Source organism: Lolium rigidum, unplaced genomic scaffold (genome assembly GCF_022539505.1).
Source record: "Lolium rigidum isolate FL_2022 unplaced genomic scaffold, APGP_CSIRO_Lrig_0.1 contig_10568_1, whole genome shotgun sequence".
Classification (NCBI taxonomy): domain Eukaryota; kingdom Viridiplantae; phylum Streptophyta; class Magnoliopsida; order Poales; family Poaceae; genus Lolium; species Lolium rigidum.
The window spans coordinates 76,055-147,474 of NW_025899795.1; the positions used below are offsets into that span (position 1 = coordinate 76,055).

A 71,420-nucleotide genomic window follows, 5' to 3' on the forward strand; every position below is an offset into this window, starting at 1 on the left:
ACAAATCCCAATGTGGTATGCAACATTGACAGAAAAAATCCAAAATTTTGACCTTTCCAACGACCATGGACACGCTGCCATGGCCCGATTCAAGCTTTCCAGCGGCAAATCGAATGCACGAGGTTTGTTTGAGCTAAATTGGTGAATTACCGGCTCGTCCACTCGTAAGTCTGGAGAAGATTGGGCAGCTCACCCTCCATGACCTCCTTTGTGAGCTCTGCCATGGAGAGAGAGAGAGAGTGATGTGGGCATTACCCTTCGGATACCCGACATTAGTCTATCTCCTCTAGTCCAACTAGGGGCCCATGAAGATTGCCCAATAGCCAAGGTGGGCCATACATCGGTTCCAGCAAAGAAGACTTACCAGAAGATGGTAAGAAGACATCGTTAAAGGAAAGACTAGAATAGATCTCGTTGTAACCTAGTTGAGTTCGGACATGACTCTCGGGACCTGGCCTGCTATATAAAGGCCAGGAGGGGGCCTGCCGAGACACAACATCAATACGTAGAACCACCGCAAGTTAGAGCTAGAAACCTAGAATCCTTGCCTCTCAGTGAGTCGGCCATAGCAGCCTATCGGCTATCCCATTGTAACCCGATATACTCGATAATCAAGATCAGACAAGATGAAAGTAAGGGTTTTACCTCATCGAGGGCCCCAAACCTGGGTAAATCTCTCTCCTCGTTTGTTTGATATCCGATGTCTCGTGCTAGCCTGCAGGATTCCGTCAACCCTAATCCCCTCATGGTGGGCATTGCCAAGGAGCACCCTCGTCAATTGACGCTGTCTGTGAGAAATCTGCTGGTACAAGGCACTTCATCGGCAGCTCCAATCATGTCCGCTTCGTTTCCACCGGCATCACCGACACCATCGGCTCCAACATCCTCAAGCTCAAGGAATTTGATTCGTTGCGGATCCTTTGAGTTCACTCCGCTCAACGACGCGCGGTCCCTTCGGGGCTGCGCGGCGGTATGGACACAACGTTCGGCAGCGTCCACTTCATCATCGACTCCAGAGGTTTTCTTCGGCTCCAAGGTTCGGTCGCGCCTGGCATGGAGAGGACTGCGATCCCATCGACGGTCGCCGTTCCACTGCTAACCGCGATAGATCCGCCATATTCGCTCAGCAACAATGACGAAATCAGCCAATGGAATCCGAGTAGCATCGGGAGCAGGCAAGAGCTCCAGAAGAGGAGAAGGGATCTCCACTATGAGGCAATGGACCGTGCTGCCAACCATCCTATCAGTACATCGATCAGGATGAAGGGCACTATGATGAGCAGTCAACTAGAAGCCGCAGCCGACAAATTCGCCTCCCTCGTACACCTCACCTACCAGCCGCAGAACAATTAGTCGTCCCATGTTACTTGCACGTTTATATCAACCCAAAAGACAACACTGAGAAGGCATCGCATTTGCTCAAGGATTGTCGGTAGTTCCTCGATATTCAGAAGTTATGCAAAAAATTGAGATCCAACTCCAAAGCACTGGCGCACCCGATGAAACAGGGTATAGCTGCCTCTGCCCAATCACCCAAACCACGGGAACGCTCATACGGGCCAGCCGAAGTCTTCCCTTATTCACGAGGACATGTGAACATGATCCACAAAGCTATAGTCTCTAAAAGAGAATCCAAGAAGTTTACACGGGAGATAAATTTTTTGGAGGTGGCCATGACAAGTGTACCCGAATATATAGACTAGTCAGATCAAAGCATCCTATTTAGCAGGGCAGATCATCTAGCAGCTGTACCAAGGCCCGGTCATGCCGCCCTAGTACTCGAAGCACACATTGGTGGATTCAACATGAGCTAGGTGTTCATAGATGGAGGAAGTGCCCTTAATTAACGGTGGAAGGCGGGGAGATGTAAAAGCATCTTCAGTCGCGTCCCCCAAAGCATGGTCCAAAGGGATTTGGGGTGTGCCGAACAAAAGATCGTTCCTAGCCACGCGCACCAAAGCCTTGTTCCATCCAAGGCGGCCCGATAAGGTGTCCGACGCCCCGAGCCCATCCCCGCTACACAGGGGACGCTCTGGACCGCCTGACACAATGAAAAGCTAGGCAGAGAGTGGCGGGCCCGACGCGTCAGCGGCACATAAAAAATTTCCCCCTCTCCCGCCAAAACGCACCTCTCCCGCCACATCGCGCCTCTCCCGCCGCGCAATTCTGCCCTCCCAACCGATTTCACTATCTATCCCGCCGATTCATTTCTCCCTCCCGCCGCCGCTACTCTATCCCTCCCGCCGCCGCTACCCTCTCCCCATCCATGGCGCCGCCGACAGGCCCCAAAAAATGGCCAAGAAAGCGGCCACCAAGCCGCCGGGCAATGAGACGAAAGGGGCGAAGGCGCCCTTCACGAAGCCGTGGAAGGCGCTGGCTCCAAAGAAGAAGCCGGGAGGCTGGACCGACGATCAGTGGTATCAAGACTACCTGCGCCGCAAGCTGTCGAGGATGGAGCGGAAGGGACGGAGGGCGGCGCAGCTAGAGAAGAAGGCGGTGGCGGCACGCGCGCACCAGCAGGCGCTGGCCGCGTGTATCGCGGCCAGCAACGCGAGCTCATGGAGTACATCGGGGCCAGCGTACATTCCGGGAGTGTTGTCCTCGTCGACATTTGGCTTCTACAACGAGGGCCCGTACGCCACTCCTGGGTGTGTGACACCGAACTTGTCGTCGCGGTACGAGGATACGCTGTCGCATGGCGGCTTCAACCCCAACGCCGTGTTCTACTCCCGGCATGCGAGCAAGCGCCCCAGCGCGAGTCAGGACCCGGTGGGGACGGCGCCCCGTTCACCGGTCGCACGGGCCCACTCAAATTCGCGAAAGCCGGTGGTGAGGAGGAGTAGGAGGGGAGGGCGAGGAGGGGGTGGAGGACGACGATGACGACGACAACGAAGAGGGCGGCGATGAAGAGGACAACGAGGACGCGGGTGCCGTGGAGAATGCAGTGATCTCGTGGAGGTTGACGCGGCAGGCATATGAGCAAGAAGAGGAGGAAGAAGAAGGCCTCGGGCACACGAGGCCCCAAGTGTACGGTTTTGGAGGATCAATGTCTGCGAGTCGTGGTCGACGGTGAGCCATGACTCCGTCATCGGCGCCAACCAAAAGTACAAGAAGTATTGGGCGAGGATCAATGCGGAGTTCAATGGGCGGAAGCTAGTCAACAATGATTACTGCGTAGTGACAATGAAGAGGAGCCAAAAGGCAATGTCGACGCAATGGGCTCACACGTGTACAGCACGCGACCGTTGGGAACCCCAAGTGGAAGGTGTGATGCGTACAACAGTAAGTTTCCCTCAGTAAGAAACCAAGGTTTATCGAACCAGTAGGAGTCAAGAAGCACGTTGAAGGTTGATGGTGGCGGAGTGTAGTGCGGCGCAACACTAGGGATTCCGGCGCCAACGTGGAACCTGCACAACACAACCAAAATACTTTGCCCCAACGTGACAGTGAGGTTGTCAATCTCACCGGCTTGCTGTAACAAAGGATTAGATGTATAGTGTGGATGATGATGTTTGCAGAGAACAGTAGAACAAGTATTGCAGTAGATTGTATTCGATGTAAAAGAATTGTCCGGGGTCCACAGTTCACTAGTGGTGTCTCTCCAATAAGAAATAGCATGTTGGGTGAACAAATTACAGTTGGGCAATTGACAAATAAAGATGGAATGACAATGCACATACATATTATGATGAGTAGTGTGAGATTTAATTGGGCATTACGACAAAGTACATAGACTGCTATCCAGCATGCATCTATGCCTAAAAAGTCCACCTTCGGGTTAGCATCCGCACCCCTTCCAGTATTAAGTTGCAAACAACAGACAATTGTATTAAGTATGGTGCGTAATGTAATCAACACAAATATCCTTAGACAAAGCATTGATGTTTTATCCCTAGTGGCAACAGCACATCCACAACCTTAGAACTTTCTGTCACTGTCCCAGATTTAATGGAGGCATGAACCCACTATCGAGCATAAATACTCCCTCTTGGAGTTACAAGCAACGACTTGGCCAGAGCCTCTACTAGCAACGAAGAGCATGCAAGATCATAAACAACACATAGATGATAGATTGATAATCAACATAACATAATATTCCATATTCATCAGATCCCAACAAACGCAACATGTAGCATTACAAATAGATGATATTGATCATGTTAGGCAGCTCACAAGATCCGACAATGATAGCACAATGAGGAGAAGACAACCATCTAGCTACTGCTATGGACCCATAGTCCAGGGGTGAACTACTCACACATCACTCCGGAGGCGATCATGGCGATGAAGAGTCCTCCGGGAGATGATTCCCCTCTCCGGCAGGGTGCCGGAGGCGATCTCCTGAATCCCCCGGATGGGATTGGCGGCGGCGGCGTCTCTGGAAGGTTTTCCGTATCGTGGCTCTCGGTACTGGGGTTTTCTCGACGAAGGCTATATGTAGGCGGAAGGGTAGGTCAGGGGGCGACGCGAGGGCCCCACACGCTAGGGCCGCGCGGCCCAAGCCTTGGCCGCGCCGCCCTGTTGTGTCGGTGCCTCGTCGCCCCACTTCGTTTCCCTTTCGGTCTTCTGGAAGCTTCGTGGAAAAATAAGACCCTGGGCGTTGATTTCGTCCAATTCCGAGAATATTTCCTTTGTAGGATTTCTGAAACCAAAAACAGCAAAAAACAGCAACTGGCTCTTCGGCATCTTGTCAATAGGTTAGTGCCGAAAAATACATAAATATGACATAAAGTGTGTATAAAACATGTGAGTATCATCAATAAAATAGCATGGAACATAAGAAATTATAGATACGTTTGAGACGTATTATGGGCCATCATCCATGCGTCGGTGAACTTGTTCCATGTGTACCATAACAAGGCCGAGACTAGAGGCGAAAGCGGCAGCGACATCAGCGGCGTGGTACGCCTCTTTCTACGATAATTTTTAGCGCCTAGTTTTTGTTCGATGATCTGATTTCGCTTCCTTTGGTTAGTTCGACAAGGCTATGGAGATGTACCGGAAGCACTCAGAAGGGCATAAGTCTTTCGCGCTGATGCATGGCTATAGCAATTGATCTGGATGTGCCGCTCGCAACATCGGTAGGGCGCCCTATCTGCAACAAGGCTGCCAAGGCCGCCTTGGCCGACGCTGCGTCGACCGAGAAGACGTAGGCGTCAATCATGGAGTGCCACACTGAGGTCTCCTTGACCCTGCTCTTCCGCGACAAAAAAACCGACGAAAGGTAGGGGCGCTGCTCAAGAGACAAGAGGAGAAGATGGAGCTCAAGAAACGCAAGGATGACTTGTCCATGCTGACAATATCGATAGCTGGAATGTCTCCCCGGACGCGGGCGACGCACAACTTCTTCAAAGGCCAGATCCTCGACGACATCGAAGCTAAAATAGGGGCGGCCAAGGCAGCACCAGCAACCCCACCCCCGGAGCAAAAGTCGGCACCAGCAGACGCGTCTGCGGCAGCGTCTGCTAGTAGACCTGCATCGGCAACAGAGCAGGCACATCGGGCAGATCACGACGAAGTCATCGTGATCGACGGGCCTACGTCGACTCAGGATGCGCCGTCGACGTTGTCTTCGCCTAACCACTTCTTCTAGTTTACGTCGGTCTGTAATATGATCGCGCGTCCAGTACATTGATCGCGGCTACTCTGATCGTGACGATTTCGACGAGAACAATCTCTTTTGAATGTGAACTATTTAAATTTTTGTTTGGGGACGGTGTTTGGGGGATGCGACCGGGGAGCGACGTCCCCCCAAACGCTCGATCCAGCGTCGTTTGGGGATGCTTTAGGGGACGCGGCTGGAGCTATGGGTTCTAGAGGGCCGATCATCTTCAAAAGAAAAAAACGCCGAGATGGAAACCGAGAAAGGTTGATGCCTGCTACTTGCCGGAGTCGGATCGGGAGAGCCGGATTTGGGGAGTTCTCGATCCGGACCTAACTCATCCTTGCGGCGCGCACAATCTTGAAATAAAGGGCCGGGGCCAGCCGGCCAGATCCGTAAGTCAGCATATCTTAGTCTAGGGTTTGCCTGCCTACAACCGCCGCCGCGGCGACCGCCTGAGTTATGCTGCCCGAGGAGCCAACGCCTCCGGCGGAAAGATCATGTCCGTGGTGCGGTCATCTGCTGGTAAGCAAACACGATAATTGATCCTTATACGCTTTGAATTTGACTTCTTCTTTTTCTCGTGATAACAATTAACACACGCAAGACAAATGATTCTGAAACAGACGTCCGAGCTCGAGGAGAGCACGTTTCAGTCGTCTCCTTCTCCGTCTTGGAAGAAGCTGCTGATCGACTGACTGTGCTCCTTGGGGCTGCCGGCGATGCTTCACTTCATCCTTCCCCGGCGGCCGTCTAACATTGTCCGCACTGAGATTCCTCCCGGCCACTCCATTAATCCACAACTGGGCCTGCTCGATCTCGTCAGTTCCTTCTTGGCGCCGCCGGCCTCGGCACCTCTGCTCCTGTCTCCGTCAGTTGGCCGCCATGAGGACGTCAATGCGAGGCCTTCCACATTTCGGGGCGAAGTCCTCGTGGAGGTATTTGCTGTGCATTCCGACTTCCCCTTCAGTGGCACCATTTCTCTCTTCGACGGACGTGCTGCCAACTATATCTACAGACGTCAGGATTGGGATTCCAAGGCAGATTTCTATTCGCGACAAAATGAATGGTTGACAACACACGCGGACTCCTCCGAATTCAAGGTACTATACATGATTGTTTTCTCGATCTTAACACGCCACCGGCTACTCTATATTGTGAAATTACTTCAGGCGGTAGCGCTCACTCTATCTCACATGTATATATGAATATGCAGCATGAGCTGCCGCTCACCGGACCAGGTCGTGCCATCTCGGCATTTAGCGGCTTCGGCGTCCATGTTGACATCCCTGCGACGGATGAGCATTACGGAGTAGCATGCTATGAATCGCCTGACGATTGGGACGAATTGACCAAGCCCGACCAGCCCAACACCATAACCATCGCGACCAACATGGGTTCTTTATACGTGGAGTGCTCGGTGCTAACGAACGCCGTGCGTGCCGATGTGAAGCTCATGGTGCGCCTGCCTTGGTTGTACGCTTTCGCCTTCGTGAATGGTCGTGTCATGGCGTACATCGACACGTTTGAGGTTGGAACCACGCTCTTCAGCAGAGGCGACGACATCCGTGACGCGGAGGATGTCCCCTTCACAGACTCGGAAGAAGGCACCACTATCGGCACGGAGTTCCGCCTTCCATTGGACCGGTATCCCCTCGTGGTGCCAATTGGATCGTGTCTGCATATAAAGGGGGAGCTCGTGGTGAATGGATCAGAAACAATATCTATCAATCATTCTATCCCAACCGATAGTCCCGACTTCGAGACAGGCTGGGACGAGGACGAGGAGTTAGAAATCCAAACCGCTGTACGGTTAAGTCTTAGGGATGTATGGGCATGAATTTATTGTAATAATATATATTTCCATAATGTTGTATGCTTTCTGTTTGGAGATCAATTTGGTGTAGCGGCTTCGTTGTCTTTAATTACTTTGTTGAAAGTACGTCGGTACCCCTTGCTTATGTTTTTCGCTCCTCGTGAACATATCACATCATCTTTCGTTTTCTATCGGACCTGTTTGTTTGGGTTGCGGTTTACTGACAAGCAGCTACTGCTAGTGGATACTAAAAGGCAGCCTTAGCTGGTAATATAGGCGTGGTTTTCTTTCGGCTAGTGAAGCTTTAGAATGGCCATATATACATTTTTTTAACTTTTACTCCAGACATTTTGTGAAACAAGGAGTATATGGATATATATCAATTTCCCATAGAAATTTAATCCTAAATAATTCAAATGCAAATTCTTTGAATCAAAGAGAGCCTTAAAGGTGCTCCTAGATCAATATGGACTTTCAACTGGGTGAAATCCAACAACTCGGATCTACTACTACCTCCATACCGGTATTTAGGGGTAATTGTGGTTTTGGAGTACTTCGTCCATACCGGTATAAATGGGTAATATTGTTTAGCGCGGGGACCTAGGTGGTTAACCAATGAGCCAGATAGATCGCTGCAAACAATGTTTTGTTCTCGTTCCAAGTGATGGTTAATGTTAGGAATCTGAAAGATCAGACGTCAGGCCCACTTTGCATGCAACCCGATTGGTGTTTTTCCCGGCGTTGGTTCTGCATGCAACCCGATCAGAAAGCAAGAGGATCAATCACCGCTAATTCAGCCCTAAAGCACAATTACCCCTAAAGAATGTAATTTTCGCGAGGTTTCAACAATGTCGAAAGAGGGAGGGAGGGGTGACCCGCGAGACGAGAACTGACCAATGCATGAAGGCTCAATTAGCAGTGATTGATCCTCTTCCATTCTAATTGGATTGCATGCAGAAGCAATACCAAAAAACACCAATAGGGTTGCACGCAAAGAGGGCATGATCCCTGATCTTTCGGATTCCTATCATTAACCCTCGCTTAGAACGAGACCAAAACGATGTTTGCAGCGATCTATCTGGCCCAAAGGATAATGTGGAGGTATTAGGTATTACCTCGTAGCAGGTAACAGACTATTAATCACCACGCATATGGATAATGTGTGTTCGAGGAAATTATAAGGAAAGAAATATAGTAGATATGTAATTCGGTATGTATGAGTTATGTCCCAATTATTAATGGTATGAATTTTGTATGTATTAGATTAACCACAATGATTATCATAGGTAGTATCATGCATGCAAAAAGCTGATGTGTCACTACAATTAATGATAAGAGATATCATATTGGTATCACATGTAGGTACCGTGTTATAGCACATAGAAGTAGAAAAATTAATATGAAATAGATCGTGTACACTATTTTGCATTTAGATTCTACAAATCAAAAGTTTATAAAGAGAATATGATACCCTTCATTATGGAGGTAGTATCATATGCAAGTACTGCTAATTAATGTGTTCTCCTCTCCTATATAAGCGGTGCAACAAACCAAACTTTTCAAGAATAACTCATCTTGTTTTTCATGGCGCTTCCAAGGGGCTCCATAGCTCTTCTCTTTGCAACCATCGTGGTGATTGCAATGGTCACGCCGTCCTGTCATGCAGTTGAAGGTGTGCCTGCCCTAGCTGTACGCTTTCGCCTACATGCATAGCCGTGTTATGGCGTACGTCGGCACGTTTCAGGTTGGAACCACGCTCTTCAACAGAGGAGACGACATCCATGACAGAGAGGACGTCCCCTTCACCAACCTCTCGCAAGAAGGTACCGGTATTGGTACCGAATTTATCCTCGTAGTAGGTAAGACACTATTAATCACCACATATGGATAATGTGCCATTAAGGAAATTATTAGAAAAGAAATATTATATAATTATGTATGTATGATTTATCTCCCAATTATTATTTTATATGAATTATGTATGTATTAGACTAACCACAATGGGTATTATATGTAGTATCATGCATGCAAAAAATTAACTTGTTACTATAACTAATGATGAGAGAGATCTTGTTGGTATCATGGATAGATAGATACCGTATTATAGCACGTAGAACTAGGAAAAAATACGGAGTATCAAATATATCATGTGCACTATTTTGCACTAAGATTCTGCAAATCAAAAAACATAAAAAGAATAACATTCATTATAATAGTATCATATACGAGATACTGCTAATTAATGTGTTTTTCTCTTCTATATAACTGGTGCAGCAAACCAAACTTTTTCAAGGGTAACACATCTCGCCTGTCATGGCACTTCCCAGGGGCTCCATGGCGCTTCTCTTTGCAGCCATCGTGGTGATCGCGATGGTCACACCGTCCTGTCATGCAGTACAAGGTGTATAGTAGTAAAACCTCTGACACACATCATTTTTACATGCATATTTTGAGTTGGTTTAATTAAACATAAGTGTTGCGACATGGAATTGCAGAGGAGTGCAACCCGATCATACCGTGCCTTCCGAAGACGTGCTTCGTCTACTGCAGGCAGCAGGGGTACGCCAACCCACATGGGCGCTGCACGCGGGAGAAGGGTGGCCTATCGGCCGATGTATGCTGCTGCAGTTCATCTGGGAAGAAGATGGACGTGCGCCGGCTGCTGTTGCAGTGATTTTGTGGCCTTTGCTAGCTCTCGATCTCTATGTATGTCCATCGGCTGTGAAATGACAAATAATTTGTACCACATATGTACTCTTCACTCTGGTACTAATAAATATGCCTCAAGGGTAAGTCAGGCAAACTTTTCCAATGAACCATGATAGCTCAATACTAGATCTACCGTTCCCGTATGATCTGAGAGAGGAAGAGATGAAGAGGTGACTCAAATATGGAACTGGTTTTGCCACATATTTTTGATTGCTATGCTACCTTTTATATATAGACTTGGGTGACTACAAAATCAAAAGGTAACAATGTAACATCACATCGGACTCTGATGTGATGGTATGTCATCCCATACCAACCATGTACCTGCCTGGTACAAGTGCTGATGGAGAACCCGGCACTGTCCTGGAAACACAAACATATTCTAACAAACCATCTAACTGTAGTTGGTGATATCCTGATGGTACTACTGCTGCAACTATAGGTTTAACTAAGCAAAACATATTTTGTTTCCAAAAGTTATAACGAATTTTATATAATTTTGTTAGAATATTAAAATGTTGGTGCGTCATAGGCATATAGTTGTGTAATAAAGCGCCCATTGTCGAAAAAGGCATATAGTTGTATGATCTTTTTTATTGGTTTACCATTCAAATAAAGTCATTAATATATTACATTGGCTATAAGTAATCCCTATTACTCTATAACAGAACACCAAAACTAAACTGTAAAGTTACCCAAGAAAATGCTAAATTAGAAGAAGGGTTTAAAATGAGACAATGAAGTTAAGATATGACATGATGCCATAGAGCTTATCAGCTACAGTAGAAACAAACATTGCTGCCTTGACAGTAATTACCTACTCTTTTCTTGTAAGAACTGTCCAACTAAAATAATAAAACATACCAATCTACCAAAGTAACTAAATCCTCGGCCCGAAAACAAAAAAAAAAACACTTGGAAGATTCGGGTTTCATGCATGCTGCCTCCTCATGGCGATGTAAATCTTTCTGCACCACGGCCCGAAAAGGTATAGTTGATAAAACACATGACTATTATAAGCCTCTACCATCGCCGTTTAGTAACCATCTAACTTCTGCTATGTCTATTTCCACTCCGAGGTATGAATCAAAGAACAGTTGAAGCATCAGGTTTCCAAGAAGCGAACACTGACATCAGCAGGTTGATGTTAATGCATGAATCATGCCTCCTCAGGGCAATGGAGAGATCTTCCTTTAGCGCGATCTGAAATAGTCCAGATGATAAAACATAAGACTAAGCAAGTCTCTGATAAAACATAGGTCTACACAAGTCTGTCGAATTGCAGTTTATGAAACATATAACCTATGGTAGGTCTCTCTACAATTGCACTCACACCTATGAGGTAATCAATGGAGTGAGACTAGTACTGACAGCAACTTAGAAATAATTATTTTTCAGCCATCCGATGAACATCTTCCCATCCCTTTTACTTAAATGAATCTGAATCTCATGCCATAATGGGACAGTTCTTAGCAGCAACATGTAAAGAGTTATTTCTCTGTCGCCTCAAAATTAACAGAACCGAAATTTTCAAACACTCATACTGACCAATAAGGATACAACATAACAAGGTATAGGGATCCCACAGAACAATGTGTCAACAACTTCCTCTTAGTCATATCTATTATGTAACTTTCAAAATTACCATTAACCATGATAAGCTCAAACAAAAATAAGTTTTATGTGGTAGTTAAATTATTACTTCCTAGCAGTCAATGTTATACAGAAAACAGATTTAACATGTACCTGGAGTGTAAAAGCTCATGTAAGGTATGATTATTGGTTCTTGACCGGGGTCGCCATTATGGAACCTCGGAAACGATATCTTCTGGTAACGGCCTGACTTGAGCTCAACGGAGAACACTCTTCCAGTCTCTGTCTTCACGAATACTACGCCGGTGCCATCAGCGAAGCCAATCAAAGAAGGTACATGCCACACAGCTTCTGTGCCAAGACGAAAATGCAGGAGCATCTTGTCAAGCTCTATGACTCTGCGTTGTGTCCATGCAACTGCTCCGTCAGGGCCGGCCTCTCGAGACCAGAGGTAGAGACTCAACCTGAGCAGGCCGGCAAACCCCAGCTTGCCGTCCTCCGTCACGGTGAGTACACCACCGGGCTGGCACCGGTGCTTTGACGGCAGGTCGATCACCGACAGTTCACCCCTGCCCATGTCGTACTCCACGATCCGCGGCGTGACCTGATGTATGCAGGTGAAGTAGACTGCATTACCCACAAGAACGCCGGGACTTTTGTGGCTGGTGGCGGCGGCGGCTTCCTCCAACACCGCCGGCTTGCCCCACTCACCGGCCTCCGACGAGTAGAGGCAGGCGAAGGTGGAACGCTCCCGATCGCGCAGGCCCACGTAGGCCACGGCGAAGGGTCCGCCGTGGCAGTCGAGGTGGTCGCAGTCGGCGGCGGTGCAGAGCACCACGGCATTGAACCAAACCGGGGACGGCGCGGTCACTTCCAAGGGCGGCACGGCCCACTGCTCGTCCGTGACGGGGTCCCAGACGACGAGGGCCGGCGGGCCGGCGTACGGGTCGGTGTGGAGGAGGACGCGGCCGTGGCGGGCCGCGATGGCGTACAGGCCGCGGCGGGTGTCGACGGCCGGACGGAAGGAGGAGGTGGGGATGAACCGGGCGATGTGGGTGTAGGAGAATTCGCCGCGGCCGTCGGTGTTGCGGAGGAAGCCCAGCATGGGAGGCGCTCGGTGATATTCGCGGTACCGGCGGAGGAAGCGGGCGTCGGTGAGGATGCAGCGCCAGGCCTTGCAGGCGAGGGAGGCGCGCGGGAGGCACGCCGGGTCGTCGGGCGGGAGGCGGAGGAGGACCTCGCGAATCAGGTCCTCTACCAGCGGCGGCGGCGGCGGCGTACACATCGCGTGGTGCGGCGGCGCGGGCAGAGGGGCGGCGGCAGGACACTAATTTTTTTTAGAGGTAGCGGCAGCCCAGGCTACTTGCTTGCATGGGTTTATTGGGTTGGACAAGTGGGCCGGTGAAGTTGGGCTCAGCGACTTCTCTATCTGCGATTTTCAACTTTTGTTGTCTCTTTCAAGGAAAAAAAAATCTCTTCCTTCATACTCTAGTATTTAGCTGATTTTTCTTCTACAGTACTAGGGCCCTTTTGTTGTGGCTTTTTTTGGCTTTGGCAAAAGCCAAAAAAACATCTAAATAGGTGCTTTTTTAGCTTTTGGATTTTGGAAGCCAAAAGAATAGGATCTTTGTTTTGGCTTCCAAAGGTGCTTTTTTTGGCTTTTGTCAAAGCCAAAAAGGCAAAAAAAGCCACAACAAAAGGGCCCTAACAAACATGCTGGTCTGTTTGCAATGGGAGAGAAAAATATGAGGAGCACAAAATAGTATATTTTTGGAACAATAGTGACGTGTTGTGGAAACCAACCAGCTCCTCGGTTAGGTTCTCCAGCGCTGCCTCCCTGTCACCTCACCAACTTAGGTTGGGAAGAATGTGTTGCTAGCCTGAAAGCCTCTAACCATGACACCTAAGTTCATAAGTGTAGACCAAAAAGTTTATCTAACTTTTGGTTTACCTTTTCCTAACTATGTCTTTTGATTTGAAGGGACGGGTGACATGGCAACAACAGAGATGCATAATGGTGGTTTAGATCAAACTTGCTCCGATAAGGTGAAGCTTGTCACAAAGGATCGTGGGTGGCGCCAAAACACACCAGTAGTTCAAGGAGTATGAACTCATTGGTGCTTGCAAGAACAGATCACATATTAAAGGGGAAGGGAGAGAGAGAAATATATGGTTGAAGGCGAATGCATAGGAAAAAGAACATCCAACATGAAGAGTTTTTTAGGCCAAGGTGGCAGATTTGACAAGACATGCTCAACTAGGATTGGTTAGGGATGCTTATGAGGTGAATATCCTTTTGGTCCACCTTTTCCTTTCATGTTTGTCTTACAACTGCGTGTGCGAGGAGGGGCATGGAATATCACTGCTCTTATCAGGCAATTGGGGTCAATGTGGTGTGCATCGGGTGCGCTTTCATGGTGGAGATTGCCAGGTAGGATCCATGGGTGGCGCTACAACACCTCACAGGTTCAAGGAGTTTGGACCAGTTGGCACTTGTAGGTCGGATTAAAGATCAAGGGGAGGGAGAGATGGAGATATGTGGTAGTGATATTGTTACACTTAAGAGAAAGCATGAACCAAAATAGAAGAGTTTGCCCCATCCATGAGTAAATCTTGATTAATAGTCTAGTTGTTTAAGAATAGATATATCCACTTCTTTTCATCGGTTTTCAGGGAAAGCATGGAGGAATATGGAGGGTTTGATGGAAGGGTAGGGGAGGTGAGAATTAGAGGAAACAATATGCTCAGTCCATAATTAGCATAATTAAGTGTCGATGACCCGACTGAAGTAGAATGGGACGGGAAAGCAATGCATGGCTGCCAATAATTTATTTTTACTAAGGTGACAGATTTTGTGAGAGTTTGCACGTGGATAGAAATAAAGTTACTTGACATGAGCTATTTAGTAATATATAGGATAACAATGACTACTTTGTACGAATAGAAAATAACTACTTTCATACAGACAACAAAGCTTGAGGTACCACCGAGTTGCAAGCACCATACACCTATGAAGATTATTGACACATAAATGCTCTTTTGCTATTTCACCATCTTTTCTCCTACAACAGGTCGATTGCAAGCTACTCACACTGCACCACCCTATATTTTCTACTAAAATCATCGCAAACATTTGTCATGCTCACCCATTGCCCACTCTAAGCCTATGAGTGAAAACAAAACCTACATCTCGTGGCTGCCCTCCCTCTCGTCGAGAAAAAAGGGTTAGTGAGATATATCGCCATCCCCATGCAGGATCAAAAGCAAGAACGCAAAGTCACACCATATAAATATATAGTGATCCCATTTGCTAGGTTATATCTATTCTTCCCCACGATTAAACACCAAATGCAATAGTAAAGTTAAGAAAAGATCAAAGTAAAAAAGGTTAGGGTTTATTTCTGATGATTTTTTTTAAAGTTGTATACATATCTCATTAGATCAAAGTCTTAAGTCGCGAATATTCACGCGAGCGCACGCGCTATATGTACTGCAGCCTTATGTGTGTTTGTAGCATTTTACATGTCTACAAAAGCTGCCCTTATAAAGTGCTATCAACTTTCACCTCTAGGCGATGTGGGACTAAAAGTCCTCCTCAGCTCCTTTCCGACCAACCTTGCAATTTTGTGCTGCGTAGAACAAAGGCCGTGGTCGCTCTTGGCTGTTGTCTGGGCCTTATCTTGGCCTCGCCGTCTCCGGCCGGACGGACTGGTGCACATCTGGTGAATGCAGTCAGCCCACAAAACTGTTTGGAGTTCTCAATTTCGCAACACTGAAAGATGCATGCACACGGCGGGAGGGAAAGTACTAAAACCATGCATGCATTTATTGCATAGGGAGCAGGCATTCCTCGTTCACTCTCTCTCCTCCAGTTGCCGGTTGGCTCAGCCATATGGTCTTGGTGAGATGTTGTCCGCGACATCAATATCCAGCGGAGGCAACCAATCTAAAAATAATCATACTCCGTATGTCATTGGTGGATGCAACCAGGCAACCAGCGGTTGGTTGTTGCTCAAACGTACGGTAGTGTCCTTCTACATTGTCACATGTACAGATCCATGAATTATCTTTTAATGCTATGAATTTGAAGCTAAATTTGGACACAGTTCGGTCTCAAACTGGTCAAATCGCCAGTCCAACCTGCGCCGCACCATATAGGCGGTTTATGCTGGGCTCGCCAAACTTAGACTGCTCATAGTGGGAGTAACATAGCTAGTAACATCACACATATCAAGTCATTTTGGTGACATGACATGCTAATAAATGAAGAAAGAGAGTGAGGTGGTAACTACTAGCTATGTTACCATAACATCACACACCTCAAGGCAAGATGAGTCTACAACATAATAAGTGATACAATGCATGACACCACGTATAAGTTACTACCCACTATGAAGGTAACTAGTCTAAGTTACTCCACACTATGACCAGCCTTAACCATCCAAACTGCAATAAAAGATGTTGAGCTAGTTTGATACGGGTTATAAACCATGCAAACTGGTAACTCCCATATTGAAAGCATCTCACGCGTCGCATCTAGGGCATGCATGGCGGTCGCGGCACCGGCACCGAGGCTGTACCGAACATGGGAAACACAAGAGCTGGGGGTTGCTGGAGGCTGGGGAGCGATGAAAGGGGTAGTGACGGCCGGTCAGGGATGAGTGCCCCGCAGCATGTCATCGGCGACAGCGAGGTAGTGACGGCTGACGATCGGCGACAACGAGTCGTCTCCACCATGCTTCTTCGGGTCTCTGCACTTCCCTCTGCTCCACCTTCTCCATGGCTCATCACCACCAACAGTTCATGGGCGGCGATGCGGCAATGGCAGCACATCGAGGGAGAGTGCAAACTTGGCACATGACTGCTACAGCATGGACGCACATGGTCCGTGTGGTAGCATAGTACACGGCGGCGTCGGCGAGCGTGGCGAAGCCGGACGGCTCGTACCCGTACCCGGCGCCCGAGTAAACTATGAAAGCGGGCAGGCACATCAGCAATCGCAGCGGTTAGGCCGTGAGAAAGGTAGAGACCAGCAGCAACGTGCCCACGAGCAGCGCTGATGCGGCTCCGGTGCGAGCCGGTAGGGGGGATCCATGACAGGTGTGGGTCGCCAGCTCCTCCACCCTTTGCGCCTAGAGGTGGAGGCGTGACTCTTCCACCGCAGTGGCGTTTGCCGCTCGAGCGCGACGAACTCATCGCCGAAAAATGCCTCTATGGCGGCGGAGCAACTCCTTGTTGTCCACCAGCTCTGGGTTAACATCGAAATCCACCGGTGGTGGTGGTGTAGATGAAGGTGGTAGTAGAGATGGTGGTGGAGACAACTGGCTTAGCACTACGCGCGTAGGTGGTATGCATGCGACGAGGCATGTTTTGCAGTGGAGAAAGGGATGCCGGCGGCTGTGGTGATGTCCATTCAGCGGATATATGCCTTTTATAAGCGACGGTGACACGAGAAGAAACGGGAAGAAAGCGCGGGAAGAGGTGAGAAGCCAGGGGAAGAAATTGGTGGCGTGCGAACGGTGGCGCCGCGTGGAGGAGGCGAGCGACGCGTCGGGGAGGTGCAGTACCGACGGGACGTCTCACTTGCACCTCCGTCGCCATTAAGGAAAATATGCAACGCTTCGTTCGTGTATCAATGACGCGTCAGGCCCGCCACACCCCTGCCTCGCTTTTCGCTCTATCTGTTGCACCCGCAGTGTCCCCTTTGGAGCGGGGATGGCCTCGAGGCGTCGGACACCGTATTGGCCGCGTCGCGCGAAAATGCCCTTTGAGGTATGCGAATGAGGCCGGTTATATGGCCGGCGCACCCCAAAAACTTTTGGAAAACGCTTTGAGAGACACTATTGGAGATGCTCTTATTTCTTGCGTTAAGCAATAATTCATGTGTAGAATGTGGCATGGCTTTAACTCCACCGCTCACCTATACCCAGCTGCGTTCTTTTACTCTAGCGATCACCTGTACGGCTCAGACACGCTCACGCTGACATCGGACAACAACGGTGCCGGAGAAGTTCCTATTCGGCAGCGGGTACGTGCAGACGGGGCTCGCCGGCATCGACGACCTCCTTGCGCTCGGCCGGCAGTCCATGTCCCTCTAGTCACAGGCGTCGAGCGCGTACGGTGGGGTCTTCTCCTACTACCTCCCGCCCAAGGTGACCTCCGCGGGGCACCTGACGCTGACGCGCCGAGCACCACATCGGGGTTCGTGACCACAGGGCTACTGGCGACGTGGGATGTGCCGACGTTCTACATGGTGATGCTCACGGGAATCAGCGTCGGCGGACAGTCGGTGGGTGGCGTCCCGACGTCGGTTTCCGCGGGGGGCACGATGGTGGACACGGGCACGGTGATCACGCGGCGGCGCGACGCTTTTCCTGGAGGCGCCAGGGGTTTCCGTCGAGCGGGTGCCTTGCGTTCGCGCCCAGTCGCGACGGCGACGCGGCCATCCTCGGGAACGTGCAGCAGCGGTGCGATTCGACGGATCCTCCGTCGGGTTCATGCCCGGCGCCTGCTAATCGATTCATCTATCCGTCGGGTTCATGCTCGGACAGAACATCAGTGCTCACCGGCCTGAAACATGCTCCAAGGCTAGCCATGCGTGTGGCAGCCGATGCTCTGCCCGCCGCAGCTGATGCTCTGCTCGCTGGCGCTGGTGACCAAAGGTTGGAGAAGATCTATAATACTCTCATCTGGTTGTATCTTCTGGATGGCCATCGGAGATCAGCTAGGATATATCGCTCCAAATGGGGAGCGTAATAAAGCTGCCTGGAAAAGTGTTGTTCGACCGGCTACCCTGCATTATTCCTGCCGAAGATTATTAAATTAAACCACACGCACATGCATGCATGTCGCTGTATGTATAAGCATCCGTTCCCAGCTTACAAAATCACATGAACACATCGTACGTATAAGCTAATTGCTATATTATGTGCTATAATCGCCGCGCATTCATGAAGGGGCGCGACCTCAGCCTCGCGCGCCTTTCCATGTCCCAAACGTCCGGGGTTGTACTGTAATCTCGATAATTAAGATATGAACAAGTCCCACTGTGGTGTGTTGACGTGTTGTGTATCCGAGTTGCTAGCTAGCTGATATGCAGATGGAGAGCTGTTTTTTCTAGTTGATCTGTCCTTCGTAGGATGTTTTCATGTAGCCTGCTTCCGCGAGCCAATCCAGCCCACATCTAATATCTTTGTTTTTGGAACGAGTCAAATCGTGTGCATGGTTTGCATGGTTTTGGTCGCAAGGAGTGCTAGATATGAACAGTTCGTAGGTGCAATCATGGAGATATCTGGATTCAATGATACGGTTGATCTTGCCGCCGTCGGTGGTGATGACGTAGTCCCCGCAGAGAGACACTCTCCCGACACCACATGGTGGCGTAATTAGATGGGGAGGCAAATGACCAAATGGCAGGCGCGATCTGGAAACCACATCACGGACATCCTGAGGAATATTTCTTTTTTTCTTTCCGTAATAAATCTTCAGGAGGCATTAATTGAAATAAATTCATCAGAGCTCATGCGTGTACTATATATTCAAAGTGGATTGAAAAGGTGGAGCTATTATGTATGCTGCTAACGGTTTGATGAAGACGTGCAATTCTTTTCTAGGAATGCAAATTAAGAAGTCAAGCCATTTTGAAGATGAGTAGAAATGAAATAGGTCATTGTCACATGTGTGGCTTCCCAAATGCTAAGGAAAATGGTGAAAGAAGTTTTGGAATTAGTAGAATAAAACCACATGCTTGTTTGCTACATGGTGTGTGGAAGTGGCAAAAACCCTAACTTTTTGATAGCTTTCCAACGACATCTTATTCGCCTAGATTGGAGCCCGTATGAAGTAGCTACCCCCCTCTGAAAATGTTATAAACCCATGAAATCTCCAGACCAAAAAGTTGGATGTGAACATCAGACGAGTGTGCCAGTGCTGAAATTTTTGCGGGAAAACACCGGAGCAGCTATTTGGGAGCCGAATGATGATGAAGGGTGGGAAAACTCCCAAAACTTCAGCTGGCGTCGTAGCCTCTCTGAAACGGAGTGTATACTAGGATCCCATGACCGTACGTCCAACGGTTAGTTAATTTGTATGCTAGCTAACTAGCCATGCTAACTAACAGAGCATATAATCACCGCTAACTAACAGAGCATATAATCACCACATCTCGTACGCGTACTAGTGTGCCATAACGTTTTTTCTCAAACTAATAAGATAAAAGGTTTGCCTCGTCGATTAGTTAAGTAGAAAGTACCCAGTTTTTAGATCGAGGAAATAAAAACGAACTAAATCCTACAATAACATAGCCAAGCCTACATGCACAACCCCAGTCGCTACCGCGAGGAGTACAACCCACCCTGGCTACCCATAGAGAAGCTACAGAACCGCGAAGCTGAAGTCGGCTTATGCCAAACAAATGGCTCCTCGAGAAGGGGCCGACAGCTTCGATTCTGAAGACGAGCCCCAAAGAGGAGAAGTGCAAGAGACGCGCCGAAGAAGACCTTCACCGTGGGACCGCCCCTCGAAGGTCGTCGTACACCGCCCAAAGGCAGCTTCGACTTCAAAACAATAGGAGACCAACACGAAGACACTCGAACACGCCGAAACGAAGGCGGCTAACACGACGATTTTCGCCGCTACCAAACCTTGCTCTTCAGCATCGTCGTTGCCTCACAAGCCTCCACCCGAAACTCCCGCATCGACCTCCTGCCAACATAGATGTCGTGTGTGTCCAGCCCGTTGGGGCGTGCGAAGAGGATCAACAGCTTCAAGAAGACGCTGTCATCTGATCCCGCAAACTGTTTCTAAATAATGCTTTAAGAAGACGGGAACCGTGAACTAGAGGGGTAGCAAAGGTCGGAGAGTTCCACGACCGCCCCCAAGGAGGACGGCGACATCCACGGACGCCGCGTGGTTAGGCTTTCGCCCGGATCAATCGAGCGTCCACATCCACCACGCGGCCGGACAACAAGTCGGATACCGAAGCGTCGACACCTCGTACCGCAGGGACACACACCTCTTGTGCGGCAACAGGAATAACCCGGATCGAGGATTAAACTCAGCAACAGGCGCACGTCGCCGTGAATCCGCGATGCTCCGGCGAGGAGAAGCGCTCCTGCGGTCCCGGCCAAGCGTCCCCTGGTTCCAGCCCCTCTCTTTTTTTCCTTGCAACAGAATCGCCGTGCTCACCGGCGAATGGGGTGGTCGCCGTGCTGGGCCAAGGAATCGAGTGAATGGATCGACACCGTCTTGTCCGCGTCGCAGGCAAATAAGAGCAAGTACAATAGAGTCCAGTCAGCTGACTATAAGACATTAAATAATATATTTTAGATGACTTGGAGGAGAGAGAAGGGGAGAGAAGGGATGTGGGCTTTTATGCAATAGCCAGCTCTTGCACGTGCTCCTAGGCACTTTGTGAGAGTGAAAGGTGGACCATATGTTAGTAAAGTACTTCATTCTTATAGCCAATTATTGTACATGTTAGCAATATGGTGACTACATATGACATGACATGTTCTTATAGCCAGTAGTTGGCTATATTATTGGAATTGCTCTAAGGAGCTACAGGTACGCTGATTAATTAATTAATTAAGCTCAGGAGAGATTTAAGAGGAGGTAGGCAGCTAGTCACGTCACGTGACTTTTGTTTCGAACGGTCTCCTCCTTAATTGTCCAAAAAGCATTAATAATTGGCCGGCACATGCATCCATCCGTCCGCGCAAGCGTACGTACGCATGTTCCGCTCCACCCCTAGGGCATCTCCAATGTGCGTTTGCGTTCACCGGAGCGACGCGGCACGTTTGCGTCTCCATGGATGCTGCGCGGTCACGTCGAGCGTCCGCTCGCTTCCCCCATGGGCCAGCCTGACAGCGTTCCTGGCTCGATCTGCCGAATAAAAGCACATCAACTGTCAGGGAGGTCAACCGCCGGAGTGGCAACCGCGCCGATCAACCCGCCAACCGCCGGAATGGAGCGCCGAACCGTCGCGGAAGAGCAACCGCATGCCTCTTCGTTATACGCGCCGCCATTAATTCCCGCTGAATATAACCCCTGCGCCTGTTGTAATTCACGTCCAACCGACTGCCATTCTTCTTCTTCTTCTCCAACACCGGTTAACGACCATGAGCAATTTGGCGTTGCCATCGGACACAGACAGCGAGGGGAAGGCGTCGGGATGGCGGCATTGGTGGGATAGGGCTGCGACGTCTAGCGACCCTAGCTCCCCGCCGAGGGAGGTCGAGGAGGAGGGAGGCGTCGTTGGCATCGACGGCCAGGAGGAGAAGGAGGACTCCGACGCCAAGTAGGCACGGCTAGAGGCGGCAGACAACGCCGAGGCGGCAAGGAAGAGGCAAGGGCCCGGGCGAGGGCGCAGGCGCGGGCGCAGGCGCGGGCGCAGGCGCGGGCGCAGGCAGAGCGTCTTTGTCCGTGCACCGACGACGAGGAAGACCCCACTGACCAGTCGTCCGACTAGAACTCAAGCTTGACGGATGCGTCGTCCGGCAGTACCTCTTCGGAGGAGGAGGTGACAAGCAGGAGGCTCGTCCGCGAGGACGACGAGGCGGGACCTTCTAACAAGAAGGCCAAGAATTAGTTTATAACTTGTTTGTTTCAAATTTGTTCTCTAGTTATGTTAAATATATTTGAACTTGTTCGATTTGAGAATTAGTTTATAATCAGTACAACTTGTTTTCGCGTTTGAAACTTTCAAAGATGTGTTACAACCAATGTAGAAATTGGACAGTTCTTCAAAAATGGAAAAGAAGAAAAGAAGAAGAAGGAAAACAAAAAGTGAGGTGTCCAAAATGCGTCGGACCGCCGGGGTGCCCCCCGACGCAAACGGACAATTTGTGCCTCGCGGTCATTTTTGCATTCGTCGGGCGACGCAAACGGACGCTCGCGGACAATTTGCGCGTCTAAAATGCGTTGCCCCGTTGGAGATACCCTTATAAACATTGATGCTAGTTTCACAAATCTAGTTTCTTCTCAGCTTATAACTAGTAGAATATGGAACTTAAAAAAGAAAAATCAGCGCACACATTCCTAACATAAAATAACGATCTATATTAAATTGGTATGCATATTTTATAAGTGATGATGCCACCATCAGCCGCAGCCCCCCGAGACGGCACCACCACGAAGTTCCACATCGCCTATTTTCGCAGGTTCGCATGGTTTTTTTTTTGTCTGTTTCCGCTTGTGCGAAAATGGTAATGTGGTTTTATTTTGAAATTGTGCTAGTTTTTTTTTGAAACCTTGAAATTGTGTTAGTTAGTTCAGTCTATTCCTGACAAGGGTGTCTTTGAGGCTAGACCGTGTAAATTGGGGTGTGTTCTAACAACCCATGACGGTTGAGCTAGCGCCAAGATTGTCATGTATGCTAGTAACTAATACTAGTAGCTTGGTTTGGTCAGCGCGCCGAGCTAGTCACGTGATTAATTAAGGAGCTATGCACAGATGGAGGAGGACACGTACGAGTCAGCGCGAGACTTCTTGATTGAGGAAGGACAAAAGACGGCGTGATTGCATTTGCTCCAGGTTTTGATCGGCGACGCGAATCAAGTTAGTAATTAGTTTGACCCATGCATCCACGGACGTCAGCGTCGTGCATATTAAATGCGCCGTCATCTCCAAAGTCGCCGTGCGCGCAACAAAATCGCATGATTCTGCTCTAGCTTAACCCATGTTCGTGTCGGGATCCAAGAAAAATGAAAGGAAAACCCCAAGAGGCGGGATGAAACCCCGAACCGAGCCGGGGACAAGGTGTTTGTAGCAGACGCAAATACAAAGGCGGCGCAGTGAGGCGCCGAGGAGACCCATAGCAGGCCGTGATCGTGGCGTCTTTCAACTCGTGGAGCTCCGGGTTTGTTTGTGCATGTTGGGAGTGCGCTGCCATGCGTCTGCTCTCCCCAGGGCCATCTTCGGTGGCCTCCTCATTCAAACCATTAATTGACCCTCTCGCTCACGACGACGTCGGTGGCTCGATGGTTCAAAGAAAAAAGATCATCATCATGATGTAGGGCGTAGGAGATTGCGCAGGGTGATTACGGCACACCAGTACGAGGTACAGATCTAGTACTACATTGACGTGAGCAATCCAAGTCGTGGAGCTTCCCGTTCGTTTGTGGATGGTTATCTTCCTCCAGGCTTCAAGCCGATGCGGAGGATCTTTAGCTCCTGCTGCTGCGCACCTTACAGTGGTGCTGGCCCAAGTGGTTCGTCCCAGGTGCCGGTATTCCTGGCGCGGCGGCGGAGCTCGGTTCTTGACGGTGGAGAAGGATCTCGAGGACTCGATTGCTTTTTAACTTTTTGTCATGAGGACCTTGTTGTAATTCCGGGGGTCTTTTCTGCAGTTTCTACTTTCTCTGTGGACTCCCCTGTAATTTGTTCAGCCACCGCTTATAAATGAAGCAGCCTCTGGGTCCGGACCCGTACCCGTTAAAAAAAAAAAGATGTTGGCATTAGGTAGTGGGCTGCCATGCATGTGTGATGTGTCTCCTCTTTTGCTCCCAGGGCCATCTCCAGTGGTCTCGTTCATTCAAACCATTAATTGCCCTCTCGCTCACGGCGATCTTGGCAGGTCGATGGTTCAAAGAAAGCACGGATAACAGCAGCCAGCGACGGCACGAAACAAACTCAACAAGGTTTGCCAATTGGGATCCCATCCGTCCAACATGATGAGCGAATGTTCCAAAATAAAACAAAAATGGCGGGATGTGCGTCGAGATGGAAATCTTGGCGCACCTACACCACCGACATGGCGAGATGAGTTATTTGAACTTGAGAAAATTCTATGCGTAAAAGAAAGAGGTTTTGTAAATTTGGCGTGCAAAGCAAAAAACAAATGGTTTTTACCATATTTGTTATGGAATACATATCACGAGTAGACTCTTAAAAAAAATGCAATGAAACTCGTCCAATGTGTTGTATAGGCCAGTTTGAAATCCATTAATTTGGGATGGCCAAAAAAAATACACCCTCCTTTCAACGAAACTTGTGTGAGATTTGTCAAAATTTGGATGTATCTAGATGCTATTTAGCGTCTAGATACATCCAAATTTTAATCTCGGACAATTTTCATGAGACGGAGCGAAGTGTTTGAATCTGTTTAAGTAATACGTAAACAAATATTTTTTTAGAGGGAGGGTAATAGTAATAAAGAAGTAGAAAAAAGAAGGAGAGTAAATACTAGTAGGAGGGAAGTGTTTTGCGTTACCAATGGCAGCCCAGCTAGCCGAAGGAATGGAGGCATTGTGGAGGCTGGTTCAAGGTGCAGGTGCTGGTTTTGGTCACGCGAGCTAGTCACGTGATTAATCAAAGGTTCTAAGCACAGATGGAGGCAGCCAGCACGATCACTTTAACCAACAATCGCACTAACAGAAAAAATGACTTTTTGTTTCGAGTTAATCGGGTCTCCATGCGCGAGGGAAAAACAGAAAGCGAAAAGACAGCGTGATTCCATTTGCTCCATCCGAACGGCGACGCAATCAACAAAGTTTGACATTTGCCAAAGCTCGATCATCTCCGAGGGCGCAACAAATCGGGTGATTCTGCGGTCTAGCTAGTCCATGTACGCGTCCCTGAAAACAAAATGATTCCAAATCTGCTGGTGCGGCGGGATCCAAGAAAAAAGAAAAAAAGAAAGAGAAAAACCAAGCAGCGGGATTGATAGACCCTGGCGCGCGGCAGTTGGATCAGGCAATATCAAGTGAGTGAATATTACAGAAATGCCGAATCAACTCGTTGATGTCATAATACAACTATGTTTGCCCTAGTGAGACAAATGAGGCAGAAATTCTTATGTTCGCGAAATGAATTTCCTTGTCTCGCCGCGGCATTTATCATCCGCGATTACGCCCTGCCGGAAGAGTAGGGCGTCCATGTCCTCGAGCTCGCGGCAGCGTTTGGCCATGTGTGTCTCCGCGTGAAGCGGCTGCTCCATGTCCACGTTGGCAATTAATGAAATCCTCCGACCCAATATTGACATTGTGGACATGCAAGGAAGAAGACACCACACTGGTGGGGCTTCCCGACACGTTTCTTACAGCTTGAAAGAATAAACATCGCAATTAGCTACGCTTAGGGCTGGCCATGGCGGTCGCACCACCCACAGAGGAGACTGGAGAGGCACATGGTGGGGCTGGAGGACGGCATGGGCTTCTTTGAGTTGGCCTCCTTCCCATTTAGTGTTGGAAATAAATATGGTAGATTTTTGCTACCAGAAAATAAAGTGGTACCAAAGTTGAAATTTAGTCCCAAAAAGTGGTGATTTTATGCTATCAATTTTTTTTGGGAAGAGTGGGGTGCAGTACGTGTTTGATTCGTGTGTTTACCCTCCATCATTTTCTTATGGAGAGTGGGGTCATCGTGTCCGCGTGATGGCGCTTCTTTTTAAAACACTCGACAAAACGGTTGCCCGCCATTTCTATCCCTCAACCATCAGAGTACTTTATTTTACTGGCAATATACCCATTGCCACCTTGAGGACCTTGCAAATGGCTGATCCACAGCCTAGACAGCTCACGAGTGTTGAGCATCCTCTCGCCCTTTTTTCCCTTCCCATTTCCTGATGCAGTTAATGATGACAATTATAGCGAGGTGATGGCGTGTCGCTTAATCTATTCTTACCGATCGAGTTAATAATCCATGTGTATGTGCGTACTGCTGTACGGGTGTGGCGACGCGTTGACCGCTTGTTGTCACGCCGCCAATATGAATGCACGTGATAACGTCGGGCATAAGATGAAGGTTACATGGAGCGAGAGGTGACGCTAGAACGATGGGACGAGATGGCGCACGGAAGGGCGTGATGTAGGGTACTCGTCGGAACATAAATAGGATCGAAAATGTCTAGATTAAAATCCGGCCATTTTTTTTGGTGTAGGCGAACTTGCGGGCGAGTTTCGAAGGCCTATAAGGCCTCCTTTTTGCCAGGAGAGTTTCTCGATGGATCATGGTGTCCGACTTCACTATAGTGCAAATTAAATATCTCGAAGTGTTAAATCGTGGACTTCCATAATATCGCAAGTCTGGTGGCTCGGGCAAAAGCCACCTTCTCGAGACGGTTTCGACGGCTGGTCACACGCCCGATTCTGAGGTCGTCTGCGATGGATACGGTCTCGCCAAAAGGCTACTGACACATGAAATCTTGGGATAAAGAAGTAGGGCGCAAAGACCCATCGAGTACGTAGGTGCTAAAATTTGGGCGGGAAAAAAGCTACCGGTACGCTAAACTAGGCGGGAGAACCTGCCTACGGGCGCTGAACATGGCAACCTACTTCTCCGTGATGATGTCCTGCCTGTTGAGCAGGGTGTTCATCGCATCGGGCTTGCGACGGCGTTTGGCGACCAGCGCCTCCGCACGAAGCTGTCTCTCCTGCGGCATCGTCATGACCTGCTCCATGTACGCATCGACGACGAAGTCCTCCGGTCCAAGAAGGTTGTCATCAGTGGCATGCACGCGCGAGTCGTGGCTCCGGAAGTGGGCTGGTATATCTATAAACGTAGGCATGTTTAGTGAAAGGTAAAAGCTTGGGACAAATAAGATTGTGCGACGTTTATTTAGACATGTGTGGCTCTGGTCAACTAATGAGTGTGTGTGGCACACAAGTACTTATACATGACGTTTATTTAGACATGCAGTGATAGAGGCGAATGACGTGAGTCCGGTATCTGGAAGGTAGGGCGGGACTAGTACCTGGCGGAGGCATCTCGAAATAGTGCTGCCTCTGTCTATAAAATAAATAGACGTGTGAGGTTTGTCTAAATGTGGATGTATATTGGCTCTATTTAGAGCATCTCCACCGGCGCGCCCCATAGCGGCCCCAATAGCGTTTTGGCGGCCGTGAGTGAAAATGGGCTCACACTGGCGCGCCCCAAATAGCGCTGGCGCTTTTTCGAGCCCAATAGAAGCACCGGCAACCCCGTGCCGGCCCCTTGGCGAAGGGCGTGAATCAGGCGCGCCGGCGCAGCCCCGTCGATGGCCATGTTCGATCAGCTCGATCGAACAGGGCCCCCAAATTCGTGAGGCCCCCAAATAGCTACAGCCTATTACCATTTATGTACTTTTCCGGCCCAGGGAGTAGACTTGTTTTCGTTTTGGTCACGATTGGCGGAAGACGGATCATTCCGCATCGGCAGTTTCTCTCGCCATCTCGCACCAGCCGGCGCGGCTCTGGCCACCGATTTCTTTTTTCCCGTGATTCATCATCCATCTACGACGGGCCTGGCAGCCAGCAGCTGCAGATCGTTCAATCCCGTGGCCCCTACTTTGGAAGCTTTCCTGTTCGCCCGAGTCTAGCAATCCAGTGAATCGCTAATCATCGATCAGGACATCAAAAGTACGCATCAAGGTAAGACTAAGACCGCTGCATCTCCTGGATTAGTCATCTAGAATTTGAATTCTTTTCTTAATTTATTAATTTCTGGAACATGGGGAATCATGAGAAGAATGAAGTGTCAATCGGGTGCTAAAAAGAATTGTGGATTGAGTTAATTTTTATCGAGGATTTTCTTGAAATCTATGGGTTCTCTTATACTCTAAAGTTTTTGAAGAAGAGACCCTTTTATCAATTTGCTAATATTGCATACTGATTTTTTAACCATTCTTGTTGCTGTTGTATATTGGAGAAGGAGATTTTCTGAACTCAAGTTGTTGAAATTCTACATGAGTTCTACTTTGACACAAGAAACACTAGGTGAATTTGGAAAGAAAGGAATGCTATATTTATTCTTTTAGAATGAATATTTGATATATTTTTGAGCGTTGTACGAAATAACAGATGTTTAGTTAACTGTATGACTTATGACTTCAGAATGCGAGCGCATTCTGTGATTTATTGGCACTAGTTAGTGAATGTGAACAAGAACGAAAATAGCCCTATTTTCTAAGTCGCACCGGGGCCCCCAAATCCTAGAGACGGGGCTGCGCCGGCGCCTTGTGAGGCTGAAAATTTTGGGCGTGGGAGCCGCCTGTCAGCCACACATCCCAAAAGTCGATGCCAGCAGGGAGTGGCGGGGCCGACGGGTCAGTGGCACATTCAATTATAACATATCCATCGCATACCTCGCGACGGAAGTTATTGGCGCGCAGCGGCGGTGCAGTTTCCGCAGACGCGTAGCAAACCATCTCGTCACGCCTAGTTCTCCGTGCCGGCGTTAATGAGCGCCACCGCTCCCCCGCCTCCCTCCGGCCTATAAAAAGGGCGCTCTCGCATCGTCCCTCCCACACAAACCCTAGCGCCTCTCTCCCAAACCCTAGCTGCCACCATCTCAAGAGACGACGATATGGCTGGTAGAGGTAGAGGTCAAGGTCGAGGTCGCGGCCGTGGTCGTGGCCGTGGCCATGGCAGAGCTGCACGCTCGCCGTCATCTTTGTCGTCGGACCTGCAGGAGGAGGAGGAGCGGGAAGTGTTGTCCGAGTTCATCGTCATCCTCAAGGGCGACCCACTCGGCATCCAGAGGCTGCCGGACAAGTTCGCCGACTTTGTCGCCGGCAACGAGCCAGCCTCGCTGCATCTGCGGGAGGCTGCCTGCGACTGCTGTCGGTGGCCGGTGGAGGTGCTCTTCGACGGGCGCGGCAAGATGTACCTCCACACCAGCTGGGAGAAGTTCGCGCGCTACCACGACCTCGAAGTTGGCTGCGTGATCACATTCTCCTACCTTTGCGAGGGGGATATGAGCGTCAAGGTGTTCGACGAGACGCGCCACCGCCGGCATTACCACGGCGACACCGATGAGGAGGACGGCTGAGTGTTGTTTGTTCGCAGCGAAAATAGGCACGCATGTTTTTGGATGTTCTTCCTGGAAAGGACCAACAGGGCTATCATCACCAGCTGGATTTTCCAGTTTGGGTGCCTGGAAGTGTTCTTTATTGGCAGCGAACACACGAAACTTGCGATGCCAACACTAGTTAGGTTTTCTCATTTTGAAAAGTTTTAATTTGTGTCAACCATGGTTCAAACTATGTATTAGTTTGTGGAAACCATGTTCCAAACTATGTATTAGTTTGAGTAAACCCATGTTCCGAATTATGTATTAGTTTGTGGAAAGTTCCTCCTCTTTATTCGAATTTTCTATGCTTTTATTTGAGATTTTAATTCAAATCATCTATCGGGGCCGCCGGTGTTAGAATAGCACCCCAAATAGAGGATGCAGTGACGGCGCCTCTGCCGGCGATTATTTGGGGCGCGCCGATGGAGAGTGTGTAGGTAGATGGAGATTTAGACAACCCTCGGTGGGACATGTATTTTATATAGTATAATTGTTGGTAGATGGAGGATTACATCGGATATGTATTTTTTATATATAGCCGGAGGGATCAGGTAGTAGTAGACTAGATCGATTTGATTTGATGGGGAAAACAAAGTTGGGAAGGCAACGTGTTTAGTTTCATCCGGCGGTCATGATGTGCATGCCAACGTTTGTACGTAGGCTCGGAACGTTTCTAGGCTCAGAATGAGGAATGAAGTAGTACTCCGTAGTATATGGCGCTGCGCGAGCGAGTGGAATTAAAGGAAAGAGAAAAGAAAAGAAACTCGAGCGTCCACATGCTTAAAATCCAGGAAAAAGACGTGACCATGAATAGATAGGATACTACTCCTTGTGTGGGACCGGCTTGGGAGTGCGTGACCGGCTCGAGCGAGGAGATTCGCGCTACTGCTTTTTCGTGCATGCTTCGACCGCTGGAGCCAGCCTGGCACGTGCGCGCCCGCCTGAGCTATGCTGCCCGAGGAGCCAACGCCTCCGACGGAAAGATCATGTCCGAGGTGCGGTCATCTGCTGCTGGTAAGCAAACACGATAATTGACCCTTATTATACGCTTTGAATTTGACTTCTTCTTCTTTTTCTCGTGATAACAATTAACACGCAAGACAATTGATTCTCAAACAGACGTCCGAGCTCGAGGAGAGCACGTTTCAGTCCAGTCGTCTCCTTCTCCGTCTTGGAAGAAGCTGCTGATCGACCGACTGTGCTCCTTGGGGCTGCCGGCGCGCGATGCTTCGCTTCATCCTTCCCCGGCGGCCGTCTGACGACATTGTCCGCACTCAGATTATTCCTCCCCGCCACTCCATCAATCCACAACTGGGCCTGCTCGATCTCGTCAGTTCCTTCTCGGCGCCGCCGGCCTCGGCACATCTGCTCATGTCTCCGTCAGTTGGCCGCCATGAGGACGTCAATGCGAGGCCTTCCACATTCCGGGGCCAAGTCCTCGTGGCGGTATTTGCTGTGCATGCCGACTTCCCCTTCAGTGGCACCATTTCTCTCTTCGACGGACGTGCTGCCAACTATATCTACAGACGTCAGGATTGGGATTCGAAGGCAGATTTCTATTCGCGACAGAATGAATGGTTGACAACACACGCGGACTCCTCCTCCGAATTCAAGGTACTATATACATGATTGTTTTCTCTTAACACGCCACCGGCTACTCTACTCTATATTGTGAAATTACTTTAGGCGGTAGCGCTCACTCTATCTCACATGTATATATGAATTTGCAGCATGAGCTGCCGCTCACCGGACCAGGTCGTGCCATCTCGGCATTTAGCGGCTTCGGCGTCCATGCTGACATCCCCGCGACGGATGAGCATTACGGAGTAGCATGCTATGAATCACCTGACGATTGGGACGAATTTACCAAGCCCGACCAGCCCAACACCATAACCATCGCGACCAACATGGGTTCTTTATACGTGGAGTGCTCGGTGCTAACGAACGCCGTGCGTGCCGATGTGAAGCTCATGGTGCGCCTGCCCTGGTTGTACGCTTTCGCCTTCGTGAATGGTCGTGTCATGGCGTACATCGACACGTTTGAGGTTGGAATCACGCTCTTCAGCAGAGGCGACGACATCCGTGACGCGGAGGATGTCCCCTTCACAGACTCGGAAGAAGGCACCACTATCGGCGCGGAGTTCCGCCTTCCATTGGACCGGTATCCCCTCGTTGTGCCAATTGGATCGTGTCTGCACATAAAGGGGGATCTCGTGGTGAATGGATCAGAAACAATATCTATCAATCATTCTATCCCAACCGATAGTCCCGACTTCGAGACAGGCTGGGACGAGGACGAGGAGTTAGAAATCCAAACCGCTGTACGGTTAAGTCTTAGGGATGTATGGGCATGAATTTATTGTAATAATATATATTTCCATAATGTTGTATGCTTTTTGTTCGGAGATCAATTTGGTGTAGCGGCTTCGTTGTCTTTAATTACTTTGTTGAAAGTACGTCGGTACCCCTTGCTTATGTTTTTCGCTCCTCGTGAACATATCACATCATCTTTCGTTTTCTATCGGACCTGTTTGTTTGGGTTGCGGCTTACTGACAAGCAGCTACTGCTAGTGGATACTAAAAGGCAGCCTTAGCTGGTAATATAGGCGTGGTTTTCTTTCGGCTAGTGAAGCTTTAGAATGGCCATATATACATTTTTTTAACTTTTACTCCAGACATTTTGTGAAACAAGGAGTATATGGATATATATATCAATTTCCCATAGAAATTTAATCCTAAATAATTCAAATGCAAATTCTTTGAATCAAAGAGAACCTTAAAGGTGCTCCTAGATCAATATGGACTTTCAACTGGGTGAAATCCAACAACTCGGATCTACTACTACCTCCATACCGGTATTTAGGGGTAATTGTGGTTTTGGAGTACTTCGTCCATACCGGTATAAATGGGTAATATTGTTTAGCGCGGGGACCTAGGTGGTTAACCAATGAGCCAGATAGATCGCTGCAAACAATGTTTTGTTCTCGTTCCAAGTGATGGTTAATGTTAGGAATCTGAAAGATCAGACGTCAGGCCCACTTTGCATGCAACCCGATTGGTGTTTTTCCCAGCGTTGGTTCTGCATGCAACCCGATCAGAAAGCAAGAGGATCAATCACCGCTAATTCAGCCCTAAAGCACAATTACCCCTAAAGAATGTAATTTTCGCGAGGTTTCAACAAGGTCGAAAGAGGGAGGGAGGGGTGACCCGCGAGACGAGAACTGACCAATGCATGAAGGCTCAATTAGCAGTGATTGATCCTCTTCCATTCTAATTGGATTGCATGCAGAAGCAATACCAAAAAACACCAATCGGGTTGCACGCAAAGAGGGCATGATCCCTGATCTTTCGGATTCCTATCATTAACCCTCGCTTAGAACGAGACCGAAACGATGTTTGCAGCGATCTATCTGGCCCAAAGGATAATGTGGAGGTATTAGGTATTACGGAGTACCTCGTAGCAGGTAACAGACTATTAATCACCACGCATATGGATAATGTGTGTTCGAGGAAATTATAAGGAAAGAAATAGTAGATATGTAATTCGGTATGTATGAGTTATGTCCCAATTATTAATGGTATGAATTTTGTATGTATTAGATTAACCACAATGGTTATCGTAGGTAGTATCATGCATGCAAAAAGCTGATGTGTCACTACAATTAATGATAAGAGATATCATATTGGTATCACGTAGGTACCGTGTTATAGCACATAGAAGTAGAAAAATTAATATGAAATAGATCGTGTACACTATTTTGCATTTAGATTCTACAAATCAAAAGTATATAAAGAGAATATGATACCATTCATTATGGAGGTAGTATCATATGCAAGTACTGCTAATTAATGTGTTCTCCTCTCCTATATAAGCGGTGCAACAAACCAAACTTTTCAAGAATAACTCATCTTGTTTTTCATGGCGCTTCCAAGGGGCTCCATGGCTCTTCTCTTTGCAGCCATCGTGGTGATTGCAATGGTCACGCCGTCCTGTCATGCAGTTGAAGGTGCGCCTGCCCTAGTTGTACGCTTTCGCCTACATGCATAGCCGTGTTATGGCGTACGTCGGCACGTTTCAGGTTGGAACCACGCTCTTCAACAGAGGAGACGACATCCATGACAGAGAGGACGTCCCCTTCACCAACCTCGCAAGAAGGTACCGGTATTGGTACCGAATTTATCCTCGTAGTAGGTAAGACACTATTAATCACCACATATGGATAACCATTAAGGAAATTATTAGAAAAGAAATATTATATAATTACGTATGTATGATTTATCTCCCAATTATTATTTTATATGAATTATGTATGTATTAGACTAACCACAATGGGTATTATATGTAGTATCATGCATGCAAAAAATTAACTTGTTACTATAACTAATGATGAGAGATATCTTATTGGTATCATGGATAGATAGATACCGTATTATAGCACGTAGAACTAGGAAAAAAATACGGAGTATCAAATATATCGTGTGCACTATTTTGCACTAAGATTCTGCAAATCAAAAAACATAAAAAGAATAACATTCATTATAATAGTATCATATATGAGATACTGCTAATTAATGTGTTTTTCTCTTCTATATAACTGGTGCAGCAAACCAAACTTCTTCAAGGGTAACACATCTCGTCTTTCATGGCGCTTCCCAGGGGCTCCATGGCGCTTCTCTTTGCGACCATCGTGGTGATCGCGATGGTCGCACCGTCATGTCATGCAGTACAAGGTGTATAGTAGTAAAACCTCTGACGCACATCATTTTTACATGCATATTTTGAGTTGGTTTAATTAAACATAAGTGTTGCGACATGGAATTGCAGAGGAGTGCAACCCGATCATACCGTGCCTTCCGAAGACGTGCTTCGTCTACTGCAGGGAGCAGGGGTACACCACCCCACAAGCGCGCTGCACGCGGGAAAAGGGTGGCCTATCGGCCGATGTATGCTGCTGCAGTTCGTCTGGGAAGAAGATGGACGTGCGCCGGCTGCTGTTGCAGTGATTTTGTGGGCTTTGCTAGCTCTCGATCTCTATGTATGTCCATCGGCTGTGAAATGACAAATAATTTGTACCACATATGTACTCTTCACTCGGGTACTAATAAATATGCCTCAATGGTAAGTCAGGCAAACTTTTCCAATGAACCATGATAGCTCAATACTAGATCTACCGTTCCGTATGATCTGAGAAAGGAAGAGATGAAGAGGTGACTCAAATATGGAACTGGTTTTGCCACATATTTTTGATTGCTATGCTACCTTTTATATATAGACTTGGGTGACTACAAAATCAAAAGGTAACAATGTAACATCACATCGGACTATGTCATCCCATACCAACCATGTACCTGCCTGGTACAAGTGCTGATGGAGAACCCGGCACTGTCCTGGAAACACAAACATATTCTAACAAACCATCTAACTGTAGTTGGTGATATCCTGATGGTACTACTGCTGCAACTATAGGTTAAACTAAGCAAAACATATTTTGTTTCCAAAAGTTATAATGAATTTTCTATAATTTTGTTAGAATATTAAAATATTGGTGCATCATAGGCATATAGTTGTGTAATAAAGCGCCCATTGTCGAAAAAGGCATATAGTTGTATGATCTTTTTTATTGGTTTACCATCCAAATAAAGTCATTAATATATTACATTGGCTATAAGTAATCCCTATTACTCTATAACAGAACACCAAAACTAAACTGTAAAGTTACCCAAGAAAATGCTAAATTAGAAGAAGGGTTTAAAATGAGACAATGAAGTTAAGATATGACATGATGCCATAGAGCTTATCAGCTACAGTAGAAACAAACATTGCTGCCTTGACAGTAATTACCTACTCTTTTCTTGTAAGAACTGTCCAACTAAAATAATAAAACATACCAATCTACCAAAGTAACTAAATCCTCGGCCTGAAAAAAAAAACACTTGGAAGATTCAGGTTTCATGCATGCTGCCTCCTCATGGCGATGTAAATCTTTCTGCACCACGGCCCGAAAAGGTATAGTTGATAAAACACATGACTATTATAAGCCTCTACCATCGCCGTTTAGTAACCATCTAACTTCTGCTATGTCTATTTCCACTCCGAGGTATGAATCAAAGAACAGTTGAAGCATCAGGTTTCCAAGAAGCAAACACTGACATCAGCAGGTTGATGTTAATGCATGAATCATGCCTCCTCAGGGCAATGGAGAGGTCTTCCTTTAGCGCGATCTGAAATAGTCCAGATGATAAAACATAAGACTAAGCAAGTCTCTGATAAAACATAGGTCTACACAAGTCTGTCGAATTGCAGTTTATGAAACATATAACCTATGGTAGGTCTCTCTACAATTGCACTCACACCTATGAGGTAATACAATTTCAATGGAGCGAGACTAGTACTGACAGCAACTTAGAAATAATTATTTTTCAGCCATCCGATGAACATCTTCCCATCCCTTTTACTTAAATGAATCTGAATCTCATGCCATAATGGGACAGTTCTTAGCAGCAACATGTAAAGAGTTATTTCTCTGTCGCCTCAAAATTAACACAACCGAAATTTTCGAACACTCATACTGACCAATAAGGATACAACATAACAAGGTATAGGGATCCCACAGAACAATTTGTCAACAACTTCCTCTTAGTCATACCTATTATGTAACTTTCAAAATTAGCATTAACCATGATAAGCTTAAACAAAAATAACTTTTATGTGGTAGTTAAATTATTACTTCCTAGCAGTCAATGTTATACAGAAAACAGATTTAACATGTACCTGGAATGTAAAAGCTCATGTAAGGTATGATTATTGGTTCTTGACCGGGGTCGCCATTATGGAACCTCGGAAACGATATCTTCTGGTAACGGCCTGACTCGAGCTCAACGGAGAACACTCTTCCAGTCTCTGTCTTCACAAATACTACGCCGGTGCCATCAGCGAAGCCAATCAAAGAAGGTACATGCCACACAGGTACTGTGCCAAGATGAAAATGCAGGAGCATCTTGTCAAGCTCTATGACTCTGCGTTGTGTCCATGCAACTGCTCCATTGGGGCCGGCCTCTCGAGACCACAGATAGAGACTCAACCTGAGCAGGCCGGCAAACCCCAGCTTGCCGTCCTCCGTCACCGTGAGCACAGCACCGGGCTGGCACCGGTGCATTGACGGCAAGTCGATCACCGACAGTTCACCCCTGCCCATGTCGTACTCCACGATCCGCGGCGTGACCTGATGTATGCAGGTGAAGTAGACTGCATCACCCACAAGAACGCCGGGACTTTTGACGCTGGTGGCGGCGGCTTCCTCCAACATCGCTGGCTTGCCCCACTCACCAGCCTCCGACGAGTAGAGGCAGGCGAAGGTGGAACACTCCCGATCGCGCAGGCCCACGTAGGCCACGGCGAAGGGTCCGCCATGGCAGTCGAGGTGGTCGCAGCCGGCGGCGGCGCAGAGCACCACGGCGTTGAAGCAGACCCGGGACTGCGCGGCCTCTGGCAAGGGCGGCACGGCGCACTGCTCGTCCGTGACGGGGTCCCAGACGACGAGGGACGGGGCGCCGGCGTACGGGTCGGTGTGGAGGAGGACGCGGCCGTGGCGGGCCGCGATGGCGTACAGGCCGCGGCGGGTGGGGGCGGCCGGACGGAAGGAGGAGGTGGGGATGAACCGAGCGACGTGGGTGTAGGAGAAGTCGCCGCGGCCGTCGGTGTTGCGGAGGAAGCCCAGCATGGGAGGCGCTCGGTGGTGCTCGCGGTACCGGCGGAGGAAGCGGGCGTCGGTGAGGATGCGGCGCCAGGCCTTGCAGGCGAGGGAGGCGCGCGGGAGGCACGCCGGGTCGTCGGGAGGGAGGCGGAGGAGGACCTCGCGAATCAGGTCCTCTACCAGCGGCGGCGGCGGCGGCGTACACATCGCGTGGTGCGGCGGCGGAAGCAGAGGGGCGGCGGCAGGACACTAATTTTTTTTAGCGGCAGCTCAGGCTGCTCGCTTGTGTGGGTTTATTTATTGGGTTGGACAAGTGGGCCGGTGAAGTTGGGCTCAGCGACATCTCTATCTGCGATTTTCAACTTTTGTTGTCTCTTTCAAGGAAAAAAAATCTCTTCCTTCATATTTAGCTGATTTTTTCTTCTACAGTACTAACAAACATGCTCGTTGCAGGAGAAAAAAATATGAGGAGCACAAAATAGTATATTTTTGGAACAGTAGTGACGTGTTGTGAAAACCAACCTCGGTTAGGTGCTCCACTGCTGCCTCCCTCCCACCTCGCCAACTTGGGTTGGGAAGAATGTGTTGCTAGCATGGAAGCCTCTAACCATGACACCTAAGTTTATAAATGTAGACCAACAAAGTTTATCTAACTTTTGGTTTACCTTTTCCTAACTATGTCTTTTGATTTGAAGGGACGGGTGGCATGGCAACAACAGAGATGCATAATGGTGGTTTGGATCAAACTTGTTCCGATAACTCGATAAGGTGAAGCTTGTCACAAAGGATCGTGGTCGGGTGGCGCCAAAACACCTCACTAGTTCAAGGAGTATGAACTCATTGGTGCTTGCAACAATATATCACATATTAAAGGGGAATGGAGAGATAGAAATATATGGTAGTGCTATGGTGACTTGTAAAGAAAGCATAAAAGAAAAAGTGAGCTTGTTGGAAGGGGAGCTAATGAGGGAAATGGGAGAAACCCGATATGGATGGTCTACAATAATTATTGATGGCATGGTTGAAGGAGAATGCATAGGGAACAAAACATCACGTGAACATCCAACATGAAGAGTTTTTTAGGCCAAGGTGGCAGATTTGATAAGACATGCTCAACTAGGATTGGTTAGGGATGCTTATGAGGTGGATATCCTTTTGGTCCACCTTTTCCTTTCATGTTTGTCTTACAACTGTGTGTGCGGGGAGGGGCATGGAATATTAAAGAAATTTAAAGTTGGATTGAACGATCAAACCCGCTCTTATCAGGCAATTGGGGTCAATGTGGTGTGCATCGGGTGCGCTTTCATGGTGGAGATTGCCAGGTAGGATCCATGGGTGGCGCTACAACACCTCAGGTTCAAGGAGTTTGGACTAGTTGGCACTTGTAGGTCAGATTAAAGATCAAGGGGAGGGAGAGATGGAGATATGTGGTAGTGCTATTGTTACACTTAAGAGAAACCATGAACCAAAATAGAAGAGTTTGCCCCATCCATGAGTAAATCTTGATTATTAGTCTAGTTGTTTAAGAATAGATATATCCACATCTTTTCATCAGTTTTCAGGGGAAGCATGGAGGAATATGGAGGGTTTGATGGGAGGGTAGGGGAGGTGAGAATTAGAGGAAACAATATGATCCGTCCATAATTAGCATAATTAAGTGTCGATGACCCGACTGAAGTAGAATGGGAAGGGAAAGCAATGCATGGCTGCCAATAATTTATTTTTACTAAGGTGACAGATTTTTTGAGAGTTTGCACGTGGATAGAAATATTTGACATGAGCTATTTAGTAATATATAGGATAACAATAACTACTTTGTACGAATAGAAAATAACTACTTTCATACAGACAACAAAGCTTGAGGTACCACCGAGTTGCAAGCACCAAGCACCATACCCCTTGGAAGATTATTGACACATAAATGCTCTTTTGCTATTTCACCATCTTTTCTCCTACAACAGGTCGATTGGAAGCTACTCACACTGCACCACGCTATATTTTCTACTAAAATCATCGCAAACACTTGTCATGCTCACCCATTGCCCACTCTAAGCCTATGAGCGAAAACAAAACCTACATCTCGTGGCTGCCCTCCCTCTCGTCGAGAAAAAGAGGGTTAGTGAGATATATCGCCCTCCCCGTGCAGGATCAAAAGCAAGAACGCAAAGTCACACCATATAATATATAATGGTCCCATTTGCTAGGTTATATCTATTCTTCCCCACGATGAAACACCAAATGCAATTGTAAAGTTAAGAAAAGATCAAAGTAAAAAAGGTTAGGGTTTCTTTCTGATTAAAAAAAAGGTTTTTTAAGTTGTATACATATCTCATTTTAGAAAGAACCCCAAAAACTTTTAGAAAGAACAGAACGGTCGGGAAGGACACGTAGACCCGTACACCTTTTAGAAAGAACCCCAAAAACTGAAAAATTACAAATAAGTGCTTGGGGAACCATGCACCAAATCCAACCCGCCGCTCATCTCCAGCGGCGCCATGGCGAACACCAAGAGAAGGAGAGACAGAGACAATCAGACCTGAGGTCAACGCAACTCCATTGCTGCTCATCAGCTCCCGTATATCTTCTGACTCCTCGACGGTGCTGGAGGAGACGCCGGCGTGACGCGAACGAAGAGGAAGAACAAAATCACCTAGCGAGATCCGCGCCATCGCCTCGATGATCTCGCCCGGGAAACCTAGATCCGCCATCCAAATCGAATAGCGGAGACAAAAATTCGCGGCTCCTCGACTCCGCACAACGGCGGCATCGAGGCGGTGGCCCGGAAGACTTTATTCGTGGCGGCGGCGACAACACCGACCGTACACCGCCCGGAAACCCTAACATACACCTATCTACACGCCGGTCAAAGATCACCTGATCTTCCCCCATCCCACCGTCGCCGGAGCAGCGAGAGGAGGGGGAGGAAGACCCTGCCTTCGGCGGCGGCGGATGGAAGGAAAGGTGCCGCTCCCCTTTTCGCCTCCCTTATCTCCTCGCTACAGGGTAGAGGAGAAAAGAGAGGAGCGTCTATGAAAATGGGCAGCACAAGGGCCAAGGCACGCGTTGGGAGCTGGAGCGAGCGAGGCCTCCGTTGGTTGTCATTTGGCCTTCAGCGCCACTGCTCTAGCGCTAGCGAGGAAGCTGACGGCGATCTCCTCCAGTTCCCCAGATGGCCCCGCCGCCCCCGCTTCCTCCCGCCGCCGGTGATGCCGCCGACGAGTCTCTCCCGGCCGTCGCGCGCTCCGTGGAGGAGCTCGCCTCCTTCAGCGACAGGCTCACCGACTTCCTCGGCCAATGGCACGACATCCTCGTCCACGCCGACTCCATCGCCGCCGCCTTGCCCCCGCTCGCCGACCCCGACCACGAGAGGAAGCCCAGCCCCAGTACCGCTGGCGTGGCGGAGCCTGGGGGCCAGTCGACCTCCGTCCTCGTCGCCGCCGTCACCGACCGTGTAGCGGAATCCAACCCTAAACCCGATCCCGCGACCCAGCTGAAGCCCGATGGCGTCCCCGTCGACGCCGCCGCCGGCTTCCCAGTCCCCGACTCTGTCCCGGAGCCCGAGCCTGAACCGGTTCTCTCGGCCGTGGTCGAGCCGAACCCGGTCCCTGAACCCGACCCCGCGCCCGCGCCCGCGCCCGCGCCCAAGGCGAAGCCACCCGCCGAGCGCGAGCGCAGGGCCGGCGAGCCGTCGGAGGCGGCGCTGGGGGCCATCTGCGAGCAGATGGGCTCGCGCTCGCTGCGCCGCTTCGCCACCGCGCACCTGCGGGACCGCTCCTGGCTGCGCCGCGTGGGGCCGGGCGCGCTGCGCCGCGCCCCGGACCCCGCCGCGCTCGTCCTCATCGCCGTCAGCCGCTACTACATCTGCGCCGAGAGCGAGAGCGCCGAGGCCGCCTGCGTGCTCCTCCTGGAGCTCTACGTGCGCGCCGGGTGCCCCAGCCGCCGGTGCAGGCCTGAGGGAGAGGCTGAGCTGCGTCGGGAGGCCGAGGTGCGGGCGGAGGCGCGCGTGGCGGCGCTGTCGTGGCGCAGCCGGATTGTGCGGGAGAAGGGCCGGGTCGCCGATGCCAGCGCCAGGGACGGCCGCGGCCTCATCCTCCTCATGGCCGCATTCGGCGTGCCGCCCGAGTTCCCGGCGCAGGAGCTCTACGATCTGCTGCTTGCTGGCGGCTGCTTGGCCTGCGCCGACGTGCTGAAATGCTCCCAGCTCTTTGTGAAGAAGCTGCGTGGTGAGGGCACCTGCCTGCCACCATTCTGCTGAACTCTATGTAATTATTTCAGATCTGCTTCCCGAATGATGATCAAGACTGACTGTTCTTATCTTGCAGATGTTGTTGTTCATATGGTGAACAAGGGAAGCTATTGCGAAGCGATCGGCGTGATCCTTTCATTTGAGCTGCAGGATGCGTTCCCGCTCGCGGACGTACTGGCTTACATCCTTGACAAGGTTGAGGATGATAGGAAGTTTGAGGGGCAGTCTAATTTGGCGGGATCGGTATGTTTGTCGTTTTCTCGTGCGATTTGGCGGGATTGCTGTGTTCAAAAGGAAGTTAACTGCTGCGTGGTTTTCAGGATTTAGTGACGGCCCTGGCAAATTCTTTCCACTATTGTGGATATTCCGATAACCATTATATGTCGCGATATATTCTATGACTATTATACGATATTTAAAATCTAACCTTCAGCGCCTTTTATATGTCACGATATATTTGACAAGGGTCATGTCCTATTTTTTTTGTAGTGTTAGACACCATCTATATATCGTGATATATTTGATAACCGTTATGTCCTACGCTATATTTAGTATTAAACACCTTCTATATGTCATAGTCGATAACCATTCTATGCTATGCTATATTTAACCTTAAACACCTTCTATATATGTCTTGAACCCCATCTCTAATGAGCACACCTATTTGTTTCTGTGCAGAAACAACATGATGAAGAGGAGTTGGTTCTTTGGAGATCAATATCAAAATGTGTGGAGGAGCACTCAACATGTTCCTCGGAAATTTCTTGCTTCAGTATCGCTGAGAGGATTAAGGTGCTAGAAGAACGCGTCGGAAAGCAAAGCCAACCAAGCGTTTAAAGCAACTAAGCAAAAAACAACAACAACAGAGGACAGTCTAGATTGAGTGCCCATATCTTCAGTATGCACCACCTAACATAAACCGTGAACGGCAGAAGCAACATCATTGGTGAAGAGAGCTTGGCATACCAGTTCGAGTAGTGTAAACTCTAAAAATTTAGAAATGGATCCAGCCGCGATATGTGGACTTGTAGGAAGTCTTCCTAGACTCCTCAAGTGTCCATTATATAGTAAGGCGCAACAAGTGTTGCAGTGTTATGGTTAAAACCCTTTGTCGAAACCTTTGGCCAGTTTTCCCAAAAACATTCCATGTTCGGAAGGGATGAATTTATTGGGGATGGTTCTGGATTCTGCATCATGTTTACTTGTTTTTCTCCTGTTGGAACATCAGTTTTAGACTTTGAGTAGTGGTCTTGCTGGGATGCTTGCTTTTGTTTTAGCCCAACATAAATGAAACATGGAAGGTTGTTTAATTTTTAGTTTGTTTTATTTCGTGGTCATTTATTTATTTTATATATCACCGAGTTATAGGTTCTAAAAATATTTTTATTGAATACTGTTTGAGCATGCTTTTAAGGATTTTGTTAATTGAGTTGGCTTTTGCAAAGCATGGTATATCTTTTTTTTTTTCTAGAATACCTAACATGGTACATCTTAGGTTGCCTGTTCTGTACATTATGGGGTGGAACCACAAGAATATGTTTGAGGCTTTCACAAGATATATTAAGATCTCTCTAGAGGAGGAAACTAAAGTATAAATCCATTGCATGAGATGTTTCTTTGTTTTTCTCGAGAACATGAGATGTTCCTATGCTTCTTTGTGATCCTTCCTACTTAGGATATTTACATAGACTTTACAAAGACGAGGTGAAACTTCAGAAAATAAACCTATCCGTTGAAAATGAATTTGGTTTTTGTTATCCTCCAATGGTTTCTTTCCTAGATGCAATTAACCAATCACGCAACGAGGACATGGTAGTCTTGATTCCTACATTATGCAAACAGTTCAAAATCTCCATCATGGTACATCTTAGGTTGTCTGTTTTATGTGAAGCAACCACAGAAATAGTACTCCCTCCGTCCGTTAATAGATGTCCAGTGGTTCATCTAAATTTGAATGATTTGCTTCTCGGCGATTCTTCCTGCTTAGGATATGTGTGTAGATTTATTCATCTACTGTGTTTGATCGACTGTCTAGAACTTGAAAAAACAAGACTGTTCATGGCAGCAGTTTTAAAGAGCCTTTCTTGTAACGGTTCTTTTGACCCTAATAATCTGTGGTCGTGTTTGTCCTTCCTGGGGCACGAATATTGGTGCTCCATCTCCATTAACACATATTTTGGTTTCGTTTTGCTCCAAACATTTTGTGAGGTATTTATCTGCCGCTCTTTTGAATGTCAGGTACCACCGTTTACGTGTCGCTGTATCCGAAGTTGGAAGAGATGGCTCTATTTGTTTTGGAGAGAATCCATAGTATTGTCTGGTTTGTAAGCTTGTTTTGGTACGAGCTGGGCATGTCATTCCAGAGCAAGCTGTCTGACTTGATTCATCGATTGCTTGAGCAGTCTAGCATAGTTACCCGCTGTGAACTCGAAGGAGGAGTGGATTTGGTTATATCAGAAACCACAGCATACATATACAAATGCAAGTCTGTTTGGCTGTGAATTGATTTGCTGGACGGAAACCTTATACAAAGTTAATCCTTTGGATATGTACATCGTGTAAACTGTTCCGTTTTTTTAACTTCTATATATTCTGGATCTGCTCTTTGTTACTGAGGACAACAATCTATGTATCTGCTCAAAATTTTGGTGAGCTTATTCCATTCAAACATTTGTGTCGTGGATGAATTCATTTATCGCGAAATCAGCAGTGAAGCAAGCAATTACCTGGTGGCTGTTGAGTGGTGACCAACTACTGGTCGACTAGTAGCTGCAACCTGCAGTGTCACCGTCAACAGAGTCCAGCTTCATCGCACCACCTACCTCCCATTGCCAGCCCCGCCAACTCCGACCTACCTCGCCGCCCACCATGGAAGCCACCGCCTCCACCTTCATCTCGGCGCGGCCCACCCCGTCGTCGCTCCCCCAGCCCTCCCTCCGCCGCAGCCGGGTGCGCGTGCTGGCCGCGGCGCGGAGGAGGCCGTTGGCGGTTGCGACGGCGGCCTCGACGAGCAACTACGTGGTGCCGCTGGACGCCGCGCCGTCGGGGATCACGCGCCCGCTCGTCGAGATCCTCCGCGACCTCAACAAGCGCGTCCCGGACACCATCGTGCTCCCCGCCTCCCGCCGCGCCTCCGCCTCCGACCCCGTCGTCCCCTGGTACGTACTCCCTCTTGCTCGATCCATGTCCTGTGTTGGGTCGAGATCCAGCTAATTAATGGGGTGATGATCTCGGCATAACCACGAAATTCAGGCCGAGTTTGTGTGTCTAAAATTCAGACCGATCCACCAACCGTGGCACCTGGATCCCTCGCATTCCTCGGATAATGCCCTGACGCATATTATTCAGATGAAATGTGGCTTGTTCCTTCTTCTTCTGATTGATTGTTCATGGATTCTTGTTTCTGCTGCAGGTACCATGCCAACCGGATGCTCAGCTTCTATGCCCCAGGTCAGCCTCTCTCTCTCTCTCTCTCTAAATCTGTTTGATCATCGTTCCAATTGGCGTCAAGCGATGCTGGTCAGCAGGGCCTTCAACTATGTTTAAGGCTAGTACCATTTGTTTTGGATTGTGCATCACTCTTCATCCCTCGTGCTACCGTACACCATGCCGAGTTGTACTTTCACATGAATCCACGCTTGTGTCGAAGGGGTGCACAAGCAGCACGCTCGTGCACCTGAGCTGAGCATTTTCCGTGCCAATATGATAACCCTGAATTTTACTCTTCATCCCCTGGGCAGTTGCCCCTTCTCCTTGCTCCAACTCTCGTTTCCCTACTTGAAACTCATTCGACATTCATCGTATTCTGACTTTTTACGTGGATTTTGAATTGCACCCTGTTTTCACCTTTCAGGTTGGTGTGGCGAGGTCCGTGATGTTATCTACGCTGACAACGGAAAGGTGACGGTGGTATATCGTGTTACAATACGGGGAACAGATGGAGAGGTACTTGACTACTATGTCTTGTTTACGGTTACTGTCATATAATCGGGAGACTGACATCATATGCATAAGTTCTGGCCGAGTTATCAAGCCATAATAATTCTTACCAATCTCTTGGAATCTGTGATTCAACAATACAAGCTAGTTGTCCTTGCATACATACATTGCAAAAGTACCTAGGACTTGGATGGATGGGGTTGGGGAATTTCACTTCGTTGACACAAATGGTTTGCTTAGGTTGGCCTGTAAACATAAATTCAGAATTTCAGATAAAATTCCAGCTACATTCCCATCTTGAGTTACAGGAGCACCTGCTTGTCTACGTAGTAGGGAGACAATATATTTGATTTCATAGCAGTTTCTGAATCATGTGTAAAGGCTTCCCTATCCCCAGTTTGCCAAACCAGATTATGGTCTAAATTTATAGACACTGTTTGCTGAGTTATACCAACCAGAGAGGACACAAATGTTGGAGTATGTTCAACATTCAGTTTGTCAATCGAGTCTACAGTCACTAGTTGGTAGGCAAACCGGCAGCAGACGGTTAATGATCCGTATCAAGCAATGCACCAAATGCCAGTTAGACTTAAGGTTCTACATCGGAGACCTGAATTCCGTGGTAGCATCATGCTTCACCCTGTGTACTGCTCTGTAACACTTTGTTATTCATGCTTACCCTGTGATGGTCAATCTAACATAGTAAAAAAAAAGTATGTTTCAAACTGACGAGTTCAGGTTGCGAAATTCAGTTATACGAGCAGTATGTCTTTGGACTGAGATGTTGAACTAGTACATGTTTGTGCAGGCAACAGATGGAAACACGCCAGTAGCATAATAACATGAGTGGCGTTAGTTTGATCATCTTCCCTAGAGATGTTTTACCTTTGCTTTCGTCCGTGCAGGTTCACCGTGAGGCGGCTGGAACGGCGTCGCTGACCGACGCACGGCTCGACGACCCCGTGGCTGCCGCGGAGGAGGCGGCCTTCTGCAAGGCATGCGCGAGGTTCGGGTTCGGGCTGTACCTGTACCACGAGGAGGAGGTGCTGTAGAGCCAGGACGTCAGCCTCATCTCTCCCCCTATTTGCATTCGAAAGGTGGTCGCAGACCACATCTATCGTATCAGATGCCAAGCTCGCCAAAGTATCATCGACCACATCATGTAGTCGTGCACCATGCGTACGAAGCTGTGCATACGAGGCACGTCTTGTTTATTACATACATCCCGTTTCCTGGCAAGTCACAGCAGCTGCTGTAATCTCCTGCACGATATGAGCACCCATGTGATAATTTTCAGCTAGTACGTACCTGTTGATGTATAAACAGCCAAATCACATTGACTATTTTAGGGCTTGTTTGATTCAAAGAAAACGTGTAGCATTTTTCTAGGATTTGGATCTATAGAGTTTTTTTTTTCTTCTACAAACCTTGTTTGATTTATAGGATTGCAATCGTTTGGAATTTCTGCAAAGGATCCATTTAAACTAGTATGTTTTGAGGAAAGTTTTCCTTCACTTCAACCTCTTTTTACAGTATGCTTTTTTCTTTTGTACAGTTAATCTCCCGTGAATCTAAAATTCTGTAGTTTCTTTAATTTTATAGAGTGAAAATCGTGCGAATCAAATGGGCCCTTAATGCGTATCGGATCCGCACTGTCTACTCGGTGCAAAGTAGTAGTTAACTGTTTTTTTTATAATCTGAGTGCTTTGGTTAGGCAAAACCCACACTAGTGCACGCTGTGATGAAAGTTACCAGCACGATCGATGTTGCTCGAGAAACAAATACTGTAAAATCACTGCAACAAGGACGCAGGGCCGAGCACTCTTTGCCTATAAATAGCGGAGCCGTTGTAGCACTCACAAGGACTAGCTAGGAAGAAAGATACATACTCGAGATAGCTGTGAAGCGATGACGGGGCCATGGCTTCGGTGCCGCTCGTCTTGTTCTTTTCACATCCTTCTCCTGGCAGCAACAACTCTGCTCCTTCTTCTTCCTGCGCTCGGCCGTCCCGCTGTAGAGCTCGGCGATGTTCGCCGCGGACCGAGGCCCGGCGCCGCTCAGCCCCGCCCAGACCTGAACCCGGAACAGCTCCGTGGAGGGCAGGAGCCGGACGACCTGCAAGCGCGCAGCCTGACCCCGGCTGTAAACAATATCCATGGTCACCATGGCCCCGGAGCGAGGAGCCACGACCCAGACGGCCACGACACATGGGGTCACGCCGGAGACACCTCAGCCGGGAAGACACGCGCTGAGGAGCAAATCTCGAACTGAGGTACTTGCGCCGTACTAGTATATACCAACGAAATAAGTGGCGCGCTATAGTACGTATGCAACATCAGGACTGTTGCTGTAAATGGTGCCGCACTGGCCATATTGTTCACGACCTACGTTTCCATCTTATCTATTTACTAGCAAAAGTGCCCGTGCGTTGCACCGGGGAGAACAAATAGTCAAACACTGCAACAAATCATCTATGTTGTGTATCCTAAATTTGATTGGTTCCAATAAATTTGTAGCCGTTATCTATACCATCTTCCCCCGTTGTTCTATGTAAAACCTACTCATCTACCACTACTCTTTCCCTGATTTATGCATATTTGGGTGTTGTAGCTGTGCTCGTCTTCCCGGTCTTCGGTAGTAAGGTTCTGTCGCGTCAATCTCCTCCAATTTCTCGTCACGGTCCTCCACCGGTTCGTCACCATCTTTTCGTACATCTGGAGCTAATTACCCTCACGTCTCCGAGCCTCGATGCATTGTCTGTGTGCTTTGAGCACACCACCTTTGATAATGGCTTCGCACTCGGTTTTCGGAGTTGGCTAGCAAGGTACGCAGGTCAGAATTCATCTTGTTCAGATCATCGACGAAGAAACCTTAAAAAAATCATATTTTCATGACTCGCCGGCGAAGCTTCTAGTGATCGAGGAGTCTGTCCATCATACATGTTCTTCATTATATATATATAGAAAAATTGCCCCTGCGTTGCAACGGAAGATACATTGTTAAAATATTATCATGGCAGTAAAAACAGGCTATGAAAAAACATGTAATATTTTTGTGCGTTTTGACTTACTCACAACATCCTAGTCGACACCCTTCTTGCCCTTTATCGTGTAGAATGATGCGAAGGCCTATAGGCCATTGCCTATGATCCTGCAATGGAAACCTGACCGTTCACCGTTCGTGTGATGGGCCACAAGTGTGCGTATAGGCGAAGGAACTCCTGATTGTGGATGGCATGAGTATATCAGTATATCTTCAACACGGCTAGCAGAGGCTACGCACGGTGGGCATCGTGAAGGGGCGCTGGCACCCGGATGCCGGCATGTAGGTTTTTTTCGATGGCGACCATCAGATCGATCGGATGGCGCGCGTCAGCTCTTCTCCTTCATGAAGAAGGAGGCTGGCCAGCTTGTCCGGAATACCCGGACGGGGTGGATCATGGTGGAGATCAGCCTCGAACAAGAGGAATCCTCGCACGAGTTCATCTTGTGCCCACGCAAACGTTCAGCGTTCAGTGCCTTGGAATCGACCGCGCGGAAGCTGCGTCATCTACGGCGCAGCAACGCCTGTACTCATGTTGGAGACGATCGGTGCCAAGGAATCTACGTCGAAGACGCCTCTGAACGTAAGAGGAAAACCGGCATCACTACCAGCGCCTCGCCCTGTCACCGCGACGCTGTTTCGACATCTCGCACCCATGATAACGCCAAACCACCGACGAGCTCGAGCTGGAAGCCGTCTCGGCAGACTACTTGTATCTACCGCGGCCGCCTGTTTATCCGCTTGCCGGCGCGCTGGGAGCTGTCTCAGGTCATAGATGTAATTAATCGGTCATCTCCTCGGATGTGATCTGACGAGCTGATCATGGCGGCCGACACAAGCACAATACATTGCTTCACTGTTGTTTAGCCATTGGACGCGCGGGACGCAGTATCAGGAACTGCCCGCGGGAGGCAGCCGTAGTTGCGTCTACGCCGCCTCCTGGTTCTCCGCCAGGCAGCCGTAGTTGCGTCTACGCCGCCTCCTGGTTCTCCGCCGTGTGCCTATATCCATGTTAGCTGCTCCGAGAGCTAGGGTTGAAGATCTAATTAATAGCTCTCTGGATGCGATGCAACGAGCTGACCAGGGCAGGTCGAGCACATATATAGAAACACACTGTTTTGGTTTGGATTGGACTCTGTTCCATGGACGTGTCGTGTAAGCTACGATGACTACGTACAGGCGGCGACTCTACTCGATGGACATACACTGCGATGGCTCCATCGATCGGCCCACCCAGCGACGCGGCCACACAATGGAACAAAAGCCCACACCAAGCGAAGCCATCACCCAGCGGGAGAAGCGGATCGATCGGTCCGCCCAGCGACGCGACTTAATTTTCCCAATCGGTACGCACGATGGCAAACCATGTATTATGCGGTTTAGTGGGAGGACAAAATAGTCTAAAAAAAAGCGTTGACGAAACTTTTTGGCAGAAACCTTAGCTCCTTTATTATTAGGTATGTAAAATACCATCGGACCTAAGTAATTTGTCGCATATTATTCGAACGTTTCAAAAATCTGTCAGGTTTCCTTGCCTCTTTGGGCCATGGAGTAGTGTTGGTTTCTAGCTTAGATGCTCTTTTTGCAAAAGAATTTTGTGGTTTGCTCGCTAGTTTAGAGGCGGCTAGTCTGGGATATGGCAAGAAAATTGCTTGCGTGTTAGCAGGTAAAGTCTCAGAGAACACAATCAAGAAGGTGGAGAAGTCTCTTAGGAAGGTATCTATCAGAAGGATAAGGAGGAGAGTCGTAACAAGGGAAATTTGACTAGCTGCTTAAGTGATGGACTCATTTTGGGTTGTCATGTCTTTTTTTTAAACGTTGCGCTTTTGGATTGTCGGTTCTAGTTGGTTTAGAGGTTGCTTTCTTTTGGTGTTATTCTCTTGTGGGTGCGCTCTTGGTGTGGGCTTGGCCCTATTGTTGTAGGTCTTTGTTCGGTTTTTTTCTGAAAACCGAGCACCTTCTTCTTAATTAATAGATGAGGCAAATCTTAAGCCTCTGTATCAAAAAAAAATCTGTCAGGTTCTTCGGCCCAAGTAATTTGCATCAGAGGCACTAAGGGCAATCGCCAGCGGCCGGACACAAACTGATCGAGTGTGTCTGATTTAGGTCCGCGTTGATGCACCAAAACTCTAACCCAGCAGCCGGACGCCACACGGACTGTCCGCCAACCCTTAACACCATCCATTTCTATAATGCCTATAGATTTTTTGCATTTGTTTCATAATATAAGGTTGTAGCTTGGCTCTTTTTCAATTACCCCCTCTACCGGTCATCACTCACACAACATGCGTGAAAAAATCCATACAAAAGGGAAACAATTAATTGAGAATCCTAATGCATGACCCCAACGATTTCTTAGATTTAGGAAGCAATGTTTTTATTTCGTTAATATAACCTGGCTGCACATATATGGAGAGTCAACCAGAGAGATTTGTGGGATTTGTTATGTTAATTTAGGAAGTTACCGATTTCCCTCATTTTACTCTGATCTCAAATCGTTAATCTAGAAGGTCTTGCGTAAAGAACACTCTTGTGCTAATTTCCGTGCCAAAAAACTATAGTCACTATAGAATGGAACGGAGGAAGTACATAATAGTAGAAATTAGTTAATTAATATTAGTTGGCCAAAATGATCATGTTGATTAATATAACCTAGGACGGCCCTATCTACTGGCCACCACGCGTCCTACCACGATGGGGGCAACTCGTAGTTGTGCAGCCTACTAACCTGATAGCACCTTGATGGCCTAGAACCTTCATAGCCCGGCATGAGCCCCAAACCTCGCGCTCTTGCTGGCGCGACGGCACATGGCCACAGCCTCTCGGTGGCGCATGATCCTTTATGCGACCAGGATCTCCATCATGTGGCGCTCTCGCATGCCCCTTTCACTCTCCACCACGCCCGCCCCTCCGCCAGAGCGGTGTTCCAGCGGGCTCTCTCCGCCAGGCCGGACAGCCGCCTCCATATCAGCATCGTAGCAAGCCTGGTAGCCATAAGATGCACTTAAAAATTAAACATCAAACACACAAACGAACAAAATTCCTACTCAAGCCCACGTCTTCAGGCTAAGAGCTGCACACTCATACTGATCCGCAAATACACATGATCGTCGAACCAGTAATGTGGGTTCGCGGACGCGGTAGTGAAGCGGTGGAACCAGCTGCGCGCGCCAACCATGGCGGATCAAAGCCGTACTGGTCATGGAGGTTTTCGATTCAGCCTCCCGCTGCAACCTGGCCGACTGCCTGCTCTCGGAAATCGGAATTCGCTCCAATTCCGTCCCCGAGCGATGCCATCTCGGGCGATTTACACAAAAATAACCCAAAAGTGGAAGAAAAGCACAGACTGACCCTCCGGCGAAACTATTTCACCAATCTAACCCTTTTGTGTGGCGCCCCTCCCACGGGCGCCACACATGCCCATGTGGCTCCCCTCCTGCCGGCGCCACACACCCAGCCGACGTGGCCCCCTCGCCGCCGAGCCGGTGCGCCCGTCCGACGTGGCAGCATGTGTGGCGCCCCTCCCAACGGCGCCACACATGCACTTGTAATCCCCAAAACATACCGTGAGACAATTCCTGCGGGACTTAGCCGTTTTGCGAGGCTCGATGTGTGGCGCCGATGACACGGGCGCCACACTAGCTCGTGTGGCGCCGATGCCACGGGCGCCACACATAGAGCCTCGCGAAACGGCTAAGTCCCGGAGGATTTGTCCCACGGCATGTTTTGGACCCAATGGTTCATATAAGTTGGCATGTGTGGCGCCGATGCCACGGGCGCCACACTAGCACTTGTGGCGCCAGCGGGAAGGGCGCCACACATGGACTTGTGTTGAAAACATGAAAAATCCTACCAAACTCCAACGAGTTACGAGTACAATATTGGACACAACAAGTAGAAATTTCATGACATACACATATAACACTTCATAGGTCACATTGTAGCACGTAGATTCAAACAACAAGTAGCATTACGGACCATGGTTCGAAATGACATAGGGTTCACAAATCGATACTTATGAAGATATAGTTCACAACAACACGGAGCACATCCTAGTGTCGTCCTCGACGTGTCGTCCTCACGGGCTGCTTCCGGACGGCCATCCTCTTCGTCCGCTGCCTTGGCTGCTCCCGCTGCTGCTCTCGCTGCCGCTGCTCCGCTGCTTGCTCCTCCTCCTCCTCCTCCTCCTCCTCCTCCTCCTCCTCCGAAGAGAACGGCTCGTCGTTCCTCATCCTCGACATAGCTGATCTCCGCGGCGGCCCGTCATCCTCCTCGGTGACAACCTTCTTTCCTCGGTTGACATAATCTTCCGGAGTGTACCGGTTTGGAGCCTTGCCCCTTGGCTTCAACTCGGTAAGCTGACCGTTGCTTGGAGGTACGCTTCGAAGTACGCCTTGACTCGGAATTAGGTCGTCCTCGGGAGGAATCTGCACAAACATGAACACATGAGATTACAAAAGTTGAAATTAGTAAGAACATGTTTCACAGACAACAAAATAGTCCATACATGTTCTTCGAAGAGGAGGATGTAGGGATTTCGCCTTCGCGGCAACCTAGCAAGTTCGCTAACCGCCGCATCTTTCGTGCGGTGTTCTGCGTCATGGAACTCACGGTTACAAAGCCACCGAACATAATTGCGTACATTCAAAGTTGGTGATCATACCTTAACGAAATTCCGCAACGGTCCGACAGGCTTTTCATCCGTGTGGCTCTGCTCCCACACAACCTCGCACTCCTCAGCTGTTTTCGGATCTCCTCCCGCTGTGACAAACATAGCATACACAATTTAAGCGAGCACATGGCAATCTAGATGATGTACTAGTTAGTGAGAGAATCCATTACCACGAAGTTCAGCTCGGAAGCAATAGAAGTCGATCTCCCTCTCGCGAGCAAAAGTGTCGTGCCGGCTTTGCCCAACCTCATCGAACCGGATGGGGTCGTCCAAGATCTCTTCACGATACGCGCGCTTCACTAACTCGATACGCGTGTTCCGATGGAACCACTCGAGGTAGTTGTTGAAAGCGGTGAAGTCGTGAGGCACAATCCGCTCGGGGCCAGCATTCCGTGCCGCTTCCAAGCAGTGTTGGAACGCCGTGATGTGGCCGCTATGATGGACCGGCCAATTTGTGATCTTCCTCTCGCCGCTGCCTATCAAGCCCGCAAGAATCAACAAGTTAGTTTGTACCTCTTCTATCAAGAATCTTCCATCGCATGATTCCGAAGTTTACCCGTGAAGCGCCTTGTCCGTGTCTTGCCACATTGGTGGGCACTCCCGATACAGCCCAAACTCGTCTCATCACTCTTTGCGGCTGGTGGTGTTCAACAAGCCACATGCATATGAGTGGGCAGCGCATACGCCAGAACCGCGCCTCCTCCGTGCACTTGGGGTTTAGGTCAGTCATCGCCGCGCCAATACGGTAGTAGCTACCATATGGCTCCCATTCCACCTGCAGCATACAATTATTTAGTAGATGCCAGTAGAATCAATCAAAACTAGGATTGCAACTCCGCAGTGATCGGTTACCCGCTCAGCGGTAAGAGTGTCCAACTCCGCAGTTGTACCGCCCGTACATGATCATTGGATCGCTCGTCATCTCCGAGACATTGTCCCAAAGGTATGCCCAAGTGGGCTCCCGATCGGGAAAGTGAGGGAAATGAGGCCATGGCGTCTCGTTGAGTACCCCGGGACGCCTAACCGATAGGCGGTCCCGGCTCCATACGGAAAGTAGGAGCATGCATCCACCAATACCGCCGCTACCCGTCTTGCTCCCGGTCCCGCGACAAGCTTCGTCCAACCGCATACATAAGATATTTGGTTACTACTTTGTGTAGCGCACTACTATAGGAAAATAGTACATAGAACAAATCATCACCTGCCGGTAGAGGTAGGCAAGTGCCGCTGTTCCCCAACTCCACCGGGCGTCCAACACCGTAAGCGCCTTCAGCCAACACCAATGGGCCAGCTTACCCCCACCGTCGGGAAAGAGAGTCCCGGAAATCATGTACCATAAGTACACGCGGGCGTACGTCCTCCGAGTGTCCTCGTCGGCCTCTATGGGGCATTCTCGCAAAGTTAGTTCCGATCCAAGTGAAAGACGCGCCGGCGGGAACTCTCTCCTTTGGATTTTCTCGGCGGCGGAGGAGCCCCGCCAATAAGATCCTCCATCCGTCCGCGCCACCCATCGAAGCCGTGTTCATACACGGTGGCTCGCCCCGAATAGGTAGTGCAAGGATCATGGAAACATCCTGCAGAGTAGGGGCCATCTCGCCGGCCCTCAAGTGGAAGGTGTGAGTCTCCGGCCTCCACCGGTCGACAAGGGCGGTGAGTGCCGAGGGGTTCATGTGTGGCCCCCACGGCTTACAAGGGATATGAACGGCATAAGACCGGTAGGCCGGATGAACTCCGTGTACCTCTCGTCATAAGGTATATCCGGTGTGCCATGGTAACGAATCTTCAAAGGGTGAAGATCCGTTCCCCTCTCCGTCATATGAACAGCCCGGTGCTCCCCGTCGTACTCTTCATCCGAAGCCACACCATCCTACATGTATGAGCAACACATACAACATATTATGAGCCATTCATACCAAATATGAGCAACACATACATGAGAATATATCCAAATAAGCCATCACACATACATTCCTAACAAATATGAGTTATTCCATCAAGAATACATGAGAATATATCTAACTTTCGAATCACATATACATCACACATACATGAGAGTTCATATCCAAATACATCACACATATGAATTTCGTAAGACATACCATTCCTAGGCACATAATAGACATATGTAAGACAATAGAATGCATTTGCTAAGCTCCAATTTTGCCTTTCACCACATACATACATAAGGATTTCAACACATACATGTAAAATTTCATTCAACACATCTAGGGTTCCTACATATCTAGGGTTCCTACATATCTAGGGTTCCTACACATACACATTCAACACATACATAGCCATTTCAAATCTAGTTTCCATGTCTAGGGTTCATGTGCAAATCTAGCAAGATCTATGAAATTAGTGGATGAATGTGAGGGATTCGAAGGGGAATACCTTGAGGAATGGAGGAGGAAGGACTTGGCCGGCCGGATCTGACGATTGCTTGGTCGATTTGGTGGGGGGCGAAGGGGACTCGGCGGCGGCGGCGGTTTCCCGGGAGGAACAGAGAGAAGAGAAGAAACCGGCTGCGTCGGGCCGGGCGCGGGCGCGGGCGCCACACTTAAGTGGATGTGTGGCGCCCGTGGCATCGGCGCCACACATGCTAGTGTGGCGCCCGTGGCGTCGGCGCCACACATCGAGCCTCGCAAAACGGCTAAGTCCCAGACGTTCCGGAGCCCCCGGATGTTTTCGACCGAAAACATGATATAAGTTGGCATGTGTGGCGCCGTTGGGAGGGGCGCCACACATGCCGCCACGTCGGACGGGCGCACCAGCTCGGCGGCGAGGGGCCACGTCGGCCGGGTGTGTGGCGCCGGCAGGAGGGGAGCCACATGGGCATGTGTGGCGCCCGTGGGAGGGGCGCCACACAAAAGGGTTAGATTGGTGAAATAGTTTCGCCGGAGGGTCAGTCTGTGCTTTTCTTCCACTTTTGGGTTATTTTTGTGTAAATCGCCGCCATCTCGCGCTCCTGCCAGCAACGAGACGTCATTCCTGGGCCTTACCGTGGACCCAAGGCCAAGCATCTTCCAACCTTGGTCAGACCCGGGCCCAGAACCACTACCAGTTAGCCCGCGGCCGCGGCTAGAACCTAACCGGGAGCCCCTAATCTCCGCCTAAAGCGGACGCGCGCGATAGTCCTCCGCAAGCGAGTGTGCTCCACCTGCCATGACAACGGAACCTCTGCGTCCAGTTTCAAACCTCAGGTACATTTTTTCATCTTTCTCAAAAAAAAAAGGTACATTTTTTCATTTCTTTTTCTTTCCGTTTAGATTTTAAAAACGCTTAAATTTAAAAATCTCATCTTCAAATTTTTAAAAATTCAAACACGAAAAAAGTTTGGACTAAAAAATTGTTCAGGTAAAAGATGTTGATATTTTAAAAATGTTCAAATCTAAAAAAGTTCAAACTTAAAAAAATGTTCACATAAAAAATTTGTTCAGACAAAAAATATTCAAATTTGAAAAGTGTTCAATTCTAAAAAAGTTCAAACTCGAAAAATTAGATAAAACAATTTCAAATAATTTTTTTTTGGGAAACGTCACTCCCCAGCCGCGTCCCCCAAACGTCGTCTCCAATCAGAATTTCAAATAGTTTGCATTCAAAAGAGATCGTTCCCACCGAAGTCGTCGCGATCAGAGTAGCGGCGATGAAGTACTGGGCGCGCGATCATATTACAGACCGGTGGTGCAAGCTAAATTAGAAGAAAGGTTGGGCGACACCGACGCATCCTGAGTCGACGTAGGCCCGTCGATCACGATGAACTCGTCGTGATCTGCCCGGTGTGCATGCTATGTCTGCTCCGTCGCCGACGCTGAGGCAGAGGCCGACGCAGGTGTAGTAGCAGATGTTGTCGTAGACGCGTCTGCCGGCTGTTGCTCCGGGGTTGGTGTTGCTGCCGCTACCTAGGCTGCTGCCATTTTGGCTTCGATATCATCGAGGATCTGGCCCTTGAAGAGGTTGTGCGCCGCCCGCGTCCGGGGAGACATTACTTCCGTCGATGCTCTCAGCAGGGACATGTCATCCCTGCGTTTCTTGAGCTCCATCTTCTCCTCTTGCCTCTTGAGCAGCGCCGCCCACTTTTCGTCGGCCTTTTTGTCGTGGGAGAGCAAGGTCGAGGCCTCGACGAGGCATTTCGTGATCGACGCCTGCATCTTCTCGGACGACGCAGCGTCGGCCAAGGCGACCTTGGCAGCCTTGTTGCCGATAGGGCGCCCTGCCGACGTTGCCAGCGGCGCATCCAGATCCATGGTGTCTTTCCCCTTCGACAAGAACTGGCGCGTCAACCGCCATTTCTCGTTCATTTTGAGCTTGCTATAGCAATGCATCAACGTGAAAGACTTACGCCCTTCCGAGTTCTTCCGGTACAAATCCATGGCCTTGTCAAACTAATCAAAGGAAACAGAATCATTTCATCGAACAAAATGTAGGCGCTATAGATTATGTAAGAAAGAGTCGCACCATTTGGCTGATGTCGACGCCGCTCTCGCCTCTAGTCTCCATCTCGTGATGGAATCCATGGAACAAGTTCACCGACGCCTGGATGATGGCCCATCGCGTCGACATTGCCTTTTGGCTCCTCTTCATTGTCACTTTGTTGTAGTCGTTGTTGATGAGCTTGCACTCATCAAACTCGGCCTTGATCCTCGCCCAATACTTCCCGTACTTTTGGTTGGTGCCGATGATGGAGTCATGGCTCACCGTCGCCCACGACTCGCAAAAACATTGATCCTCCAGAGGCGTCCACTTGGGGCCTCGTGTGCCCGACGCCTTCATCTTGTTCTTCCTCACGCCGTCCGCGTCTACCTCCACGAGATCATCTGCATCCTCACCGGCACCCTCCTCATCCTCTTCCTCGCCGCCCTCTTCGTCCTCGTCCTCCTCCACCCCCTCCCCTACCCCTCCTCCTCCTCCTCAGCACCGGCGCCGTCGAATTCGAGCGGGCCCCTGCAGCTAGTGAACGGGGCGTCGTCCGGACCGGGTCCTGGCTCGCGCGCGGGGCGCTTGCTCGTACGCCAGGGAGTAGAAGAGGGGGTTGGGGTTGAAACCGCCATGCGGCAGCTTATCCTGGTAGTGGGGCGACAAGTTTGGCGTCACGCACCCGGGAGTGGCGGAGGGGCCGTCGTTGTAGAACCCGGATGTCGACAGAGAGAGCACTCCTGTAACGTACATCGGCGCCGACGTACTCCATGGGCTCGCGTTGGTGGCAGCGATACACCCGGCCAGTAAGTGCTGGTGCGCGTGCGCCGCCATCGCCTTCTTCTCCTGCTGCCCCGCCCTCCGTCCTTTCTGCTCCGCCGTCGACAACTTCCGGCGCAGACAGTCTTGATGCCACTGATCATCGGTCTAGCCTTCAGGCTTCTTCTTCGGAGCCGGCGCCTTCGCCCCTTTCGTCTCATTGCCCGACGGCTTCTTGGCCGCTTTCTTGGCCATCTCTTTGGAGGTTGTCGGCGGCGCCATGGACGGGGAGAGGTTAGCGGCGGCGGGAGGAACAGAGTAGCGAGACGGCGGGAGGGAGAAATGAATCGGCGGGATAGGAGATCAAATGTGTTGGAGGGCAGAAATGCGTGGTGGGAGAGGCGCGATGTGGCGGGAGGGGGCGCAATTTTGCAGGAGTGGGGGACGAATTTTTTCCTGCGCGCTGACGCGTCGGTCCCACCACTTCCCGCCCCGCTTTTCATTGTGTCCGGCGTGCCCGGAGCCCCCTGTGTAGCGGGGACGGGCTCGGAGCGCCGGACACCGTATCGGACGGCGCCGAACAAAAAACGGCTTTGGAGGACGCGGCTAGAAACTTTTTTTTGTCTGGCGCGTCCAAAATCCCTTTACGGGACGGTTTGGGGGACGCGACTGAAGATGCTCTAAATCTCTAGAGGGGTACCTCTGTTTTGTTTGATGTAAACAACAGCTAGATGACATTGTGCTGAGTATTTTTTTCTTGTTCTTGCGATCTCTTTACGTCCAAGCTTATCAGACCGACCCTGTTAATCCGCATGTAGCATTTCTCTGCCTACAAATCGTCACGACAGTCGACAGATCATGGCAGCTATCGCTGTAACCATTTTTTAGAACCGCCTTTTTGTACTACCATGTGCTAATTAATTACCGCGGACGACCTTTTTCTTTTGCCTAACCCACAAACCACTACCAGAAGGCCCGAGGCCGCGAGGACCGGGCCCAAGGCCTGGCCAAAGCCCAAAACCACCTGTACGTGCGCACCCTCGCATTACGCAACCAAGTCTCCTTTTAGTACCACATCGTGAGAGGAAGAGAAACCGGAGCGGCTTATATACGGGCTCACGGACCTCAGTGTCACCGCGTGGCAAACGTGGCACACACATGGCATGTTGCCGACCTTTGGGTGACTTCGCTTGCTTACAGGATGATGCCCACACGGGGCATGCATGTTGCCGACCTGCAAGTCACTCGTTTGCTTACAGCATGCCCATGTTCACATGAGCACACACACTTCGACATGGAGTGCTTGCATTTTTTCTTTTTTCCTTTTTTGTTTTGTTTCGCTGATCTTACAACTAAGTAGTCCATTGGATTCAATGGGGATATTTTACAAATACAAGCTAAATGAATATAATCTTAGTTTATTAGTAGTTTGGTCCGAATTTCGCAATATTTTCTAAACTATGGTCCAATATTCTTGTGCCCACAAGATATTTTGAAGGCACTCATTGCAATGCAAAGTAAGGTAGGGATCGGATCAAAACTGAAGTAAGTCAGTGTAAAATGACCCGCTCAAACCCCTTGTGTCGTTCCCCAAGCGAAGCCAGGGGAATCGTAGCACCGCTAGAGCTTCATGGACGCGGCTCTCTACCCCGGTCCATCAGCATTGGCCGCGGTTTCAGCAGGCCCACTACCAAAGGGTGGCTAGGTGTTGTCTACTGATGGTAATTGTTGATCTTTAGAATCTATAGTTGCGATAAAATCTGCAATTGAAAAACATCTGTAGCAGCACCTCACCCACCAGCGTGTGGATCAGCAGCATCTGGTGCACCAGACTGACGAGTAACTCAAAATTTCTCCCAACTCTGATTGGCTGATGAAAGTTCTCAACTTGTTGGCACACCTGCTGTGTGTTCCTGCGTACTAATTTGGCCTTCTGTCTGAAGCCCAACAAATTCTTGTATTGAGAATATCAACCCGCTGCAAAGATACAATCTCACTCCAATTCTTAAGCAATTTCATAACCCGCGCCCCCACATCACTCTGATAAATTGTATGAGTCGCGACTTTTTAATTATCTTCTTTTTCTTGGCAAGTCACACCAGCTGTTGTAATCTTCGGTTCTATATGACCAGTTAAAGGTAGCTATTTTTTTAAAAAAAATAAGGTCAACCCCACCTCTAGATCGATAGATGCATGCATATCTATATTATTAACTTATTGAATAACATCGGACATATATAAATAAATGATCCTGAATACACCTTCCTATCCACAACCCCACCAAACCTACCTCAAACCCTTGGACAAAATACTGAAAAGATATGGGAACATCTAGAAGGCTTGTCGGATGTGTGTCGATGATGGCTAAGTCTGACCCAAGTCCGGCACATGATTTCATCCCTAACCCTAAGTCAAGCCACCACCTTCAGCAAGGATACGACACATTCATAGATCTTTTGTTTCCACCGGGGAGCGCATACTCGTCTTTGGATCGATCATTGCCATCAACCCTGCCGGCCCACTCCCCATTGATTGTCACCACACCTTCAAGCTCGACAATGGGATATTGATCATTACTTCGGGGCTTAATTTGTATCACAGCCTCATCTAGTGCACCAGCTAGATCTGGTGGCATCATGAAGAATCTACCCTATGGCATGCCAAGAGAGCCTGGATCCAGTCCAAGAGACCCAAAACACATGCCGTATACCATTAAAATTGAAGGACTGGTTAGGTGAAAACGATGTCTCGAGACTATTGTAACTTGAAAGTGTGATAAAGAAGGACTAGGTAGGTCAAAATGCTATCTTCAGATTTGCCATAAAAGCGACAAAATGTCATCATAACCCCGAGTCCATTTTATTCATGCTGTCTTTTTTGGCATCTGGCACGCTAAACATGAGAAAATATCCGGTGAAAATAAGTTTTACCAAAAAGTCAGTACGAAGTTTCTGACAACTCTAGAAAATCATGGTAGGTTTGAAAGGTGATCTTTTTTAAGCACGTGAATCTTCAAGTCCAAACTCAGATTTACTTGGGAGGCAAGGAAAAAAAAAAGGCAAAATGTGCAAGAGTAGAGATTTGTTATCTTCCATTCCTGCCAAATGAATTCCACATCGAACTTTATATATTTGTTCCTCAAGAGGAACAAGCATTGGTAGCTTGCATGTAATTGTCTGCATGCAATTGGATGTGGCTAGCCCTGAATGGATTCCGGCCAGCCTACCTAAAAGTTAGGTGACATCCACTACGTACGTGCTGAATGCCGATCGAACTAGTGCTGCTAGATACAGTAGACCGATGCATGTACGTCTGATTGTCTAAAGGCAACGATGGATCGTGCGTGTGAAAGGTACGGCCACAAGGTTACTCCAGACAAAATAAATTATGAGCGCGCACGTCACACGATCGAGCACTTTGATTTCCTCGTTGTGCCTATAAATAGAGAGCCATTGTACAACATTGGAGTAGGTGGCAAGAACACAAGAGGCTGCCGTGAGGTGAAACACGATGACAAAGCCTTCTCCTCCTCGGACTCCCATCCTTCTCCTCGCAGCCGTGGCCCTGCTCCTGCTTCTTCCCGCGCTCGCTACTGCAGATCTACCACATGGTCCAGATGATGGTCCTGGGTCTCGGCACCGACGCACGCCCGGTGCCCCCCTACCTTGGCCAGGACCAAACCCAATGCGTGCAGGGTCAAATCCGGACCTGATCCCGACCCTACACAACAATTTTGGGGCGCCACCACGTGGCACCCACGACCGCCATAGCCACCTCGTCCGGAAGAAGCAAACTCGGAGCTGAGACATGCTTTGGCCTTGGTGCCCTGCGCCGAGTGCATGGAATAAGCCCGCCGTTCACGCCCTGACGTCACCTTGTAACGAGGCACCAGCTATAAATATGGGCAACACTAGCCGTCGGTCGCCGGATCCCAGGTCCAAAAATCGGTTGCTATTCCCGCCATTTGATCAAGATCGTACGCTCAGTAATCAGTGTCTTTCCGCTCGCGTGCTTTGATTGCGTTCCCACTGCTTAGTTGTGTCAGGACTGCTTTCCCACTGCATTAGGCGTGTCTCTTTACATTGCAGCATGCAGGTTGCAGGCACTAGGCAGCAGCAGGGTGCATGCACTAGGGAGCGCACTAGATTCTTTGTTCATCCCGTGTAGAGGCCACTATTTAATATTGTTGGGTGTTTACAACAAAAAGTTAGATGTTTATAGTCAAAGATGATTCCAACAACAAAACATCTTCAACACTGATAATTATATGTGCCAAAAATATGTTTACAACAAATTAGCATATATATTTACAATAATAATTAACAATAAAAACTACAAAAAATTTGGGTGTTTACAACAAATATCCAGCAACAATTTTAACAGAAAACAACAATTCCAACACTAAAAAATCCCATGCCAAGAATATATTTACAACAAATCAACACGATATTTACAAAAATAATTAACAACAAAAACTACAAATAATTTGGGTGTTTACTACAAATAGCCAGCAACGATTTTTTATAGAAAACAACAATTCAAAACTAAAATATCCCATTGCCAAGAATATATTTACAACAAATAAACACCATATTTACAATAATCATTAACAACAAAAACTACAAATAATTTGGATGTTTACAATAAATAGCCAGTAACGAGTTTAACAGGAAATAACAATTCCACAACTAACCATGGTACTGTTATAAAAAATAAATATAAATTTTTGTTAAGCTATAAGTGGAAAACTACAAGTAGGCAGCAGACATGCATGCAAGAAAAGTCATCAGAAACATGGGAGAAAAAGCAGCATACGGACATGCAAGAGAAGTAGAGTGGCAGAGACATGCTAGATAGGCAACAATTAGCGCAGAGTGGGGGCCCGCTAGCGTCTGCATGGTGAAAGAAAGTCCGCACGCCACGAGTCTCAACAACCGATTTTTTTGCCCGCGATCGATCGGTTGATTATAAGCGTTTTCCTATAAATATATACCGCTCGTGAGTTACCTTTTCATATAAATCTATCTTAGGTGAACCGTTAAAGTTGTTGTGTGTACTACTATTCGCAAAAAAGAAAGAATTATGCGTGCTACTTGTTTGACAAATGTTTTTTTGTATTGCACTAAGGGACACGGCAAATCATGCTTGGTCTTTGCGGTGTAATAAGACATCCTAAGCCTCCCAACCCCCAACCCTAGCCGCCTCCCGCCGCCGCCGCCGGCAGCGCCACCGGGGCAAAGACCTCGGGGCGTGGCGGCGGCGGGGGCCTTCTCTCGTGACGCGTCGGGGACGGCGGCCATGGAGTTTCTCACGCGCAGCAGCGGCCCTCCCGACTCCCGGGGCGGCGGCGGGCTGACGAGGATGGAGGGGCGACGGCGGCCCTCCCGCCTCCCGCATGGATGGACGGGGGCGGTGGCCAACCTGTGGTGGCTGGTGGTGGCGGACAACGCCATTCCCTCCGCCTCTCGCCGGTGAGGGGCGATGATCTTGGGCTTCTCCCGCGGTACGAGGTCGCCCGGGGCAGCAGCCTTGGGTTCGACGGTGGAGGCGGCCTTCTTCTTCGCCGGAGGAGGTCGGATGGTTGCTGGGGTGGCGGATCACGAGATCCCTCTACCCCGGCGATGAAGATCTAGTCGACGACGAGCTAGCGGCGAAGGGGCCACCGGTGAACACCGAGCCTTGACTTCGTTCTTGGCGGATGATGGCGGCGGCTATTGGCGCCGTTCCCCTGCGAAGGCATCATCTTTGCTAGCCTCTCCGTGTGCTCTCGCCGAGTTGGGGACTCGCGGTTGTCGGTGAAAACCGTGTCAAGATTGGCGGGCGTTGGCGTCGTTAAGCGTCGCTTCCTTCTTGAAGGCATCGTCGTCGCAGTCCGCAAGAACGCACTCGTGCTGCTCCGGGGGAAACCCTAGATCCAGCCAGGATCGGACGATGACGGCGCTTCCTAGCGCCGTGCTACCTCTTGGGGCATCGTTTTTGGAGCAGCGGCTGGATGGAGGTGGTTTTTGGTGGAGTGGTGTTCATCTACCACGTTGTCGTCGATGATTCTTAGTGGCGTGGAGCTGCGAGGTATCGAAGACGGGCGAGGATCGCTGGACGCGGGCAGGATGGTGGAGCTGTTTGGTGTTATGGTGACATCGACGGCAGTCCTGGCACGGTCAATACGTCGATCTCGCTTGGAGATGGGTTCGAGATAGATGGCGGTTGCGAACTCTGCGACGTGTGCAATGGCACACCCTCAGGGTTTTGCTTTTTGGATGATGTGTGTTGGTGTACCGTCAGGGAGTATGGCCTTGTTCATGGTCCCCCCTTCATCGTAGGTATAGCGAGTTGTCGCTAGGAAGGAGGCTTCAAGATTGATCTTTGTATTCCCCTTGTAAGGCATTGCGAATAATTTAATAAAGAAGAAAGCTGCATGCATCCTTTGAATGCAGAGGCTGGGGCTATGCTCCTTGATCGAAAAAGAATCTTCTAGACTTCAACTCTATCTCGTAAAGAATAACTCTGTAGCTACACAAACTGTTTCCTCTCATCGTGTTTATAACTTCTAGACACTCAGTAGATACCATTATCCTGGAAATGCCCATATCCTCTGCCGAACCTCCACACATGCCATTGACTCCAATGTTACTGGATCAAAAATACCCTACGATGAAGACATCCCTACTGAACTATTACCTCCGTCATTACAAGATTAAGATGATGTTGTTGTGAAGCTCAAGTCCAATGAAGTTAGAAATTGGATCCATAACAAGGGCTCGTGCGTGCGAAGCTACTTAAATAATAGGTGAATTCACTCCTGAATGTTACTTTGATCGATGAGAACTTTATACTACCTAAATCCTTTCATTTATGTATGATCAGGTATGAAGATGGAGCAAGTGTTGCACGAGTAGGAGAGGAAAAACTAGACTTGGTGTTGGACGTGAAAACATCCCACGGACGCGCGAGGGAGGACAGGGAGGCATGCACAAAGGAGGGAGAAGAAAACGTTGAGGCCGGTGCCACGCCCGGCGGTACCGGCCGCCACACCGGACGGCTCGGTCCCGGCCGGTCCGTACACCGGTGCCCACCGGAAAAGGGTCCAGGGAAGTAGGCGCGTTGGCCCGGTGCCTGACCCGGTCGCCGCCAGATGGCCCGGCGCCTCGTCCGGTCCCGCCAGACCGTACGCCGGATCTGTCCGAATCAGTTTCGACCGAATCCCGATCTGGGTCGGTTTGTATCAGCTATTTTTAACCCCTGGTCGTCCTGGACCCCTATATAACTGCCCAGTACGCCCCCAAATTAGGTTTAGACCATGTTTAAGATAAACCCTAGTTCGTAGTTGATTGCTACACAATACTATTGAATCATACTCTCCAATTCATATCGATCTGAAGTTTTACCTGCACCAATTCGTTTCGATCAGGTGTTTGTGCTACCGAAAGTTTGTGTGATCTGTTGTTCCACTGGGGATTGGAAGATTGCAATTTACCGCTTCGTGGTCGGCGGCTACATACGCAAGTGTGTGGAGTTACGAATATCTTGCAGGGTTAAGAGTTGTTGCATTGGCGACAGGGATCGATCCAAAATCTCACACTGAAATCTGCTGAAAACAGAAGATAAGAAGCTGCAGTAATGTACAGAACATTTTCTTCGGTAACATCATAGAAACAGATGATGGTTGATAAGTTCACTGGACAGAACACAGGCAAACTTCACACGAGATGAACGCATGATTCTTTTGTTACTACAGAAGTTCAAACCTGCAATGTACTGAACATTCACAGACTTAAAACCCACAAGATTGCTTTTGCTGAGGAGCGCCATTCATCTGTCACCATAACACTAGTTGACAGCAAAATAAACAATGTGCTCTGGCATTGGAACAGCAAACCAAATGCAGAATAACTTGTGCTCTAACACTGCGTGAAAGCTAAAAGGTGACAGACCTAATATGACACTAGTGGTTCACATATTCATGTAGCATGCAAGTGATCATTTTCACATTTGTTTGAACTTTGGAAGCACCAAGACCAACTTGGATAACCTGAGATTCTCAGCTCAAGCACCAGCAACACCTGAGTAGTAAGTTGTTCAGATTACTATCACAATCTTGTTTCATAAAAGATAAATTGTTGGCAAGCTATTTTGCAGCAATTTTTTTTGCAAGACCTTGACTCATTCTGGACACGCAGCAAATAGCATGAATCCGACATGAAATGACAGCAACAAGAAATCTGACATGACCTTGCCTAATCTTTGGCAACAAACAGCAGGTAATCATCTCGATCCAGTTCACACGTCACCATGTAGCAACAGTTAAGAAATAATAGTGCAGATCCATGTTTTATAGCATTAAGTGAGTCCTCTTCTCACTAGTTACATGGCAGAAGAATAGTTCACTTAGTTCCAAATTTCACTAGGTTCAAAGGTTACGTAACAAAAACACATGACAGTTCAGCCCAAAAGCAATATCATCTGGCCCTTTCATTTATTTTTGTTCTTTGAGGTACTGTTTTCTCTCCGTGGAGAAATAGTTGGCTGAGATGCTGCATATTCTTGAATAGCCAAAGCTAGTTTTTTGGCCACTTGGCGACTATAACACTCAGATCCCTTAGAAAGATTCTTTGGAAAGATTCACAGGGCCGCAGCAGCAGCAGAACCTGTAGGCTGGTTTGCAATGTTGGCACACTTACTGTCTTACTGTAGCAACCTTTGTTGGTGTACATTCAGTAGCAGCAGCAACAGCAGAACCTGCAGGTTCTTCTAGTTCCAATTGACTATCTTTGACAGATTTCTTCTTACTCTTTCACAGCTACTTTCCCACGACTGCTTTCAGATAAGCCAGAGCCCAACCAAACAAACCCTTTGTTGGTGTACATTCAGTAGCAGCAGCAGCAGCAGATTCTACACCTACAGGTTCATCTATTGCCAATTGAGTATCTTCCAAACATTTCTTCTTACTCTTCTTTTTCCTGCGAATATCACATCATAAATATTAGTAAATTACGTAAAACAGTAACTGATGAAGAGGTTTGACTACCTTTCTTTTACTCCATTTCTTGGTCACGCATCTCTAGCGGCATGGCAGCAACACCCTCCGTGGCCTCCCTCGCACGCACCATGCGGATGAGGATGCGACGGTGCTCAAATACCGGCTTGAGCCCATAGGCGGAAATAGATCTGAATATGTTCCGTCCTTTCTCGACGAGACCGGCGCGACTGCAGGCTGTCAGTGCGACAGTGAAGGTGCTCGAGCTGGGCTCGTGTCCATGTCGCAGCATCAGCGCGAATGCCTGCAGCGCGCAGGAGGCATGGCCGTGGTTTGCAAAGGCTTGCATCATCGATGTCCATGTGATGACATCCTTCTCCCGTAACATTTTGAAAGCTTGCCAGGCATAGCGCAGTTCACCGCTCTTTGAGTACATGGTGAGCAGAGCATTTCCTAAGGAGGTTTCAGACAGGTGAACTATTTTTGTGGCCATGCCATGGATATGCCCAACTTCGACGGTCCTCTCCGATGTAACAAGGACACTTGTCAATGTAGTGATGTCGGGATATACCGCTGACCGGAGCATGAGAAGAAATAGACCCATGGCGTCGTCCTTACGACCGTTCCTGGCATATCCCTTGATTACAGTGCTCCAGCTCACCAGGTCCTTGGCGGGCATCGAATCAAACAGTCCCCGAGCCTCGCTCATCTGGCCATCATTGGCATAAGCGTTGATCATCACATTCCACGCCACGATATCCTTGTTTTTCGGCATTTTGTCGAAGAACTCCCTCGCCATCGAAATGCGGCTGTTCTGTGCCAAGCCGCTTACCATCACGGTCCAGGTAGCCACGTTCTTATGGTGCATCCTCTCGAAGAGACTGACCGCCTCGTCTACTCTCCCGGCACGGAGGAAGCCAGAGATCGTGGCTAACCAGGAGTACGAGTTCCTCTCTGGCATCCTGTCGAACAGCGCCATCGCCTCTCCGACGTGGCCGCCGTCGGCGTAGGCCTTGACCATGACCGTCCAGGTGACCGCGTTCCGCCACGGCATCTCGTCGAACACCTCCCTCGCCTCGCGCAGCATCCCGGCGCGCACGTAGCCCTGCAGCATGGCCGTCCACGACACGACGTCGCGCTCGGGCATCGCGTCGAACAGCGCGCGCGCCTCGGCCACGCGCCCGTCTCGGCCGTACGCGGAGACCAGGCCGGTCCACGCCACCACGTTCTTCTCCGCCATCCCGTCGAACAGCCTGCGGGCGCGGTCGACGCGGCCGGCCTTGAGGTAGCCGTCGAGCATGACGCCGTCCAGATGGGGGCCACGGGCGGACGCCGGCGCGGCTAGGAACAGCGCCTCCGCGCGCGGGAGGTCTCGGCTCCTGAGGTGGGCGCTGATCGTGGCGGCGTAGGCGCGTCGCGGCTTTTCGTCGAGGCCGGCGGCGGCGGGCGTGTCGTTGGCGGGGAGCCGTGGATGCTGGTCGGGGTGGTTTGCCAGGGCGCCATGGAGCCGGAGGGAGATGGTCTGTAGGATGGGCCGGAGGAGGAGCCGCCGGCGCCGGCGCCGACGAAGCACGTGGAAGACGCCAGGCATGGTCTCCAGCCAAGATCCAGGTGGAGTAACCACGGCTATCTTGCACAAGAGACCCTGGAATTTCTGCTTCTCCACCACACGCCCTTTCTTTTCTGCCACCCTGGTTTGTTTCGTCTGTGGCCTGCACAGCCATGTAATTAAACATTTCGTCAGTCTGAAGCATCTTTGATACTCCCTCCAATCCATAATCAGAGTTGTGGGTTTCGTTCAAAATGTGAACTAAAACCACGACACTTATTATGGATCAGAGGGAGTAGTGTGATAGGCTGAACCATCACAGGGTAAGCATGAACTGGCGAAGGATGACGAGTGTGTCTACAGCTTCAGGTGTCGATGTAGAACCTCAATTCTAACTGATATTTGGTGCATTGGGGAATATGATCACATTAACCGCAAACAGGGGTTATATATGCAGACATTAAGCTTGTTTGCGAAACTGGGGAGTGGGGAAGCATTTATTAAGGATGCAAAAACTGCAAGGAAATCATGGTGGATATGGCCCATACTAAGCAGACAAGCAGGGGCTCCTGTAACTTGAGATGGAATGTGCCACAAGCATATGTGGCAAAATCGGGTCCATTAACGCCGACGACCAATCTTCTCTCCACCCGCGAAAACTATCGTGCCGCGAGACGCCGGCACGCCCAATTCGTGCCCTTCGTGAAGGGGCCGACACGGGGTTGGCGACTCTTCTATTGTGCTCGAAAACTAGCCGGCGCCTTTTGAGACACGCCGGTGCGAGCTCATTTTCGATGCCGGCCTCCAAAATACTATTAGTGTGGGACAACTTGAATAACATTATCGGCGTTAATTCGAGCATTTTCCATAGAGTTGTTTACCTTTGCTTTCGTCCGTGCAAGTTCACCGAGAGGCTGCTGGAATAGCATCGCTGAGAGCATCTCCACCGGCGCCCCCAAAAGTATGGTAACATGATGAACAATTTGATCACAATTCCATAATTTATCGGATCCCAACAAACACAACACCAATTACATCATATGGATCTCAATCATGTAAGGGAGCTCATGAGATCATTGTATTGAAGTACATGGGAGAGAGTACCAACTAGCTACAGCCAAGAACCCGTATTCCATGAGGGAACTAATCACAAACCATCATGGAGTCGAAGTGGAGGCGGTGGATTCGATGTAGATGGCTCCGGCGGTGAATCCCCGTCCCGGCAGAGTGCCGGAACAGGAACTTCTGACCCCCAAAATTTGTCTTCGATGGCGGCGGAGCTACGGAACTTTTCGGGGACCTTTGCTTGGAAAACAACGACTTCAACTCTTGATGTTCGTACTGGCTTGCATCGTCGCATCCCGAAAGAGGATCCCATGTGTGTGATATGTGGCCGCATGCAGGAAGATGCACACCATGCGCTTATCACCTACACCATGGCCCAATCTCTTAGAATGGAAATGAGGAAGTATTGGGTGCTACCGCCTAAGAGCGCCTTCCTAGACACTGGTCGGGAATGGTTTCTGAACCTGCTTGACCACGAGACAGGTGAGACACGAGCTAAGGTCATTTTCTTGCTATGGAGGGTGTGGCACCACCGCAATGATGCGGTCCATGCGGATGGGAAGGCATCTATATCGGCATCAGTTTCTTACATGTGCAATTATTATGAGACGTTCTCGTCCATCAAGTCTCTTCCAGACCCCAAAGGAAAATTACCAACTCTACTTGTACATGTGAACAAGTCCGAGGGCCTGAACAATTCTAAGTGGGCAACTCCTGCAGAGGGTAACCTGAAGGTGAATGTGGACGCTGGTTGGGACGTAGCTACAAAGCAAGCAGGGCTGGGATTAATTGCCCGAGACCATCGCGGTAAAGTCATCCTAACGGAGTGGAAGTTCCTCTCAGGGTGCATATCAGCTGAGGAAGTCGGAGCCCTTGCTTGTGGAAGGCCTTAAGCAAGCAATTAAACTGCAATGCATAGATGCAACAGTAGAGACTGACTGTGCTTGAGTTGTGCAAATGATGAAAATACGGATGAAGGCCCTTTTAGTTCCGCGAAAAGGGGCTAAAATTCTATGAACCTTTCCTATTTTCGTTAGGTTCAAGTCTGACGAGAATAATATTCTACGACTAAGAACTCATTTATTTTCAAACCGATCCATTTACTAAATATTATTTTATTTACTAGTCCTTTATATTGGAATGAGTCACTAGTCAAATGTTTTGGCAATTCCTCGTGGGCGTATGATGCAATAGAATTTGGAATCAGCGTTTTGATCTTTGGTTATCCTTCATAGTAATGTTCACAGATGTGATAGATCACCTAGCTGGTGTGTTTATCTTGAAAGTCTGGAGCTTTTGAAGATTTATCATCATGTTAGTGTTACAAAGGTTGATCACGAGAGTAATGGTGCAGCACATATCTTAGCGCAATTAGGCAAAAGTGGTGCTAGTGGTTTACTTAGAGGGTCATATCCGGAGTGTGTTTCGGATGTGATCACAAATAATTGTAACATGAGCTCCTAGTTGTTTAGGTTCTCTGCCTCACATGATGTAACCATTCTGTAACTCCGGAGCAGCAAGTTTCTTAGGCACTTTTTTTCTTCTAGGTACTGAAGGGGACTGGAAATTTTTTGGTGA

At 49.0% G+C, this 71,420-nt stretch overlaps 3 protein-coding genes across 3 annotated transcripts; 2 read left to right on the forward strand and 1 right to left on the reverse strand.

Moving 5' to 3' along the window:
• The first annotated feature begins 40,349 nt into the window (after window positions 1-40,349).
• LOC124680242 (inactive protein FRIGIDA) lies at window positions 40,350-42,667 on the forward strand. The gene is made up of 3 exons (XM_047215331.1): window positions 40,350-41,403; window positions 41,503-41,669; window positions 42,105-42,667. The coding sequence occupies exons 1-3, from the start codon at window positions 40,350-40,352 to the stop codon at window positions 42,261-42,263; spliced, it is 1,380 nt and encodes a 459-aa protein (XP_047071287.1). The 3' UTR covers window positions 42,264-42,667.
• Window positions 42,668-44,124: 1,457 nt separating this feature from the next.
• On the forward strand, window positions 44,125-46,880 carry LOC124680248 (DNA repair RAD52-like protein 2, chloroplastic). Its single transcript, XM_047215335.1, has 4 exons — window positions 44,125-44,584; window positions 44,839-44,876; window positions 45,280-45,371; window positions 46,271-46,880. The coding sequence occupies exons 1-4, from the start codon at window positions 44,295-44,297 to the stop codon at window positions 46,415-46,417; spliced, it is 567 nt and encodes a 188-aa protein (XP_047071291.1). The 5' UTR covers window positions 44,125-44,294; the 3' UTR covers window positions 46,418-46,880.
• A 20,171-nt stretch (window positions 46,881-67,051) lies between these two features.
• On the reverse strand, window positions 67,052-69,005 carry LOC124680243 (pentatricopeptide repeat-containing protein At2g35030, mitochondrial-like). Its single transcript, XM_047215332.1, has 2 exons — window positions 67,291-69,005; window positions 67,052-67,211 (listed from the first exon to the last, which is right to left on the reverse strand). The coding sequence occupies exons 1-2, from the start codon at window positions 69,003-69,005 to the stop codon at window positions 67,052-67,054; spliced, it is 1,875 nt and encodes a 624-aa protein (XP_047071288.1).
• Window positions 69,006-71,420: the final 2,415 nt, after the last annotated feature.

Coding starts and splice junctions, on each gene's coding strand:
- LOC124680242 (XM_047215331.1), top strand. CDS start 40,350: ATGGCCCCGCCGCCCCCGCTTCCTCCCGCCGCCGGTGATGCCGCCGAC. Junction 41,404..41,502: donor CTTTGTGAAGAAGCTGCGTG/GTGAGGGCACCT, acceptor CTTATCTTGCAG/ATGTTGTTGTTCATATGGTG. Junction 41,670..42,104: donor AGTCTAATTTGGCGGGATCG/GTATGTTTGTCG, acceptor GTTTCTGTGCAG/AAACAACATGATGAAGAGGA.
- LOC124680248 (XM_047215335.1), top strand. CDS start 44,295: ATGGAAGCCACCGCCTCCACCTTCATCTCGGCGCGGCCCACCCCGTCG. Junction 44,877..45,279: donor GCTCAGCTTCTATGCCCCAG/GTCAGCCTCTCT, acceptor TTCACCTTTCAG/GTTGGTGTGGCGAGGTCCGT. Junction 45,372..46,270: donor TACGGGGAACAGATGGAGAG/GTACTTGACTAC, acceptor TCGTCCGTGCAG/GTTCACCGTGAGGCGGCTGG.
- LOC124680243 (XM_047215332.1), bottom strand. CDS start 69,005: ATGGATTGGAGGGAGTATCAAAGATGCTTCAGACTGACGAAATGTTTA. Junction 67,212..67,290: donor ATGCGTGACCAAGAAATGGA/GTAAAAGAAAGG, acceptor TGATATTCGCAG/GAAAAAGAAGAGTAAGAAGA.